Raw genomic sequence first — 72089 nt, forward strand, 5'->3', positions numbered from 1 at the left:
GATGTACCTCAGATCTGTAAAAACAGCTGATCTTGATAGCTAAAAAGGTTACTGGTCAAGGCTAGGTCAATACATTTGAGAACAAATTTTGGAGGAGTATTATAGAACCATTCACGTGAATCGAGGTCCTGTGCACACGAGTTGAGTCTGAAGGGGTTCCGGTGTCAGAACCGAATGTTTGTAACAAAGTTTTTAGATAAATGACAGAAATCAACAATCAATTTTCATGTGAAAAGAAGTTTGTATTTCAATATGGTCAGTACAAGACAACAAACCAGCCGACACGTGTTTCGTCACACCGTGTTGCAGATGTGACTCTTCAGGGCTGGGAAGGAAATGAAAAGAAAAACAAAACAATAAAACCAGAAAATAAATAAAATAACTGTATGGATATACAAAGCGTCAAATACAGAGTAAATGTTGTGAAGCACACGGAAGTCACCAAAAATTCAAGGAGCACTGGAGACACTAAAGTGTGAGAATACATCAATATAGTGAAACCTAGCACAAAGGTAAACACAAATACTGAAGTGTGAGTAAAATGTCAAAATATATTATTTTTACTATAATTAAATATCAAACGTTAGAAACTGATAGCGAAACAAAATATAAAGTAATGAATGTAATGAAAAAGATGATCTCTCCTTGTTTTTTGATCTAAGAGAAGACAAACGGAAATATATACGAAGAGTCCAAATTTATATCAATCAACCAAAATAGGAAGCCGTGTTTTTTGATCTAAGAGAAGACAAACGGAAATATATACGAAGAGCCAAAATTTATACCAATCAACATAAAATAGGGAGCAGTGCTGTGATACGATGTTAATTCAAAAGGAGTGAGTTTCAAAGATATTGAAATGCACAGGCTGAACCAATCTAGGTGACATTTGAGAAATGTTTGCTTGTTGATGGCAAGAATCCCGGAAACTAGAGCAATTACATCGGCCCAGTAATCATGTACATAAAGTCAATGATGGAACCTACCCGCAATGGTAGCTTGCACAAACATGTATTCAAACATAGAGCATGGTTGCCGAAAAAATGTTTGAGTCTAATGGTAAAAGACAACACATTCCTAACAATTATAAGCAAAGGCATGGTTGAAGAAAAAAAATTCGAGTCTAATGATATAAACAACACAATCCTAACACATATAAGGAATCGCAAATGATACCAGTAGGTACGGTAGTAGATGAATTGTTGCAAAATAATAGTACAGAAAAGGGCAAAAATATTCAAGTCTAATGGTATAAACAACACAATCCTAACAAATATAAGCAATCACAACTGATATCACTGAAAAGGGATATTGATGAATTGTTGCGAGATAATAGTTAGGAAAAAAGGCAAAAGGAGCGACAGTAGAATGGGATGTTCCAAGAAAATGCAATGTTGATGAGGTTTAGCCTGAAAAAACACACCTATCAGTATGGTTACGCTGATATATAAATAAAGGAAGATAAAAATACCTGTCGGTTTGTGGAAAGAGCAAAAACTGCGGAGAAATAGAGAAATAAGGGACCATAAGAGCAAATAAGAAACTAAACTGTGCCTAGAATGAAGGTCAGAAAAGAAGGGATTATCGAGTATACTCACCGCTTGGACCGGTAAAACACCCAGTATGCAGCAGAAGTAATGTATTCAGAGGGTGGTAAGTGAGGAGTATTCCCCTGGTGTCCCGAGTGGAGACACAGGGGCAAACTTGGATCTGATAAATCCAAGCGGAGAGAGACCTAAAAAAATGTGAGGTAAGGTCAGGGTATCGTAATTAATTGAAGCCGTGGGAAAAGACGCAACCCCGATAACAAAGTCCTACCTGTTCTCCCGGATGCTCAATGGCGATCGCGTCGATGTGTCTCCGGATACGGAACCATCGACCGATCGTCGCAAATGCTTAAAAGAGAGCTTGTGTTAAACACTGGACCGCGAACAATAACGTTAAAGCTAAAACCGGAAATGAGGGTTTCAGGGACACTAGAACGCGAAGGGTAATCACGTTGTGGAAAAAAAACTAAAGTGAGGAGAACTATGTGCAGAGGAAAGTGAGAAATATGACGCGCTGGCCAAACCTGAGTGAGAAAGGCAAGCAGAAAATATAAAGCCAACTAACGGCTAAGTAAAATGATCCATAAGATAGGAAATGAGGACCAGCACTGCTGGTATATGGTCCCAAAGTGTAGAACTATGGTTAAAAGGCAACTTTAAGATAGTAGGAAGAGAACTGAAGCTAAGAGCTGGTGAGATAAATGAAAAGGGCAAGAATGGCAAATTACTTGCTATGGGTAAATGTAGTGAAGTGTACATAAGAAAACACAGGGAAAAGGTCGGAAGAAAATACATGGAGACAAGAGTTATTAACATCCTAAAGTTACATAGCAATCGTTATTTGAAATGGCACAAAATATCTGAAATAATATGAAGTGGACGCAAAAGGATAAATACAACACACAGTGGCCTTGAGTCATAATACAATTAACATGTAGAGACCCACGGCAAGCCCTTAGGCTGATAGGACATGACAGATTCAAAAGTCAATGACCCACTAAAAGTAAAACATGAGCATCTAATAGGTACATTAAATGAGTGAGGACATAAAAGATAAGATGTTCATAGCGGAAAATTAGGACCCTAGAAAATATTGTAGCTCATAGTCGATGTTAAGCCCATATTTGACTGATTGAAGGTGCATTATCCAGGTTGCCTCCAATCTCCTGAGTCTCAGCTCGCGATTTCCGCCTCTTGCACTTGGCTCAGTGGCATCCATTCCAAAGAAAGTTAGACTCTTGGTCGGACCTTGTGAGGGACATGTAGCTATGTGTGAGGCCATCGGGTACCTAGAATCCCCATTTCGCAAATCTCTGATGTGTTCCATAACGTGTTCTTTTCAGGGCTCTAATGGTACTGCCCACATAGTATTTTTTTCATGTGCATTCTAGTCTGTAGACGACATACTTGGTGTTACAATTGATATTGCGGTCAATTCTGTATTTGCGTCCTTTCCAATCCTTGAACTCTTTAGTGCCATTCAGAGCCCACTTACAAACTCCGCAGCAGCCACATTTGTAGAAGCCTGTACCATGGGTAGTAAGCTAGGATTGTGCAGTGGTGGACGTAGGAACTGTAGGGCTCAGTCTATTTCTTAGTGTTCTGCCTCTCCTGAATGTGATTTGTGGTTTAGTGGTTATGCAGTCTTTAAGAGTCTTGTCTGTGATTAAAGTTTTCCAATGTTTTTTAAAACAGAACCATTCACGTTTCCCAAGATCGCACGCTTCTGCCACCAGCGTGGCATCCTGGGAAATACTAGTGTAAAGTGACTCTATGTCAATTCTAACCAAAAATTGGCTAGAGGGATTATACTCCAACATCTCCAAAGCAGTAAGAATATCAGTAGGATCTTAAATAAATGAGGGGTGATTAATGACAGCTTCTCTCAAGACAAAGTGAGAAAATTGTGACGGCAACTCAAGTAGAGATTGGACCCCAGAAACTATAGGGCATCCAGAGAGTGGACGCTGGACCTTATGAATTTGGGCACAATTTAAAATGATGGATTCAGTGGTGCTTGATTCATTAAAACATCTGCTTCTTTCAAAGTTATCCATTTCTTATCTTTAGAGTCTGCCACCCTCTTCCTGATAACGTCCTGAAGTTTACTAGTGGGATCTCTCATCAGAGGTTTGTAATTAGTCCACACCCCCAATAATTTCATTATCTCTGCTTCATAGTCCTTAGAATTGAGTATCTTTTTTTTATATATATTTTTTTAACCAAGAGAAGGCATCAAGTAAAAACCAATACAGTACATATTATATGGAAATAGAAACAAAGAACCAGTCATCTGATATATTCCCGAAAAGAAAAATTAATGGAGGTAAAAAGTGTAACAATTTACAAATTCATTCAAAAATAAGTCCCCAAATTGCAGTACATTTTAGCATAGAACAAGTCCCTCTCGACCCAGCCAATAATGATTCCATATCATAAATTTGTTTTACTAACAGCCACCAATCATTCACGGTTGGAGGTTTCGGTGATATCCACACCCTGGCTATATCTAATCTCGCTGCAACTAATAGAATAGAGAGCAAACTATTACAATTTATATTCCTAGAGCTGTATCCCATCATAACCTCAAATATCAACAGCGGTGGTTCTATCCCCAGCTTTTGGTGTAAAACATTGCCGACATTCAGCCAAAATGTTGTTAGTTCTGGGCATGTTAGGAACATACGTTTAATGTCTACTGCATATAGATCACATTTTAAACATTTTGTACGTTCACTATTAGCATTATTAGCATAACTACCCGATGACCATTTTACAATTCTATCTAGAGTAGAATATAAAAGACAGATCATACGGTGCTGTTGCAATCTTAAATTGATCGCATGTACTGCTTTGTCTAAAACACTAAAAGCCTGTGAAATAGTACCAACCGCTACTGGAGCCCCCAATATTCCACTCCATCGTTCCGCCAATCTCCCACAATCGTTCTGGTCTCCCAATACTAAGCCATTTATAAGCTCTACTTATCATAGATTTTGATTCATTTATATTGAGGAAACCCCATATCTCGGAGTCATTTGTGTTTTCATTTTTTAGACTTCTCAGAAAGAAGTCTCGAATCTGGTAATACTTTAGAAGCATAGACCCCGGTAGCTTATGTTTTTTCTCTAAGCTCTCAAATGAGACAAAGCCATTATAGTCATACATCTCTCCCATATAATTAACTCCATATCTGGCCCACTTCCTGCCTACCAAGTCATGAAATATCTCGGGTAATCCAGGATTCTGCCAAAGAGGTAGCTCGCTGTGATAGCAAGAAATATTCTTACTTAACAGAATTGAGCGCCAAACGCTTACATCGTCTCTTACAGTCTTAAATGTAACCCTCTTAAAATAGTTAAGATCGTTAAGTCTGTATAAAAAACATATTGCTCTCACCCCCCAAAAGAAACTTATGGCTAAAAATAGTGCTGGCTGGATTGATAAGGCTACCCAAACTGATAAAACACGCTGCCCAAAAATATGTTTTTAAATCTGGAAACTCTAGACCCCCTTGACTAAAGGGAAGTTTTAAGCGATCTGTTGCTCTTCATGCCTTCTTATATCCCCATATGAAACTGCCTAATATCCCGTCCAATTTTTTAAAGAATGTATTTGGAAAGCGTAATGGGATGGAGCAAAAAAAATACAGGAACTTAGGCAGAATTTTCATTTTAATAATATTGACTCTGCCAATAATCCCAATTGGTAGCTTATGCCATCTTTTTAGAGTCCTATTCGTCTCTTCTAATAATGCATCATAATTCAACGACAGTATACGATCAACCTGTGCTGTTAACTTGACACCTAAATAAATAACCGTTTGACAGGTTCCAGGTACTGGTGTCACAGATTTATAATTAAAGAAAACGTGTGTCTTATGAACATTTAATTTATAGCCTGAAATTAAGCCAAACTGTCCCTCCACTTCCGTTATAATTTTGAGTGCTTCTCCCGGTTTTGTTGAGAAAACCGCTACATCGTCTGCATAAGCGACAACCTTTAAAGAATTCACATCCGATTTAAAATCCCTTATTCGAACATCATTTTGCAAAACTGAAATAAATGGCTCTATATAAAGAGCAAATATTAAAGGTGGAAGAGGGCAACCCTGACGGGTGCCACACAATACCCGAAAAATAGATGACTGCAGCCCCTTAGAATTGAGTATCACTACTGTACCTCCTTTATTAGCAGGTTTTATTATTATTTTGTCATTATTCTAAAGTGACTTGTAAAGATTGATGCCAATAGCCAACATGGTTTTCTTGTAGATTTATTGTAGTAAAGAAGAACAGCATACAAGACGTGAGGGCCCAGAGGATCAGCACCAACTGAATCAGGGTGTTCCAATCCACTGTCACCCACATTCTATCTACTGCATGACATATAATTCAAGCACCAATAGAGTGCTCTACATTCTATACCATACTATTATAAAATACCATGCCTTCAACAATTTTCAAATGATAACAACCAGATATAACATAACACCACATGACTTGATAGCTTCCCAATCTACTGTAGTAATATTTTGAAATGCATGATGGTTGTGTGATTGTTCTAGAGCCATAATTTCCCTCAGAATGCATTGTGCAAAGACTGTCACTTCAGGTCCCATAGAAGAGTTGGGTGTTGCTTACATAAGGCACTTTCTGACCCACCTCACCCTTTTTTAGAACTTGTTAGTCCGTCCACGGACTATAGATTGGTTGTTTAAAAAAAAAACAACATATGGGTGGGCATGACTAGAAAGCCAGCCTTGTATTTTATGTGCATATCTCAGTGGGTACTGCTTTTGTCACAGAGATCATTTTGTTACTGTGCAGTTCATATGTTACAATCATAATCTAGCACAGTGAGCTAGGAACTGCCATCAATGAGGTAAATGCAAACTGTGTGCTACAGGTTAGAAATGTATGTTTTGCCCTCTCTTTCAGTATCCCCATGTTGACCTCAACCTTACTCAGCCATGTAATGGATCAACACACAGTGGAGGCGTAGTCTTCTATTTAATCATCAGTAAGGACAATCCTATTCAGTTGGAATCCGTAACACCGTGTGACTGGTCTGACCACTACCAAATCCCCTTCATCATCTTGGTTAGGATGCTGACTAGAAAGAGCCACCTGCTTAAACCAAGACATTGGTCCAGAGACTTGGGAAATATTAATCTAATTTATTTTAGCAACAACATCCTCCCTTCACCTTCTAGCATGATGAAGCTGAATGATTTTACGGAGCATTACACTCAATCCATGTCAGACATTCTTGACACAATTGCACTGAAGCAACTAAAAAGAATACAGAGTGAACTCTCCAAGCCCTGATTCAATGGCTACCTAAACGAGGAAAGGCATATCTTAAGGCATGAGGAAAGATCATGGAGAAAATCTCCCTCCATCACTCACCGCAAACACCTGAGGGCATCAAGAAGCTCAAACAATAAACACATCCAAAGTTCCAAAGCAGAATACTCTACGGTGCAACAGGACAAGGACAAAAACAAACCCCAAAAAACTTTTGGAAATTGTTAAAGAGGCAGTCTAATCAATCTGACCGTCACTCAGTAGACACTGGGTCTCTGCCTTGCGGCGATGAGTTCTCTGCATATTTCATTGAAAAGACAAGAAGGATTCAATCTGAATTGCAACTTTCCTCCCAGCTGCTGCCAAACCTTGTCCAGCTCAGCATCCAGTATGTCTCCATGTTAGTTACCCCACTATTGGCCCTACTTAAAAAAATAATGCCACCTGGAATTCCTTTAAAATCTGAGTTACTCAAAACATTAGCTTATATAAAACCTTCCAACCATTTCAATGATCCTATGCCAGCCAAACTTGTCAAACAGCTTATACCTTTGATTCTCCTTCTCTGGTCTCTGATTGTCAATGCTTCTCTCCCTCAGGGCATGTTTCCCGACTTCTTAAAGATAAGACAGGTTACCCCAATCCTCAAATGAGGACCTGTATGACCTCAACAACTATGTCACCATCACCAATACCAATGTCACAACACTTACAAAACTATTAGAGAAAGTAGTACACCTGTAGCTATGCAACCACATTGATAAGTTTCAACTCCTAGATCCTTGTCAATCTAGTTTCAGATCGGGTCATAGCACTGAAATGGTTACGACACACGTTTTTGATGATGCTCTGAGAATGTTAGACCAGAACATTCCCTTCTTGCTTATACTACTTGATCTCTCCTCTGCCTTTGATACAGTCAACCATGACCGTATGATTGACCGCCTTGAGAAGAGGATGGGGCTCTTGGGACTCTTTAAACTGGGTTGCCTCACTTCAACATAAGAGAGCACAAAGATTCAAAGTCAATCAAACCCTATCTGTCACTACTCCAGTCACAATTGGAGTTCCTCAAGGATCCACAGTCTCACCCACACAATTCAATCTGCTCATGGAACCTCTTACTGAACTTTTGCAGCTCGCAAACATTCAGTAACGTACGTACTCTGATGACACAAAACTGTATATGAAAATTGCCTCACCTGAAGACATCAAATTGCTCAACTACACTGTCGGAGGGATGTGCTATATTTGGGGGTCTTTTTTGCAGACACAATTGTAACTTAAATATATTTTAAAAAAACACACTGTCCACTGGATAAAATGTCCGTCACTTTTTGCTTTGTTTCTTCTCTTTCTTTCCCAGGTGTTCCGGCTGTCTGATGGCATCCTGCCGAGCTTGGGAAGAGGAACAGAAGAGAAAAAAAATGAGGGGTAAGTCGCTGGGGAGATTTCTGGAATCTAGCATAAATCCTGTCACCACACCCGGGTGGAAAAGGAAAAAAAAATGAAGAAAATAATTTGGGACAGTCTGTCTAGTTTGCTGGTGCCCGGTGCCTGACTTTACTTTGTGCCTGGATTCCCCTAATGCTGCTTTCTCTTGGGGCAGCTTCAATCCCTTTACGTCAGGGTGGAATATGCCTGTGAATTACACACACACCAAAAAAAAGTTAAGTATGTTCCTTTCTTGGCCACAGGAGGAGGCAATAATATGGGAGGGTTTCTTTTTATTATGAGCAGGTAAGAGGAGGGCGGGTAGAGGAGGACAAGTGAACAAGGAAATGTATTAGGACAAATGGAGGCAGAACGGGAGGGAAACGATAGGGAGAAAACAAACAAATCTCCCGCTAGTTTCCGCCCGCACTCCCAGCCAACCCAAAAGTATCTCCCCCCTTTGAGCCACGTACCGCCTCTGCCGCAACTCTCCTGAGATGCTGCGGCTCCTGCGTGTCATCTCCGGGGTGCCACCACCCCTCACTCACATCACTCGTCTGGGGATCCCTCAGCTTCCTCGTCTTCTCTCTGGGCCCCTCCAATCTCCTGGGTTGTCCCTGGTTCCTCCCGGGTTGTTGCACGCGCGTCTCCTCCATCCGGCGGGTCTTCCCCGCGTTCTCTTCCTGGTTCTTTTTCTCCTCCTCCCGGCTCTCCTGATTGGCTCTGCTTGCTTAGTTCCTTTTCCTGTATGGAGGAACAACAGTCCGTCCTCATTGTCAGTGTTTTTTCCCAGCCCCTGTCTACATCATCGGGCAGTAACGAGGACCACAATGGCGTTTCAGCAGGTAAGTCGGAGGTTTGAAGGGGGGAGGGGGTGACTTCTCACATCCCTCCTTCCCTAACTTTCTTGTCCATAAGAAATCGTTCAAGAGGATATCTTGACAAATAGTCTGTGTTTGTTTGTTCTGTTCCTTTTCTATGTCGAATAGCAAAACGGAAGGGCTGTAATGTGAGAAACCACCTTAATATTCTGTTGTTGTGTCCTTTTTTTCGCGCTAACCATTCTAGTGGAGCATGGTTAGTATACAGTAGAAAATCTCTACCCTCCAGGTAGTAGCGCAGTGATTGAATGGCCCATTTGATGGCCAGCGCTTACTTTTCAATGACTGCGCATTGTGCTTCCCTGGGAAAAAGCTTACGACTAATATATATGATGGTCCTCTCCTGGTTTTGATCATCAGTCTGAGATAACACAGCCCCAAGTCCGCTTTCGGAGGCATCGGTTTGCAATAAGAATGGTTTTTGATAGTCGGGGCTCAACAAAAAGGGCTTGGATGTGATGACCTTTTTTAGCTGGTCAAAGGCCTGTGTTTCTACGGAGGATGGTTGACTGACTGTTTTCCCTGTTCGTACATTCTTTTTAAGAATATCAGTCAGGGGGGCGTCTATAAATTCGGGACGAACCGTCTATAGTACCCCAGTAAACCCAAACAGGCTTGCAGATCTTTTCTGGCCTTAGGGAATGGTATTTGGGAAATAGCGGCTACCTTTTCTTCTTGGGGTTTGATGTATCCCTCTCCGAGAAGATATCCCAAGTATTTCACAGATCTGGTAGCTAAATGGCTTTTAGTGGGGTTGATGGTTAGACCACTGTCGTCCATGGCAAGAATTACCTTGGTCAAATGGTCTAGATGTTCTATCCAAGAGGAGCTATAGATAATTATATCATTTATGTAGGCGGCAGCGAAAGCGTCACAGGGCCGTAGCACCACATTCATGAGTCGTTGATGTTGCTGGAGCCCCGTGCAACCCAAAGGGAAGCACTGTAAATTGATACAATCCCCCGGTGTAGAGAAATGCCAGTACCCTTTGAGAGGTCCAGCGTGCTAATGTACTTCGCATTGCCTAATCTCTCTATCATCTCATCAACCTTTGGAAGGGGGTAAGTATCGAACCGGGATATTTTGTTGACCTCTCGTAAATCTATACAGAAGCGGATAGAACAATCTGGTTTCGGAACGATCACTATGGGGGAGTTCCATTCACTTTTTTACAGTTCTATGACTCCTAGTAGCAACATCTGTTGTATCTCTTTCTCTATGGCTTCTCGCCGAGATTCAGGGATAAGGTAAGTGCGTAACCTCACTTTCATTCCTGGACGAGTCTGGATTTCATGCTTTATGAGGGAGGTTTTTCCTGGTGTTAGGGAAAACACTTTTTGGAAAGGGTGTAAGCGGTCTCTTAATTCTTGTTTCTGGGGGTCAGGCAGGTCCACATCAATACTTAGTTTGGCTAGGGATATTGGGGTCCCCACTAAGACAGGGGTAGGCCCTTCCCATTTCTTTAATAGGTTAATATGGAACACTTGTGTATTATGTCTGACTGGATCCATTTCTAGCTTATAGGTTACCGGGGTTACCTTTTCTATGACCCTTTAATCCCCCTGCCACTGTCCTATCAGTTTGTGTTCGGAGGAGGGCATCACCAGGAGCGCCATGTCTCCCACAGTCAGAGATCTTTCTCTGGCCTTTTTGTCATATTAGTCCTTCTGGGATATTTGGGCTTGTTCGAGGTTGGTTCTCACTATGTGTCTTACTTGGTTCAACTGGGTCTATAGAGTGGTGACATAATCTAGGAGAGGTCTGGACTCATCCTTTTCTTCCTCACACCCTTCTTTGGCCATATCCAACAAAGTTCGGGGTTGTCTCTTGTACAGGAGTTCAAAGGGGGAGTACCCAAGGCTTTTTTGCTGACTACAACGGATGACAAACAAGGCTAAGGGAAGCATGTCTTCCCATTTCCTTGCTTCTAAGTTCAAAAATTTCTTTAGGGTAGTTTTCAATGTTGCGTTGTATCGCTCTACTAGGCCATCTGTCTGTGGGTGGTAAGTGGCAGTGCGAATTTGTTCAATTTGAAGCTGTTGGCAGACCTGTCGCATTAACTTAGAAGTAAACGGGGCGCCCTGGTCGGTGATGATTTCTTTTGGGAAACATATTCCGGGGAAGATGGAAATCATGGCCTTGGCTACCTGGGATGTGTTGGGGTGTCTTAGGGCCACAGCCTCAGGGAAGCGAGTGGCATAATCCACCAAGACTAAAACATAGCGACATCCGCTGCGGGAAGGAAGGAGTGGCACAATAATGTCCATCCCTACCCTAGTGAAGGGCTCATCTATTACTGATAATGGTTGTAGAGGGGCACGGGGTGGGAAATAGTGACTATTTTTTTGACAAACGGGACATTCTTTGCAGTACTTCCAAACCTGTTGGTAAATCCCTGGCCAATAAAACCTGTCTAGGATTGCTTTTTCGTTTTTTTCAGCCCCAAAATGTCCCCCTAATAAATGGCTGTGTGCCAAAAATAACACTTTCTCTCTGAATGGTTGAGTAACTAAGAGCTGAATTGGCATGGATGTACCCCCTTTCCTATAAAGCAGCTCATGTTGGATAAAAAACTGGGGATCTACTTGCTGGGGTGCTTCCTTTTCCGAGGCTCGATTCCATGCTTCTTGGAGTGTGGGGTCTTCTCAATGGGTCGCATGGGAGTTTCTATCAAGTTCCCACAATTCATAGCAGGAATCAGTTAAAACAGCACGGGTCAAGTTCTTCTTCTCTATTCTCCTCTATTTTTGGTTCTTGCGGGTTTTCCCTTCATTCCATTCAGGATTTGATATTTGTGAAAAAGGTGCTGTTTTTATCCACTCATCCTTTTCTTTGAGGTCTTCATTGAGCAAGCTACCCATGTGGGAGGTAGTCATTGCCCAAAACTAAAGATTCGGGAAAGCTTGGAATCAATCCTACCCGGAGAGGAACAGGGGAAGCGGTGAGTTGATGTTGTACGGACACCTCTGTCATAGAATAGGATTTGCTATTCCCGTGAATGCACTGTATGTTAACAACCCCAGTTGTATTCTGGACTCCTCCTGGTACAACCTGGGGTCTCATGACGCTTTGTCGACATCCTTTGTTAATCAAGGCGTTTTGTGGTTTTCTATTAACGACCACTTGTCGATGATACGGGGAAGTTTCCCTTGAGGATGCACAATAGAGGGCTCTGGCGTACCCCACGTCCTTAGGCTCTTCTTTTTGGGGGCATGAGAGGGCTGAATGGCCATAATTGCCACAGTGAAAGCACTGGGGACCTACAGGAGTCGGTGGTCGGGGAGACTGGGGTAAGGGTCCTGGTATACGGGTTCCGTTTTCTGGTTTTCTCATGTTTGATGATGATTTCGTACCTCTGGCAGGGGGTCCTCCTGCGTGTTTCCATGTTCCTTCTTCTTGCCCTCTTTGCGAGTCCTGGGCTCTGTGGAAGGCATTGGCTATTTCTACTGCCCTCTCGAGGTTGAGGCCTATATGTTGGCGAACCCAACATTGGATGGGGGGATGTAAGGAATTAAGGAATTGCTCCAGGTATACCTTCTCGAGTATTACTTCTTTGGTGGAATGCAGAGGCTTTAGCCAACACTCAGCCATGTCTTTTACCCGGTAATATAGGGCCCTGGGGATTTCCTGGGGGCCTTCTTTGATCTGCCTCAAGCAGACTCTATAGGTGTCCTCATCCACCCCCATCCTTTCCAATATACTTCTTTTTACTTCCTCGTAAGGGATGGTCCCAAGTGGATTAGTAGCTTTGTAGGCTGCCTGGAGTTCCCCTGTAAGGAGCGGACCCAAGTACTGTCCCCATTTATATTCAGGCCTAGCGGCTGCCCTAGCCATCCTTTCAAAATGAAAGAAGAAGAAGTTCGGAACCTCACCAGGAACGTACTTCAGCATTACAACCGAGGGGAGAGTAGTAGGGCTACGTGGCTGTCCGAGGGCCTCAGCCAATTTTCCAATTGCTGATTCTTGGGCTTGGCCTTGTTCGGAAATGGCCTTCTGTAATTTCTCCCGGTCTTCTTTTGCAACAGCTAGGAAATTGGCCATGATTCTTTCAAGTCTCTCTTGGCCTTCTGCCATCTTGGTCAGAACGGTCTCCATATCCCCGATCCCACTTTTGACACGACTTGTCGGAGGGATGGGCGGAAACAGAAGCGAGGAGGCCGGATATGTGCTATATTTGGGGTTCTTTATTGCAGGCACAATTTTAACTTAAATATATTTTTTAAAAGCACACTGTCCACTGGATAAAATGTCCTTCACTTCATGCTTTGTTTCTTCACTTTCTTTCTCAGGTGTTCTGGTTGTCTGATGTCATCCTGCGAAGCTTGAGAAGAGGAGGAGAAGAAAAAAAAAGAGGGGTAAGCCGCTGGGGAGATTTCTGGAATCTAGCGTAAATCCCGTCACCACACCCGGGTGGAAAAGGAAAGAAAAATGAAAAAATTATTTGGGACAGACCGTCTGGTTTGCTTGTGCCAAGTGCCTGACTTTTCTCTGTGCCTGGATTCCCCTAATGCTGATTTCTCTTAGGGCTGCTTCAATCCCTTTACGTCAGGTTGGAATATGCCCGTGAATTACACACACACCAAAAAAAATTAAGTATGTTCCTTTCTTGGCCACAGGAGGAGGCAATAATATGGGAGGATAATATGGGAGGGTTTCTTTTTATTGTGAGCAGATATGAGCAGGTAAGAGGAGGGCAGGTAGAGGAGGACAGGTGAACAAGGAAATGTATTAGGACAAACGGGGGCAGAACGGGAGGGAAACGATAGGGAGAAAACCTCCCGCTAGTTCCCGCCTGAACTCCCAGACAACGCAAAAGTATCTACCCCCTTTGAGCCACGTACTGCCTCTGCCGCAACTCTCCTGAGTTGCAGCGGCTCCTGCGTGTCAGCTCCGGGGTGCCACCACTCCTCACACCACTCGTCCGGGGATCCCTCGGCTTCCTTGTCTTCTTTCTGGGCTCCTCCAATCTCCTGGGTTGTCCCTGGTTCCTCCTGGGTTGTTGCACGCACATCTCCACCGTCCGGCGAATCTTCCCCGTGTTCTCTTCCTGGTTCTTTTTCTCCTCCTCCCGGCTCTCCTGATTGGCTCTGCTTGGGTAGTTCATTTTCCTGTGGGGAGGAACAACAGTCTGTCCTCATTGTCGCAGTTTTTTCCCAGCCCATGGCTACGTCATTGGGCAGTAACGACGACCAAAACGGCGTTTCAGCAGGTAAGGCGGAGGTTTGAAGGGGAGAGCGGGGTAACCCATCACAAGCACCTTACTGAAATCTCAAAATGGCTGACCTGCAATCATCTTTTTCGTAACACTCTTAAAACTGAATTCTTCCTCATAGCCCCCCCATAATCACTCGGCTCCTATAGAAGAATGGTGGAAATTACTCACTGCCCTCAACATCGCCCCACAAATTATCAACTCCACTAGATCATTAGGTATTTATTGCACAAGGAAGGCCAATAGCTGTAGTGTAGATTGTGGAAGAAGAAGGTTTATTAAGATTTCAAGTAAGCTTTCAAGTAAGCTCACCAGGAGAAGCATCCTTGCTGCTCAGCCCATGTCTTCAGCGGACACTCTCATCCTCGAACACTCCAATACATCACCATGCACTCCAGCACTCCACTACACCACATTCATAGTGGCTGAGCAGCAGGGACTTAGAACACTGGCGAAGATGCTAAAGTACAACAGTATTCCATTAGACAAATACCTTAATATGCAAGGTCATATTAGTTCAACCACTAAGGTAACCCACTTCCATTCGAACACACTAAGGAAAATCAAGCCCCTCTTGCCTCCGGATGACTTTTTATTTATTTATTTATGCGTTTTTATATAGCGCGGACTTTACCCGAAGGCATCAGAGCGCTTCACAATAGAAACAGTAATGATACATGAGGAGAAAATTACAAGTGAGCAAATTACAGAAACAAACATTAAATTACATGAGGTAAAAGTGACAATTGTGAGCAAACAAAATACATGAGGTAGCAAACGGTGCAATACAAGAGGAGAAAGTGACATGTGTGCAGGTTACAAGAGAAAACAAAGTACAAGTAGAGGTGTAATACTGCAATATATGGCAGACACTCACGCACAAGAACAAACGTTATGTAGGCAATGGTGGCACTTGTGCAAGTATCTAAAGCAAACAAAATGTGAGAGGTAGCAAACAGAGTGTTACAAGAGAAACCTGGCGTGTGCATATTACAAAAGAGTACCAAACACAGGTACAAGGATAATACTGCAATAAACGGCAAACACTCCAAACACAAGAACACTTTCATAGTCATGGAAGGCACTTCCATAGTCATGGAGAATAGAATTTCCTATAGTGCAGGGTCTTCCTTCAGATAATAGAGAGGGCGTGAATTAAATTTGAAAGTGTCTTTGGAGGAGGAGAACTTTGAGGTCTGTTTTGAAGGCCTGGGAGGAGGAGGTGGTCCAGAGCTGAGGCGGAAGTGAGTTACAGATTCTCACTGCGTTGCCTGAAAAGGATTGGGCCATTGATCTTTCCTTCTTGAAAGTGGGAGGTTCAAGCAGTAGATTTTCCGCATTACGTGATGGTCTAGAGCCTCCAGGGAGTTTCAGTTTATTCGCCAGGTAGCGTGGAGAGGAGGAGTGCAAGGCTTTGTGGGTGATACAGGCAGTCTTGTAGATAGCAGTCCAAGCCCTAGTCATCTCCCGACTAGATTACTGGAGTGCTACACTTCAAGGCGTACACAAGGTAAAGCCGTCTCTACTAAGGCCATACTGAACTCAGTTGCTAGGCTTTTCAGGGATCCAGAAGATATGACCACATTACTCCAGTTCTTAACAATCTAGAATGAATGGCTTCTGTTTGAAGCAAGAATCCAATTGAAGATAGCTTGCATGACACATAATGCCCTTCATCATAACAACCCTGTTTACTTGGCCCAAAAAACTAGAACTATCTGCTGGGAAGCGGTCCCTGAGAAGTACAGACTACTTGTTGTTGAAACCTCCGAAGTTCAACTGAAAAACAACTTACAACCGCTCCTTCTCTGGTCTAGCCCTAAGAATATGGAACACTTTGCCACCTGAAACCAGGACAGCCCCCTCTTCTACTGCCTTCAAAAGACAAGTAAAAATGCTTCTCATGGACAGATTCCATTAGGAGTGCCCATAAAGTCACTCTGTCTATTTGCATGTTGTTCTACCCCTGTTCCTTCATTTTACCAGGATAATTGGTATATAGTATTTATATCTGTATTATCATTACTTCCTACATATGCCTTCTTGACTTTTTACATGCATTTATGATCTGTTCACTATATGTACAGCACTCTGATACCCTGAAGGGTCATATCTGTGCTATAAAAAATGAAAAATTAAAATTAAAAAAAGTGTGTGTGTGTGATGTGAAGTGCCCAACACCCTACACTGGTATGACAGGCACTATAAAACAAATGAAATACATGTGAGAGAAGGGCTATGGAGAGATGAGAGCCGTTGTTGGAGTGGAAAGAGCCAAGGAGGTGGCAGCCATAAAAATGACGCTGCCAAAGAAGAATTCGCTGCAAGCAGGGCCTTGGAGGAAAGAAGGACTGAGGCAAAGATCAACTTAGCCAAGGAGAAATCTGAGGGTGAAAGGGCTTTAGCAGAAAGGAGAGTGTTGTTGGCTCAGGATGTGAGACTGAAGGAGCTGGAGCTGAAAGCAAAACATCACATAGTCTAATGGCAATAGTGTCAGTTAAATATTAGTGTCCAATGAAAACAGGAGGGTCCACATCCCCAAATATCTGGTGTCTAACTTTGTTGCGGGGGATGACATATACGAGTGATTTGGGGCATATAAAGTAGTTCTAGAAATTCATAGGATCCCTGAGGAGGATTTTGGAATAAGCCTCTGGTGGCATATACCTAATGGAGGGAGGGATTCACTGGTAGCCATAGGTAAGGGTGACAGGGAGAAATACCCACTCTTGAAAGAAACCCTTGTCAGGAAGTATGGTGTCACCACTGAGAAGTATAGGTTGAAGTTCCGGAACAGCTGTCAGAAGCTTTCCCAACAGTCTTTGGTGGATCATGAGGATTACTTTTGCAAGGTACTGGATGGTTGGTTGAAGGGCAGTAATATGAGTAATTATTATGAGTTGTACAAGCGGATTGCAAGAGAGCACATGTTCAGTAGTTCCTTTCCAGAGCTGTGTCAACATTTGATAGAGACCAAGCTCACTGACCCCAAGGAGCTTGCAAAGGTAGCAGACCTCTGGCTCAATATCAGGGTCCATAACAAGATATCTGAGAGTGACCCAAGAAGGGTGGTTCAGGATTCTCCCAGCAGAGTGAAGAGGAGTTCCAGAGTGATACAGACAGGCCCCAGAATAAGGTGGAGCATCTGCTGCAAAACAGAGGGGAGGTTCTGGCGGGTGGTGGCTCAGGGCACTCAATTTCTAACCCGGTGTGTTCATTGCTCCTAGTTGGGCACAAGCAAGGGGACCCGGTCTGTACCAAGAGACCACCCACTGGTGAAGGCTCCACGGGGATGGCTAGGGTGGCCTTAGTGGGAGGTAGTCCTCAAGTACAGAGGGTATAACATACCTGGTGTCGCTTAGCTGGTAGATGGACTTCAAGGGTAAATTTGTGATCTCTGAGGGTGGGAGTCATCACATCCATAAGGTTACAGTTAATGGGGTACCTGTACCTGTCCTAAGGGACACCTTTGCCTGTCATACCACGGTGGTAGAATTACTGGTTTCCCCACAGCAATACAACGGAAAGGTGTGTAGGTTAACTGAACCCAATGGGCAGGATTTCCTCCCCCCTGTGGTTCTGGTGTCCCTGAAATGGGATGAGGAAGTGGTCCAGAGGAGGATCATAGTTAGTCCCCAGATTCCCATTGACTGCATTCTGGGAAATGAGTTACCACTGGTGTTAGAAGAGCTGGGTAAGCCTCACTTACACTTTAAATGGCTATTCCTCCTATACAACACAAAGAATCTGACACCAGTTTTGCCTGCACTTTGTCACCCCTAGACCGTTTGGAGCCTCAACAAGGGAAATGAAGAACTTTCCAGAATCAAATGTGGAGATAAGACAGGAAGCCCCTTACACAAAGGCTGAAACCAGGTACAAATACTGGATCACCAAAACCACTCTTCAGAACACTCCCGGATCTGTGTAAGTTAATGGAGAAGGACTGCTCTTCTGCCAGAGGACTTCTCTGCTGCTCTAAAGACTGCATTCGAAGGAAAACTGAACCTGCTTACCTTAATCCCAGGTTAGCCGGATTGACTGCAAGGGCCAGTTGGCTGAATTCCTGTGTGAGAAATAGGCACACAACAAGCTTCAGCGCCCCCCCCCCTTCCACTGACCAGCTGACCTGCTGCAACTGAAGCTGCCTAGACCTGCAAAAGGACCTGCCTGAGCCCAGCTGGCCTCTGTTTGAGTGAGTCCCTGATCCCCAAGAGGTGCCTCCCCAGGCCCTGGAAGCTTTGCTGGCAGCAGAGTGTGCTCCTCCTAAGGAAAAGTTAAAACCTCTGAAGTTTCAGCTTCTAGCGATCGCAAATTGGCCTTATGTGCCAAGACTCTTCTATCTGCAATGACCACCAACACGAAGTACAGGTGAAACCTGCTATTTGAGCTGACAACGACAGCCTGCGGCAACCTCCAATGCTAACTACAGCAATTATCGTCCATGACGCTTGACTGGATCTTCACACTACAGCAACGACCATCTGCAACACCAATTTTCTCTTTCCTCTACAGTAACAACTGTTTGCAATGCTTAGCCTGCTCCTCATGGCCTCCTCCAATACGAATGGAACTCTTAGCACCTGACTCAGAGGTAATTTTCAGTGGGACTGGCCTGGTCCTTGTGTGTCAGACTGATACTCTATCGTGGCTGGCCTGAACTTTTGACTTTTTCCCACACAACCAGATTACCATGAGTGGCGTTTGTGCTTTTTGGTGCTATCTTCACTAAAAAACTTCAAACCTCAATATCTTCAGCTCTACTGATTGGGGTTTGTGGTTCTGGTATCAATTTATTTATTACTTATGACTCTATTTGTATAATTTGGATTGGGATTTCTGTTACTTTGTGGTTCACTTTATTTCTCTTTTAGTACTGCATAAAAACTTTACACATTGCCTCTTGGTTATACTTGACTTCTTTGTGCCGAGCTGCCAGAGGGTTAAACACAAGCTGATTTAGTGGTTTAACCTGACAAAGATTGTGATTATTATTTGAGGTGGGTTCTCACTCCCTCAACTAACACTCCAATTTCTTACACAGCCTCGTTTGGTTTGGCTGAAGACCACTGCTGGTCCCTAACTGGGTTGTGCAACCCTGATTATCGACACTAGAATATCAACGGAAAACAATACTGAGGACACAATACCAAAAATAGGGTATAGACAAGTAAACTCTCCTACATGCCCTTACCTCTTGCTCTTTTGGCCGTCGATATTTGGTCCTCGATACTCTTGTACCATGGCATTCTGGGTGTCGATATTAAGTAGTGCAACCCTAGCTGGGGCTCCTGATCCACTATGGATTCTGTGTGTGTACATCAATGGAGAGAGGGGTAAGAAGGTTGCTGCCTCCAGCATCCTGCATAATGGTCAGCCAGCTTCCCATTACTGCTAGGATGTCCAGTGTGTCCAGATGGAAGTGTAAAAAATTAACCTGACTGTAGAAGTTCTGCCAGAAGCTCACTTTGCTGTTAGACTGCATTGGTGGGTTGGACTCATAATGAGGTATGCTCTCAATATTTAACTTTGGAGGAAGGGACCAACATGTGAACTGGGACATAGCAGAGGCATTGGCTCACCTAATTCTGAAAGTCATGGCCTCAGTCTTTCTTAAAATGATGCACACAGGACAGAGCCTGTTTTCAATTCAATTGTCCAGTATATTTTCCTAGTCAATAATTTATATCTGCATTTTTTCATTATTACTGAATATTATATTTACTAGTAAATGTGCACTTTATCTCGAGCTGATATGTTTATTTCAGTGAAAAAGTCCCCCAGTCCTTAGTTGTTTGATGTATGATTTATTGCTGGGACTCAGTGGGTCAATTTCAGCCAAGAAATTGGTTTGAGTGTTAGTTGGAAATATACTATTTTCAGGGACTCAACTGAACACAAGGCCGTGCTTCCGATCCCAAGTATCCCAAGTATCTAGGATGTGCCTGTACTTGTCGGAGCCAAGTACCCGCTTGGTTAAACCCCAATGAAACATGGGGTACTGGAGCAGGATAAGGAGAGAGAGATTGACCCTGCCTGTACTCCTTATGGTAAAGTAAATGGAAAAGTAGAGAAGTATACCAAACTTGAAAAATATAAAAAATATTTTAATGTTGAATATTTTTATAAATGTGTATATGTGTTAAACCTAGAGCAAATAAAAAAAGTTATGGTGTTACTATCTTAAAAGTGTATTAAAAAATAACTTTAAATATATATATATATATATGTATATATATATATATAAAAATATATATAAATATATATATATATATATATATTTTTATATATATATATGTATATAAATAAATTTAAATATGTCAAATTGATGTATAAATATTGCTTTTAAAAAATCTCACTCCTTTGTTGGGGCACTTCCTTGCTGCTGTTGGGGTCCAGGGCTGAAATCCAGGTCTTTTAGTAGTGCTGCTATTGGTGGCCATTTTCCCTACACAAGATGACTAGCGCTCTAGTTACTCAGTAGTAGGGGAGCAATTAATGCTTCCAGTGCATATAAGCAGCACTGCAGCTTGTGTGCGCAGCAGGTGCGCCTCTGGCTTGCCGAAAACGCTCCTAAGGCAAGCCCGTCTGCATCCTGACTGCGACCAGCGCCAGCCATGCTGTGCCCATGGGGCACCTGTCAATCACAGGCGTGTTCACTTCCTAAGAAGTGAGTTGAGGGCTCTTCACCTGCCCTAGCATGCTGAATCCAGAGTGCACTACCCTAGACGTGTATTCTGCTCAGCATGCCATTATGAACCCCTACTGGACCGATTATCCTCTGTTATCTCTCTTGAGCCTAAAGAAGGCTTGCTAAATACCTCATCGGGACGGGACAACCAAGGGAAGAAGTTGTCAGCCTTCCTAATCTGAACCCGTTCCCTGCACAAACTTGCCCGCCACATCTTTGACCTTCTCAGCAGTGCTGGACTAGATGTGCTCCTTATTATAGAAACTTACCTGAATGAGTCTTCTGCTCAGGCATCGCACTGGCTATTCCCAAATGGTATTCATTAATCCACTGTGACAGAAGCAATAAATGAGGAGGAAGTGTGGCGATAGCCTTTAAACACTGATTGTCATGCTCCACTTTTGAGCTTGGTGACCTTAAGGGAGCAGAGAGCTTAGGCTTCCATTGTGCACTATTAGCTCATGCTTCTTTCTCAGTGGCGCTTACCTATCATCCCCTGGGTCCAGCTGGGGATTTTATTAGATCCCTAGAAGAGGCTTTGGCTCCTCATATCTTGCAACTTGCAAACTCCACTGTCTTTGTGGAATTTTACCTGCATGTTGATGACCCGGAGGACCAGCTGGCATTTTCGCGTCCAGGCGTATGCTCTCTTTGAATCTGCCCCAGTTGGTTTTGGATGCCTCTCACATGGAATTACACACTAACAACCTGATTTATTCAACTGTCTGTTGTTGATTTGTCTTCTTAAGCCTGCCCTGTGGTCTGAGCAATGTCTGATTTCTTTCAACTTGTTATCAGATAGACCCCACCAGCAGAGTAGGACGGCAGACAGTTCTGGCTTCAAGGCGTGGAAGAAGGTGAAAACCTTGGACTGGGTGGATTTCCTTGCCAAAACGCTCACCTGTCTGACCAATGATATCAATCATAATGTGGGGGTTGTTTTCACCTGGCTAACTGGGGCAGTGGATGCACTAGCTTCACTTGAAGAGCTGAAGAAGAGAAAGGGGCAACTCCCTTCCCCTTGTTTCTCTGCGCATCAGGCCAAAGAACGTAAATCATGCAAAAAGCTTCAACGCATCTGACGTAAGGACTATTCCTCAGATAGTAAAGGTATTTTCAAATCCACTCTCAGAGCCTATCATGTCGCTATTAAAACATCCCAGAGCCTGTTTTTTGTGGTGAAAGTAAATTTTACCTAGCACAGCACCCGCTCCATCTCCCAGATTCTGCAATCCTGCCAAAGGGCAATCGTTCCTTCCCATGAGCTATGCAATGGTTTGGCAATGTATTTTTAAACCAAAACCACTGAAATTCAGAAATCATTGCCTGCCCTGCAGGAGAATTTCCATTCTGACTGTCACTTAGACCCATACAGCATCAGCAAGAGGCTTACCCAGTTTTGTCCCATATCCTTGGAACATTCCAGGGAAATTATCCTTAAGTGAAATCGGGCTCTCCTCTGGATGCATGCCCCTCTAGTCTGCTAGCTGCTGCAGTGGATATCATCAACCCGGTGATCAATTCCATCTTTAACCTCTCCCTCTCTACGGGGACATGCCTGCTGCCTGGAAACTAGCTAAAGTGGCCCCTCTGATTAAGAAGCCAGTTCTGGACCCCAGCATTATTTTTGTAATTGTTAGGCCTATTTCTCTGCTTCCGGCCTTTACAAAAATGCTGGAAAAACTGGCCAATGTTCCGATTTCTAATTATCTTGAACAAGGCAATTGGTTAAATCCTAGTCAATCTGACTTTCGCCCCCATCACAGTACGGAATCAGCAGTACTGGAGATTTCTGACCATATTAAATGGTCTTTAGACTGAGGGAAAAATGCAGCTCTGATCCTTCTCGATCTGTCATCGTCCAACATTCTATCCTCATTCACCAACTATCTGCCGTGGTTGTGTGAGGTACTGTGCGGGACTGGTGCAAGTCATTCCTGGCCGCTAGAGTCCAATCAGTCTGGCTCGCCCTTTTCTCCTCGGAGGTTAAGGTAGTCAACCAAGGGGCCCTGCAAGGCTCCTCGCTTAGCCCTACCCTCTTTAATGCTCCATGTCCCTCTTGGTGTCTGTAGTTGAGCCGTTTGGATGTAATGTCATTTTATACGCCCATGACACTCAGCTGCTCTTCACCTTCGATGGTTCCCATGCCTCTATTGCAGTATCTTTCACAGGCTGCATGTGCACCATTTTTGATTGCATGCAGAGTAGTCAACTCAAATGAAATGCAGAGAAGACAGAAATTATTTCATTTAGTTCTCATGATTCCAACTGGTGAGATCTTTGGCCCTCTGTGTAGCCAACCCCACCTCCTCCATCTCTGGTGGTTCCGAACTTAGGGGTGAAGTTGGACACCATCCTTTCCATGATGCCACAGATCTCTGCGGTGGTGGGCCAATGCTACTCGATGCTCTGAAATCTTATGAAATTCCTCCCCTCCTGCCTCTGGATGCCAGAAGAATGTTGATCAATGCTTTGATCAGCTTGCCCTTGGATTGCGCAAATACCCTTTATCGAGGAGCAGCAAAAGCTTTGGTGAATTGCCTGCAGATGGTCCAAAGTGCTGGCACTATGCTTCATCTGTATCTACCTAGGTGTTCTTCGACCTCATTGGCACTGAAATCTCTGCATTGGTTGCCAGCCAAGAACTGGATCTTGTTCAAAGCCTTAGCTTTGGTTCACAGGACAGTGTATCTCTCTAGCCCTGGCAATTCCTCAGAGAGATTCATCCAGTATCTCCCCTCCAGAGCACTGTGCTCCGCTTCTGATTCACTTCTGTCAATGCTGCGCTTTACGCATGTCGACAGGGGTGGCAACGCTTTTTCCCTTCTTGCTACTAAGGTGTGAAATGAGCTCCTTCAAAACTGTGCCTGATCTCTGAGACCACATTCCAAAAAAAAACTATAAACCTGGCTCTTTTCTGCAGAGCAGCAAGATCTCTTTTAGTGGGCTTGTACCTGGGCTTCAGCCGTCAGCAGCAGGACACTCTTTGGAGTAGCTGTGTGCTCCACAAATCACCCATTCATTCATTCATAACATTAAATATGAACTATATGTTTTTTTAAGTAAAAACCTGTAAAGTAATGTTAATATTATTTCTTGTAGGTTTTTTTTCCAGTATCTGCCACTGTTAGTTTCTCTGGAAGGGTGTTGCAGTTCCAGTGGTTGCTCATGTGTGGTGCTGGACTTTCTTCAGGTCTGAACTGGAGTATATTACAACTGCTTTGGGGGCTTTTTGGCTGTAGCAGTTTCAGGAGTGCAGTTCGGAAATAGCAATAGCAATAGCGCCAGGACACCTCTGTTGAGCTAGCCGCATGCTCTATTAATTCAGATCAATTGAATTGACTTACTGTTTTTGTGGGTGTCTGTCCCTCCCTCGACCACTTCTTAGCCCTCCCTAAACCCCTCCTTATTTATCCCTAAACCCCTATAATTTAGTAGTAATACTCCCCATTTTCCAGACAGTCCCACCTGTCCCTCCCACATTCACTACTAAAATGTAGGTTTACATTCACATGGATCTCTACAATCAGGGTGGAGAGCTCTGGAAAGAAATGAAAGGCGATGCGGTAATGGAGGTTTCTGAATGTAGGTTTGTGAATAACATTTTGTAGTACATGAGTAGTACTGTTGTAGTTTTCTTAAATATACTAGAAAAAGCAGTTTGTGAATAGGTCCCACTGAGCCTGCGGATAAATCAGAATCCACAAATGCAGCCAGAGATTAGGTTCAGTATTTGCACCATAGAGCTGTCAATGCTGTATCAATGAGAACTGAAATTCGTTGTTGGTACAGAAGCTTTTCTTGAAGCGCATTTTCAATATTAATTTTAAAACTTCAACTTACACAATTAAATGTAATGGAGTGAGATGTCTGCATTCGTAATGCAGTCACAACAATTTCTTTAGACTGTCTGGAAGGAGATCTTTAGGAGCCTCTAAAATAGCTTGGCCAGCAGATCCAGTCATGATGAGTCAGAAGGACTGGTCACTTGGATAAGTTTAACTTTCACTGGTTTGATATGAATATTTTCTATAATAAAAGAGTTAAAATATATGTGTGGCAGTGAATATTACTCAGAGCTGAGTAATAAATGTGAGTTAGTGGCCCGACTGGGTGTTATGGAAGGTGTTATTAACTTCTGATAAATGATGCAGTTCTCTCATGACTCAACCAGTACAGGAGGATTCCAAATGTTCTTAAGCATTGACTAGACCGAGGAGTATGTCTGTGGTATTCAGGCCATTTATTTTCTGCTGATTGCTGAAGGTTGCTTTGACTCCTTTGCTTCACATGTTGTGACACTTTTGGTGAGATTTTTAGTCTGGCAGCTGGCCCGTTTCTCTGTCAGGATGATAGAGTAAATTAATCTTTCACCCTGTTGGAGGTACCGTCCAAGCAGGCAGTCATTTCCTAAAGAATTTCTCCATCATGACGGTTCTTTTCAATGTTTTGGACGTTTGATGCAGAATTGTTTTACCCAGGGCCTGTATATTAAATGCTACTAGTGGGCCTGCAGTACTGGTTGTGCCAGTCACAGAAGTAGCCCTTTAAACATGCCTCAGGAATGCCATTGAAGTCTGTGTGTACAGTTTTAAACTACTATTTTGACAGGGCAAATAAACCATTTATTAAAGGGCTAAACTGTAATTTTTAATACATATAGATCACCCCTAGGGTAGGCCCTAAATAGCCCATCCACAGGACAGGGAGGGAGCAATGTATTTATAAAGTTGGGCATGTACTTTTAACTTGTATATGTCCCAGTATTTAAACACTCTTAAATTCGTTTTTCACTACTGCAAGGTCTGCCTTTCGAATAGGATAACATTGGGTTACCTTATTACGTTTAATAAGTGATAGCTTTCAATTGGTGGCAGGTAGGAGGGTTGAATGTTGTGTCTAAAGAATTGCAATTTAAAACCCTCCTTAGTGGTTAAGTTAGATTTTAAGTCACAAATCTGAAAATTCCACTTATAGAAAGTTGGCATTTTCTTCTCACAACCTTTACCATACCAGCCTGTATCCTGGGTCACTTGACCAGGTATAACTGGCAGTTGCTCTTTGTGTATTGCTCCTACACAGTGAGACTATTGTGGAATAGGTGTTGGCAGAATGGGCCATCTCTGACTTGATTGGGGCGGAATGCTTACCTACCACACTTGTACATCACAAAGACTCTGCTAGGGTTTGACACTAGTCTTTTGTGTCCTCAGACAAGCTTGGACCAGTGGAGGGAGGCAGGAGATGCTAAGCACCTAGGGGGATGGAATCCTCCAGAAACATTTCCTACTTCAAGGCTGTCACCACGATAAATAGTGGACCCTAAGACCCAACCTGTGGAAGATTCAGAAGGACTGCTGTGCTGCTATTCAAGAAAGACTGCTAAACTGCTGCCCTGCTAGTCTGCTGCCCTGCTGTCTGAAAGGGAAAGGCTGGACCTGCACCCTTCATCCCAGGATGAAGTGAGTCCAAGGGTTAACTGACTGATCTTGTATTCGGAACTACAGGAGCATAAAAAGCTCGAGAGGCCTCCCTGTATCTGCGCAGTTGACCTGCTGCTTGGAAGTGCAACTGGTACTGCAACTGAAACTGCCTCAGCCTTACTGGCCTCTGCTGGAGTGAGTTCCAGATCTCCAAGAGGTTCCCTGCAGGTCCTGGACCCTCGTGTGGCATCAGGGGAGCTCTCTTCCAAGAAAAGGAGAATTCTGGAAGCTCTGGGCTATTTTCAAACACGGATAGGCCCTTTCACACCAAGATCTTGACACCTGAGCCGACTGCTAATACAAAGTTTCAGTGAGCTTGACTCTTCGTGCAACAGCGACGACCAGTGGCTATCGCCATTGTGAGATTTCACACTACGGTATCGACAGTCTGCAGTGACTGCTAATACAAATTTCTAATAACGACTATCCACGGCTGAGGTTCTGTAATTCTCGAGTCTGACTCCATTTTGTTCTGTGCCACCATTTTGTGTTGCCTTCACGTAGGCCTGTAAAGGTAGCCTGGCGAACATAGTGGCCTGGCCTTCTTAGTTCATGTATACATTAACTAGGTTTCTTTTTGACTCTGAAATGAACTGTAAGAAACTGACCTCATCACCTGAAACTGACCTCGCAAAGCCAATTTCCCTAATCGATCTTTGTCTGAGTTTGCCAATCAATGTTCAGGACATCGTTAACTTTTTCGTTTCCTTGCACATGCCTTATCTTGTTCAGCATCTGTTACTGTTTCTTTTTTTATGTTTCTTCAATACATGGGTTATGCTTTCAATTATAGGTTTGTCCGGCTTGTGGAGATTGAATTTGGGACATTCCTAATAATTAACTTTCAGGTTGGGATACTGTAAATTGAGTTTTTGCTATGTGATACTTTGTTTGAAAATGCATCTTATTGGCTAGAATTTTGTGCAGTGGGTGTACATTTATAATGTGAATATTGGGTATAAAAGGAGACGCCTTAGTAAAATGAGCAGTCTCCTGAGAATTTACACCGTGATGTATTGCTAGGATCACTGTTATTAGCTGCAGCTAATAAACTTGGTCTCTGACGCCATCCAGAAGTATTCTGTGTCTTTGAATACCAAGACAGGTGCACTCGAAGATCTTAGGCCTGCCCCTGATGCCACTGGGTTAAACCCCGGTTCTTCAACTGGTGCCCTAGTGGGGCGACTTCAGCGGTACTGGTCCAAGCCCGAAGATTGTGAGGAGCCCCGTGAGGAAATTCTGGAGGACGGCCGCCACTTCATTGACCCCTGCATGTCGACGTGGACCGAAGGTTTTTTCTGCGAGGCTTCCCCTTACCGACGGCTGCGAAGGACTGCTGCCCTGACTGTCGCCCTGTCTTGGACCCTCTTGTGAAGATTTGTAAGGCGAAACGTTAGACGGTCTTCTGGTGGCGTGACAGACATTTTGGTTAAGTATAAGTGGGTCGCTCCCACGACTTTGTTTTGTTTCTTGGTTTTGATTCGGCCATTGCAATAGTCGAAGCCGAGGGGTTCGTATATTTACGAGTGTATCATTTTTGATAACCCCTGGAAGTTGAAAGCAAGACTAGTGAGCTAAAGTTGCCTGGTTTTGGCAAATTAGGAAATGGTTTTGTTGTAGTTGTAATAAGGATTGCCGATTGGTGGATTCGTATCCGATACCTCCGGTTGGAACTCCAACTTATGAGCTCTATTCAAAGCATGTTGTGGGTCCCACTACCTTTAATGAAGTATGGGTCCGTTATACAAAGAAAGATGGTGTTTTACGATGGCCCCAACATGGTAGTTTTGAATCAGATGTTTTAGATAACCTAGAGGTTGCGCTATTTAAGAACAAAGAACGACCGGCGATGTTTGACTCTTTCTGCCTTTGGCGTAAGGAAGCCAAACAGCGAGAAATCAAGCAAGCTAAGAGAGATAGGAAGGAAAGGAATATGTCGGTAATGCAAGCTGCTAGGCAGTTTAAGGAAGATGAAGAATATCGTGCGATTGAAGTGTCAGATAGACAACATTGCATGGCCATTGACAAATGTTACCCGGCATTGCCACCTCCCCTTTCAAATGTGACTAAAGACCCTGAAAAGGATCCTTTGACGTCACATTTACTGAGATTACCACCCCCTTATGTGCAGGGTGCTACTGCATCTCCGTTACCTCCAGTTGTTGCACCCCTTGTTGTCGTTCAACCCCCTGTTGTTGTTCAGCCATCTGTTGCTTCACAGGTGGTTCTTCCTCCCGCGGCGCAGCCCCCTCCAGGGCCGCCAGCTTTGTCACCAGCCTTGCCTCAAACTCCTTTGCCTTACACTCCTTTATCCTCGACTTATCTTATTTCTGTCCCTACGTCTCTCTTGCCTCAAAACACTTTGTCTCCTGTCCTCATGTCAACTTCTTCTCCTTTTGCTCGGCAACGATTGACTGAGACTGTCACTAGTCTTTTGTCTCCTTTCTTTGGGTCACTGAATATTACCCCTGTTTCTGAACGTAAGCAGAGACATAGTCAGCTTCCTGGTCCCGAAGAGCGGGCAGTGTTAGATCTCCTTGCTCGTAGATGGGTTTCGAATGCCTCCAAGTACGGTCCACAAGTGGTTATGGATATCTTCCTACAGTGGGAGGCACCAAAACAAAGGTATGTTTTTGATGTCATGGGTACCTTCCTTCGTCAGGAGTGGGAAGATAATGAGTTGGGTTCAATTCCACTGGAATTGATTAATGTTCAGTCTGAATTTGCTAAAGGAACGATAGTGGGTTCCGATGTTGAGGAAGCTGTAAAAACACTACTCACTTTTAGGTCTAGACTTCCACCTCAGTTATTGTTCGAACCTGGCCCTTCTGTTAGGAGAAAAGTGAAGCAGTATCATATGAGAGAGGTTCCCCCTGTAGTGGAGAAGTGTGGCTCACTGGTTAAAGGAGGCAGACCTGGAAGCAGAGGTCAGCCCGGGACCAGGGTTCGATTCCCGGCCCGGCGGGGTCTTGAGTCCTAAATTGTCCATGGACTCGACAATTCTCGCTCCGGTGCCTACTCGATTCACGGGTTCACACTCTGCGACTCTGGGCAATAGCTTGCTTAATCTCCACAACGGCCCCTCGCGGCGGGATGCCTGGCTTTCACCTTGCGGATACCCTGCCGGGGTTATCTCACAGGGGAATACCAGGACGGGTTCCCTAAGCAAGCGCTTAGAAACCGCTTGGTGATTTGCGCTATATAAATTCCTGTACATTTACATTTACATGGAGAGAGGCAGTTGTGGCTGATGCCGCTCATGGTATTGTGGCTGCACCGGCTCATTTTCAGCGAGTGTGGGTACATGTCCCTTGGAATAGAGCTGAGGTCCTGGCTCTTAAGCAGACCTTGCCTGACCCCCGTAAAAATCCTGCTGGTTATACAAGGAGTTGTCTCAGACAGTTTATGCGTGTGTTATGAATCTAGCTGACATAGATATGTTGATTGGTAATGTAGTTCCTCAACCCTTGTGGGCGAAGATCCGTCACGAGGATCACACGCCAGAGTTAGGAGATACGTGGGTTAATATTACTGCTGCAGATGGTCGGCAGGTAAGAGGTGCCAAACCTGAACCCTTAGTTGCAGAACTACTTGGTAGGATTATTAATTTAATGAAAACTATGATGCCTCCTTTGCGGGTGAATTGGGACAAGTTAGCAGCATGCAAACAAAAGAAAGATGAGAGTGTGTCTGATTTCTTCACTAGGTTTGAGGAAACATTCATTGATCATAGTGGTCAGGACATGAGTACAGAAGGTGGTCAGAGGTTGTTTGTAGATAAGTTTGTTTTTAATTTACTTCCTGAACTTTCGAATAAGTTAAAGGACTCTGAGAGTTCATGGGCAGTTTCTTCTTCGGCCCAGATATTGGCTACTGCACAATACTATGAGAATAGAGATAAAGATGAGAAGGATAAAGTAGAGAAGAAGACTAGAGAATTAAAAACGAAAGTTCTTCTGCAGCAGGCTTATCCGCCTCGCCCTAATCAGCGTCAGTTTCAGCAACCCCCACAGTTTCAGAAACTGTTGCAGAAGCCTGAGTCTTTTGCTTCGCGACTCCCGCTAGGCCCTAATCAGTGTGCTTATTGTAAAGAGGAAGGTCACTTCAAGAATAGTTGCCCGATCTTGCTACAGCATGCGAATGGTGTGTCTGGTCTGAGAGGTCGTGGTGGTTACCAACAGGTATCTAGGGGTAGGGGACGTGGTGCGTTTCCCCAGAATGAACGTTCCTTTTCCCCTCAGAATTCTATAAATTATTTTGACCAACAGAATGTTCCGACCGTCCAGTCCGCTCAGTACTACACTGATGAATATTATGTTGGAAGTGAGAGTGCTGGTTTTAAAGATAGTTAGGACAGCCATGGACAAAGGAAGGGAGTAGTGTCAGTACCAGTAGACCAGAGTGGACCTTATGTTGAAGTGATTACATCAGGTGTGGCAGAACCTTTTCTTTTGGATACTGGTGCAGCAAAGAGTTCTATCATGCACTCTAAACTCCCTGGCGCACCTTTGTCTGACTTGACTAATGTTTCGGTAGGATTTTCTGGTGCCCCAGTTCGTAACCCGGTTTCTTGTCCTTTGCCCCTTTCTATTGGTCCTTGTGAATTGGAGGCTCCCCTTATTCTAACGACTGGCTGTGGTGAGAATTTGTTGGGTTTGGACTTGTTGAAAAGATTGCATGCAACATTACATTGTTCTCCTTTGGGAGTACATCTTACAGTGGGTAAGAAAGTGATTTCCCCGATGTATCTGTCTAAGGATCGCCTTCCACTGGAACTGCGTTCTCTCCCTGATACACTTTGGGCTATAGGTCCTAATGATGTTGGTCTCTTGCAGATTCCACCCTACGTTGTTACCCTTAAGTCGAATGCTAAATTACCTCGCATTCCTCAGTACAAAATTTCCAGTGATGGCGAAAGAGCTCTTTTAGCGATTATCTATGATTTGGTTGAGAAAGGTGTGGTTGAAGAAACGAGAGGTAATGTGTGTAATAGTCCTGTTTTGCCTGTCCTTAAGCGTACTGACTCTTCTCAGCCACCTCGGTATCGGTTTGTGATCGACCTTCGAGAGGTCAATAAGATTGTTGTGCCACAGTTTCCTGTTGTCCCAGACATTACTGCTTTATTGACTATGATCCCTGCCTCAGCTGCTTGGTTTTCTGTTATTCATCTGAAGAACGCTTTCTTCAGTATTCCGATTGCTGAGGAAAGTAGGGATATTTTTGGCTTCTCTTTAGGAGGCCGCAGTTTTTGGATTAAACGCGCTCCTCAAGGTTATTGTGAGAGTCCCTCCATTTATAGTCAGGCTTTGAAAACTCAGCTTGATACTTTTGCATTGCCTTCTGGTTCTACTCTTATCCAGTATGTTGATGATCTGTTGGTTGCTGCTGATGATGAAGAGATTTGTAAAGAGGTTACTCTTTCTTTGTTGCGACACCTGTCTGACCTTCATCATAAAATGTCACCTTCGAAGTTGCAGTATTGCCGACAAGAAGTGAGCTACTTAGGTCATCTCTTGTCGAAGGAGGGAAGACGATTGACCCCAGAGCGTATTCAAGCGATTGCCCAAATGACTGTGCCATGCACACAGAGAGAGGTGCGTGCCTTTTTAGGTATCACCTCGTATTGTAGACAGCGGATTCCGAATTTTTCTTTGCTAGCGAAACCTTTGTTGGCACTTACTCTTAAGGACACGCCACACCCTCTTCCTTGGTCTGACGAATGTCAGAAGAGTTTTTCTGAATTGCGTGATGCATTGTGTTCTGCTCCGGTGTTGGGTATCCCCGACTATAGTAAACCTTTTACACTTTATGTACACGAGAGAGAAGGTTGTGTGTTGTCAGTGTTGACGCAATAATTTGGAGACAAGCAGCGCCCATGTGCGTATTTTTCAGCCACTTTAGATCCGGTAGCTAGGGCGTTGCCTAGTTGTCTAAGAGCTACGGCAGCAGCCACTGTTTCTATCCGACAGTCTGCTGGTTTGGTATTGGATAATACATTGATTGTGATGGTTCCACATGCAGTGGATACCCTATTGAACAGAACAAAGACTCAACATCTTACCAGTGCACGTTTGTCAGGTTATGATTTGACGCTTTTGGCTAGCCATGTGCACATCAAGCGGTGCAACACATTGAATCCAGCTACATTGTTGCCAATTTTTGTAGAGACAGATGTTCAGGAACAGCATGACTGTTTTCTCCGGACAGAGGAGGAAACGAAGGGTAGAGTTGATCTGAAAGATACTCCTCTTTCGAATCCTGATGGTACCCTATGGGTAGATGGTTTGTGCTTTAAGCTTCCGAATAGAGAGACGACTGCAGCATATGTTGTCACAACTTTGCACACGATTGTTGAAACAGCACGTATTGCACAGAATTCAGCACAAGCAGCAGAGTTGATAGCATTGACTAGAGCGTGTGTGTTGTCAAAAGGAAAGAGAGTGAATGTTTTTACTGTTAGCCAATATGCATTTGGCGTGGCTCACAGTTTTGGTCGTTTGTGGAAAGAGAGAGGATTTCTTACTTCCCATGGTATGAAAATTCAGCATGGACAATTAGTGAGGGAACTTCTTGAATCACTTACTTTGCTGACTCAAATTGCGATAGTAAAGTGTAGTGCGCATAAGAAGGTTACGGATGATGTGGGTCGAGGGAATGCGTTTGCAGATGAAGTAGCGAGAGTAACAGCGAAAGATGTGACGAGTCGGATGTATGTTGCAGGTCCTGCCAGATGGGTTGTGGAAGGAGGAATGTGTGAAGATACAACAGAAAGTGTAAAGATGATTCATGCAGAAGCTACTGAGAAAGAATTGAGTATGTGGAGAGCGAGTACGGGAATGTTGGATTCGACAGGCTGTTGGGTTGAGTTGTCAGAGCACCGGCGATGGTTGTTGCCGGATGCATATGTGCTCCCGGTGGTTACTATGGCTCATGGGCTGGCTCACATTAGTTCAAAAGGGATATGTAAGTTGTTGGCTCCGGTATGGCAGAATGATGGAATTCCTAAGTGTGCTGAGAATTTGGTTAAACACTGCATGATTTGCTTGATGCATAATCCTGGAAAGGGAACCCCAACTCCAGCGGGTCATTTTGCCCCTCCAACGTATCCGTTTGAGGTGCTGCAGATAGACTGCATTCATATGGAAAGATGCAACAACTTGAAGTATGTCCTTGTGGTTGTTTGTGGAAGAGGTGTGGCGCCGCGGCCAGGGCGACTGACGCTGGAATCTGGGGACCACGGTTCGATCCCCGGCTCCGGCGGCAGGTTAGCCCAGCACCATGTGACTCTGGGCAATAGCTCGCTTAATCTTCCCGACGGCCCCCAGCGCCTAGAGACCCTTACGGGTGATTGTGCGCTTTACAAATGTGGACTTTACTTTTTGTGCCTTTTCCAGAAGGATAGAGGCCTACCCCCTAAAGGATAATACTGCCTTGTCTACAGCCAAGGTTTTGCTCAAAGAATTTTTTTCCAGATATGGCTTGCCGAGGATGGTATGGAGTGATAATGGAAGTGAATTTGTGGGTCAGATTATGAAGAAAGTATGTGCGGGTCTGGGTATTAAACAGAAATTTCATGCTGTGAATCACCCCCAGTCAGCAGGCCTGGTCGAGTGCTATTATGGCACTCTGAAGCTGAAGTTGGCCAAGGTGCAAGCGAGCTCTGGTCCTACATGGCCCGATGCCTTACCATTGGCACCTTTGTCCACGAGAACGACAGTACATTCTCGCGTGGGACTTAGCCCCTACAAGATTGTTTTTGGACGCCCGGCGAATGTCTGGGGTGTGCCGAGGCCTAAGAAGTACAGTGATATCGAGTACCCTATGTTGGTTAACTACTTACATGATTTGACTGCTAAATTGCGTGTTCTTCACCAACAGGTCCATGACACTTTGTCTTCAGTTTCTGTAGACGCAGGCCACACGATTCAACCTGGCAACTGGATTCTAACCAGGAATTTCCAGAGGTCAAAGAACTTGGAACCAAGATGGACCGGTCCATACCAAGTCCTGTTATCAACTCGGACTGCTATTAAGGTGTTCGGCAAGAAAAACTGGGTACATGGTACCCATTGCAAGAAGATACCTTTGCCCTTACCGTACAATAAGTGGGTCCGGGAAGGTGTTGCTGATTCCGAGAGTGAAAGGGTTCCAAGATTTGTACCTTTTAGCGATGCACATCTGGAATGGACTCAGTCAGAACGTGCGGATAATGAAGTCTTGCAAGAAGCTGTGCCGCCGTGTTTGAGATTTGATACTACGCATCCAGAGACACTCTTTCAGGATCAAACTGTGCCTGGTAAAGAACGCTACAACTTAAGGTCTAAAAAGGACAAATAAAATCAGAATTTTTTTGTGAATTACACTCTTTCAGACAAGAGACTATTTTTCTTTTTCTTTTTTGAGCCACCATCCGGGTTCAGCTGCAGGGTCGCGGTATAAGACTTAAGTAGTGGCCCGCGTATTGACGAAAGGTCTGTGGTTCTAGGGACGTCTAGGACGCCTGGACGCACACTTGAGTGAAGAAGGAAAATTGCTGCGAGCAGCACGTTAGAGGATGGAGTCTGTTGTAACTGAAAGAGATGTTGAGAGAATAGATCTTAAGACAAGATTTTGTACATTGATATATAGCAAATGTTTTATAATATTGTGCTTTTTGATGTTTTTAAGTATCACATTAGCTTGTGTGGGTTGGATTGTCCATGTTACACAACAGACATCTGCACCCACCTCCCAACCTATGCTTTCTTTCACTACTGTTTCTTTGCACCAGTTTTATACGTTGCCTGAACATGAACAAACAAGGAGATCAGAATTTGTCAACAACTCGTTCATACAGTTGTTGCATCAGCATCAGTTAGTAGTAAATATCACTAATTGTTGGGTTTGTGGTCTTATGCCTCATACGACAGATAAAGGTATGCCATATTTGGTTTTGCCTTTTTCTTTTAATGGGTCTGTGTGGGCTTTCCAGACCATGTTTATCTATGCAAATGAGGTATGCCCCTTACGTTACCTTAAAGATAACTCCAGCAATAGTGCCTTGATAAGGGGAATAGTAGCTATGATCCGAGATATTGATGCATATAATGCTATCCCTAAGGATGAGGTGCAGGCTTATGTTGGTTGGAACGTGACTGGATATAGTACTAGCTTGACAGAGTACTAGCTTGAGAGACGAAAAAGGTCTCCCCCTATTTGGATTGTACCCCACCGAGGCCATTTTTGTTTGCAAGGGACTGGTCGGAATCCGAAAGCTCAGCTAGGTAAGAGTGTGTGTGCTCAAACCTATATCTATTCATCCCGGACTTCTCCACTGTTTGTGCCAGCTAAAGACACATATTTTGTTTGTCATGACAGAGCCTACACATGGTTGCCACCTGATTTTTCAGGAACATGTTATGTGGCGTTTTAACTTCCCCCTACATACACTACTGCTTCAGACTATCATAGAACGAGATATGGTAGAGGTGTCTTCAATAAGGAAGATACTGCAGCACACGAAGTAGGAGATTTCTTCAAGGGCTTCCTGCCCTTTTGGGGTACTATGATCAATAGTAGGCATATTCGACAGCTTGTCCGCGTTGTTGAAGCGACTATTAATGAGACAGAAGGTGCTCTTAGTAATGTTACAGCTGAGCTTCAAGCGGACCGCCTTATGACTTTGCAGAATCGTATGGTATGAGACATCATACTTGCAGATCGAGGAGGAGTATGTACATTGATTGGATCCAGTTGCTGTGTTTACATACCAGATAATGCCCCTACAGTGTACCAAGCCATCTCTAGGTTGCATAAGATCTCTGAGTCTATCCATGTAGATGAAGGAGACTGGTCATTGACGGGATGGTTTTGGGGACTGCTGTCCAAAGGGGGATGGAAGATTCTGACATTCCTTGGTATGGTTTTAGCCATCCTTTTCTCTTGTTGTCTCATCCTTTTCTCTTGTTGTCTTTGCATCCAGTGTGGTCCCGTCATTTGTAGTCTTTGTGCTACTATGTATGTTCGGACATCTGTCCCGAGAGAAGTAGAGAATAATAAAATGATGCTACAGCAACACTTTGATGACCTAATGAATATCCATATAGACCTAGATTCAGATTAACATGAGTCTTAGGTTATTGCCTACGTAATGGCAAAAGGAGGGGCTGAGGTTCTGTAATTCTCGAGTCTGACTCCATTTTGTTCTGTGCCACCATTTTGTGTTGCCTTCACGTAGGCCTGTAAAGGTAGCCTGGCGAACAAAGTGGCCTGGCCTTCTTAGTTCATGTATATATTAACTAGGTTTCTTTTTGACTCTGAAATGAACTGTAAGAAACTGACCTCTTCACCGGAAACTGACCTCGCAAAGCCAATTTCTCTGATCGATCTTTGTCTGAGATTGCCAATCAATGTTAAGGACATCGTTAACTTTTTAGTTTCCTTACACATGCCTTATCTTGTTCAGCATCTGTTACTGTTTCTTTTTTTATGTTTCTTCATTACATGGGTTATGCTTTCAATTATAGGTTTGTCCGGCTTGTGGAGATTGAATTTGGGACATTCCTAATAATTAACTTTCGGGTTGGGATACTGTAAATTGAGTTTTTGCTATGTGATACTTTGTTTGAAAATGTATCTTATTGGCTAGAATTTTGTGCAGTGGGTGTACATTTATAATGTGAATATTGGGTATAAAAGGAGACGTCTCGCCTTAGTAAAATGAGCAGTCTCCTGAGAATTTACACCGTGATGTATTTCTAGGATCACTGTTACTAGCTGCAGCTAATAAACTTGGTCTCTGACGCCATCCAGAAGTATTCCGTGTCTTTGAATACCAAGACAGGTGAACTCGAAGATCTTAGGCGTGCCCCTGATGCCGCTGGATTAAACCCCGGTTCTTCACGGCGCCTAATAGAATCTTTGCGCTACAGTGACGACTGCCTTTGATGCCAGGAGAGCGACAACCACATGTGACACTCTCCCTGCTCCTCCTAGCCTCCTTCACCATGAACTGGACTTTTTCAAGCCGGACTCTAGCAGGTTGGAAAAGTACAGTGATTAGCCCCAAATTACTGTGATCAAGCACCCCAGAAGGGAGGAAAAAGTGTGCATCTTTTTAGGCACTGAAACTCTAACTTGAGGATAAGCTGATCAGCAAAGCCCCTTAATAGTTCCACTAAGATTCCCTTGCAGGCCGAACGGTCAATAGACTTCACCGCTACAGACTGTCACCAGATTAATATTGGTATTGTTTGCTATTAGTACCCCTTATTAATACTCCCTGTTAATTAAGTACAGTGATAGCACTGGTTAAAGGATACTAATAAAGTACTTTTCTGTCATTTAAAGTACTAGCTGGACAGCAATTTATTAATTGTTATCTGGGGTTTGTTGAGTTCAGAGTCTGCAATCCCACTCCACCTTACTTGGTAAGCCTTGGACCTCTCGACCTCTCTATCCTGAGAGTCAAGGGCAAAATGGGTGCACTTGGTGCTCCATTGTGCACCTAACAATAAGGCAAATCTCCAGGGTACCATTGTGAAATGGCGCTGAGTAATACAATCTGATCCCAATAACTCCTGACTGCCATAGAACTCCTGAAAAAGTTTCATATAGGTTTGCCATTGTACTGTACAGGATGTATGTAAATCATACAGGTTTCTAAATATATGTTACTGCTCTAAACCAAATGACTGTTACTTTGTGTTTAGAAAAAATGAAGTGTTTACAGACTTGTGAGGGCTATTCACAAAGGTAAACTTACACATGAGTAAATCTACATGTACACATTTACTCTTACACTTTTAAGTAAATTTACTTCTTTAGACTATTTACGATTTACAAGCGTAAAATTACTCAGATGTGTATTCAGGGGGTGAAGCCTAATTTATGAGTATAAAATTACCAGGAAACAAAGCTTAAAAAAATAGTACAAATATTTTAATGCTAAACATTAATGAAAATGTATTAAAAATATTTTAATGTGAAGCACAATGTACAGCATTATTGACCTAATATGTCATTAAATATTTAATTGTTTTAAATATATCAAAGTATATTAAACTTACTTTTGTTAACATTGAAATAAACAAAATCCCTCCTAATGTATAACATCTATATTTATTCATTATGTAGTAAAACAAATTTAAAATAATGTATAGAAATAATTTAAAATAATGTATTTTCTTCATTAAAGTTACACATTTAAAAAGGTCATTAACATATTTTAGAGTAAACTAATAATTATGTTTTATTTATTTATATTTTTACCATTATTTCAAATAAGTTAATTTAATTTCATATGGGCTTTTATTTTAAGTCCCTGCCTTATTTTTTATTGCCGGCTGTTGGAGTACCAGAGGATGGCCATATGTGGTGCTGGACTTACTCCTGGTCAGAGATGGAGTACATTTACTACTGTTTTAAGCCCTTTTTAGGTCAAGCCCAATTAGTGCACATGCACTGTCTTCAAGACCTGTTGTTATCTCTTCTAAGGGCTTTTGGCAAGCCCATGAATTGCAATTTGTTCGTGGTTGTGCCATTTAGAAATAGGGTGTTTTTATTGGTGCATTGGGTCTGATTCCCCGTGCCTTTGTGTATTCGGGTCACGCCCAGCCGATTTCACTCATTGTTTGCTTGCGTTGGCCATTCCAATACGTCCGTGGTTGCTCCTGGTCATCTTGATCTGCCTTTTTTATTTTGTAGGCTATGAACATCGTTTTAGGCTTTCAAGCCGTTTCACGAAGCAATGCTCTGTTTGGCACTTGCAAAGTGGCAATTTCTTTCCCGTAGCTGTTGAGCTATGCCACTATCTCTAACTCAAAAAAAATGCAAGACCTATTGCATTTCTACTGCTTGTTTGATGTAGTAACTGTAGAAGTTCAGTTTGTGAATAGCAATGGTTTAACTCATTTGTGGGTGGGAGCATGTCCCTCCCTTGTCCTTCATGAACCCCTCTTTCCTTCTCCTAAAAATAACTCCACTTTCGTAGTAGGCGTTCCCTAAATTTCTAGCCACTCCTCCATCCCTTCTACATTTACTACTGAAACGTATGCTTACATGCGCTGAGGTCTCCGCCTTTGGAGTGAAGATGTCTACACAAGTAAGATAGAAGAGGAAGAAGCGTTTACATCGGCAAGTAGGTTACAGAATATCAATTTCGTATGCTAATATTATTACTACAAATGTACAACAAAATGTAGTTTTTGAATAGGTCCCCATATGTTTGACTTAACAACTGTGCTGGCAATAATAACTCCATTCTCTATTCAAACATCTAGAACTAGAAACTCCTAATTGCTTTTCTTTATTGACATTCCTATGAAACTATTACAATTGCGAATTAAACCATGGATTCATTTTTCAACCCAAATGTCAGTTACCCCAAAATTGTAATGTTCAGATGATGGTATTATTACAGTCAATGATATGGTTGATGTTTTGACCTACAACATTTTTCAGTTTTTAAATCTCACAGTTTGCATTTCCACATTGTGGTAAGCCAAAGAAAGGTGTTCATCCGGCCAAATTATGGTGCAGTGTGCTATAATTGATGTGTCAGTTTAACACGTTCTGCATAATTTTCGTAGCATCATACACAGCATTGATTGCATTTTATATTGAAATTCGCTTTTTTTTAAATGGGGTGTTGTTGGTCAGACCCCAAATGAAAATACACCAGGCACCTCTATGGTCACACCAGATCACTAATTCAGGTAGTTTCTAATGTCCTACTATACTCTAGATTATCATGGATGATCAAGTTTTAAAGGACTTGAACTAGGGTATTGTCTTCTGTAATTAACATACATTCTTCCCATAGTAGTTGGGATATATGCGCTGCTGTGCGTTATTTTGAGTTTACTAAACCATGCGAAGCCAAAGAAAATGGCTTAGTAAATGCTAAAAATGATTTGCATCAGGGCTACACCACAAAAGTGATGCAACCCCAATGCAAAATCATAGTAAATCTGGACCTTCATCTTTATGGGTGTTCTTGCAGGAAACTTGCTGTTTTAGCAAAGGTAAGCCACACATACTTGGACTCCCTTTTGTAGTGGTTACCTCTTACCTCATTAGCAGTGGTGTTGTAATATAATTTGGTAGAAACAGGAATTTCCACCCAAAGCAGTACAATTGTCCCAATTGTATTACCACACATGGTAGTCTGGTATGCGCCATTACTGCACTTGATTCTGCGGACAAATCCTCCAGGTTAAATCTGGAGGAATTAGCCTTAGGGAAAGGCATAGAATTATAGGTCACTGTGTGGAAATAAGTCCAGTAGCACTGCTTTCTGTGTGGTATTCCCCAATCAGTATGGGCCTATAGGGGCTCCCTTGGGATTGTCTGATTATACTGTCACCCAAGATTACTGATACCCAAGTGTCAGGAATACTGGGATGTACTATTAAACTTCTAAAACTGTGAGAATCATGATGGATCCCTCAATATATTAATAAGAGCTCTGTCCTTTAGCACATCACTGACAGTGTGCTACCAGTTGCTAAATACCCCGAATAGAAGCATTTGACTGGATTGGCTACATAGTGTCAGAGGCTTGAGGAGGCATGTGTTTGGCGTAAATTCTTTTCATCCTAACAATTTACCCCAATATTGTTTAGTAAATCACACTACTGAGTGACCTGGGGTTCTTGAGTTGTAATTGGTCCCAAACAAGTTTGTGAATACCCACAAAGGCTTGAGTTCTTACAACAGGTGTGGGGGACAGGGCACTGGAAGGCCACACAGAGGGTGGAGGGAGGCGGCGGGGCAACATGGACCACTGGCGCCTGTGAGGCTCAGTGGAGAGAATGGTACCTTCTGGGTAAGCAGCATCTGGAGCAGTTGGTGAGATGCCATTTTAGGATTATCAAGACATTAACAGCATTTTTCCAACCACACACACATGCTGTTCATGCACTAGTTTTTCACTGAAGCTTTGTGCTCTAGTCTCTGGAGCCTAGCTCCCCAAAGGCTTGCAATGTAGAAAAAAACAAGTAAAAAAACTTCTTCATAAAGAAGAACACTGTATGCAATTAACATGTTATCAGGGTGAATGCAAAGAACAGATAAACGCATGGATAGAAACTACTTTTTAAGGATTACCAACACCAATAGAAACTTCAGACGCAGACAATGTAAACCTTCATAAAAAGCCATGGGATGATACTAAAATATGACAGATAATCCAGCAGCTGAACCCTTAAGAAGGTTTGCCTAAACACATCAATGGCTGAAGGGGGCTCTCTCCAAGCCTCTGTCATGAATCAATGCTATGTTGTACTTTGTCATTTGTTCTTGCACCTGCAGCATATCAGCCATCTGGGCAACTGAGGTACCTAACATGGTACCGCCATTCCTGGGCATCATTAAACACCTCAAGAAACCCCTAGCTGTGGGCTGTGAGTCTTACTCATGGCTGCCTTTTCTTGGGCTCCAGGTCTCCTAGTTGCTTTTCCACACCTCTCCAGCTCCAAAATGTCAGTCACCTAGCTCTGGGTTTGCAGTTGGCTTTTAAAGCTAATTCACAGTTAATCCAGCTAAGGATTTTGTATTGTTTTCTTTTCCTTTTCCATCATGGCTATGCTTTTCTCCATTGTGGTTCCTGTCATGTGATGTTTGATTTCATGTATTTTTCCTGTTCTTTTGTCATATACAGCCTTCAATCTGGTTGGAGAGTGTGTCACAACAAAGCTGTGCTCCTTTGGTTGTTTCCTATCTCCTCCACGTATTGATCCTGACTCGCTGCTTCAGAAGAATTCCATTGCTGGGTTCCTGATTTGTGGTTTTCTTCAGTCCATTGAAGTCTTCATTCCACAAGATGTTTGTTTACACCTTGGTTTTTTTTCTCCTGAGAAGGTAGCAACTTCTCAAGGACGCTTGCTTACCACATATTCCAGTGTGTGGTGGCATTGTGGCTTCAGGAAAGGGTGACCCTTACTTTAAATAAGAAACAACAAACCAAATGCACAAAGGAAAAATCTAAATTATGTACAAAGAAAGGAAATAAAATATAAAATACAAAGCTAACGTTTTATAGAAAGGGTGTGGAAAACTGAGTGTATTTTTCTGACAAATGTCCTGTAATCCTTGATAAAACCACTATTACTACTCAAGTGGGTTTTCAAATTGAAATGTGGACTGTTGTGTTCCTTTTCTATTGTTTGAAACATCAACAATAGCTAAAGTTATCTAGCTTCAAAGGAAAAGCAGTTTAAAGTTTACTTGAGTGGAAATGACCCATCCATTTCAACACACACAAGAAAATATTGGAGCTTGCAAAGAAATATTCACAGTTTACATGAAAAAAAGACATAACTGTGAAACCATAACAAAATCGACATATTCCCCAAACTATGGGTGGGCAAATACCTACAGAATCCTGCATTCGTTTAATAGAAACTTTGAAACCACCCACTCAATCAGTGGATGTGATATCTACTAACAGCGTGCTTTACAAATGAGCCTCACTGCTTTCTGTAATAGGAAAAATTCAGTCTGAATGTTGCAGTCATGCTAAGGGCACCAATCAGAGTTTGGTGGGATGAGAGGGCTCCTGTCCTGCAGCCTCCTGCATCATTTATAATTAAGGAAAGCACCAGGTTTGCTTCTGCGAAGGATCATCTGTCTTTGGCAGCGTAAACCTCTGAGCTGGTGGTTCGTCCGCCACTGGGTGCCAGGCCGTTGTGATGGTTGCTTGCCCTATTTTGGGGTTTAGTGACTGTCACTAGATTTCCCTGCCTGGGGCTGCCATGTGCGGGCAAACCATGACCTGGATGCCCGTGGGGAAAAATCCATGCGTTTCAGAGCTGTTCTTTTTGGATTTCATGAAACAAATTCCCACATTGGAGTTTGCTTCTTGAACATAGTAAACCTGTGCTGAGCAGGTGCAACGCATAATGCACCAGCTCAGAAACATTCAGTGCCTTTGGTCGAACAGCTACACCCCCATTTCAACAGAGGCCACAGAGATGCCGGCATTACTGATTGGGATTTCTACCTTAGATGGTGGACATTGCCTCTGCTGACCTGGCTAGTTCGTGGGATGCACACCATGGTCGAAATGACCTTGTAAGTAGGGAATTAGGAAGATGCCAGCCCACAGCATTGGCAAAAAGTTTGATTCTCCACCTGCTATCTTGTATTTTGCTCTTATTGAAGTTCTTTAGAGCCGTTGGGTATCCGTCAAATTTAGTTATGGTCAAATTTTGTATATCTTCCAAGTTTGTGGCTGGCACCTGCTGTGGAGCACTGAAGAAGTAAAACGCAAATCCAAGGGAAGGCCATGCCTGGCGCACTTCTCTGCTTAACAAATTTGAATGACTGGCCGCAAGTGAACTTAAAGGGCTGCTCCTGACAAGTTTTTCAGAAACAATACATTTTACAGTCTTTTTTGTGACTCTAGGAATCCCAAGTGGGAACCTTCTGCTGGTTTAGCTCTTGAATTTCTAGTCAATGAGGTTGTATGGCACAACCACACATGTCTAAACCACGCATACCTTAACCATGTGGTCTTTACAACGTCTGTGTCTTTACAACACATGCCTTTACCACGCATTCCTTTACAACAATGTTTGCTGTAAAGGCATGATTGGCAAAGGTATGTATGTGGTAAAGATGCCACCCCAGCCCCCCTTGCTGTGAGCCCTAAAATTTGGCACTCCTGCATTTTAATCTACCCGCCCCAGCCCTATTAACAACCTCAACCCCAAACCCCTGCCCTGAGCCCTAAAATTGCTCCCACTGTCCTAAAAACAAACTGGACCCCGGATCCCTGCCCTAAGCCCTAAAACCGACTCCTACCCCTAAAACCTATCCCCACCTCCCCCTGGCCCCAGCCCAAATTACCAAGCCATTTTGTGGTTCTTTTTCCTGCCACGACCCTTCCGAGTCCTCTTCCCACATATCCGCTCACACAGCTTGAACGCCGAATGCCATGCGTGGTTAAGGCAGATGCGTGGTTACGGCAGATGCGTGGTTAAGGCAGATGCGTGGTTAAGGCAAGCATTGTTCAGCTTGCGCCTTGCGGGGATTTGTCACACTTGCTTAGGACCGCGTTGTAAAGGCTGTTTGTGGTGATCTGCATTGTCCACTGCTTGTTGTTATCTCTTCACTGAACCCTGTGATGTCACCTGTGGGGTTTCCGTGTACAGAGTATTCCACTCCAGGATTCCCTGTGCGGCAGTTGCAGCTGCTCTTCTCCCCTTCAAGCTGGACGGCTCTCTTTCCTGCAATAAATCTTCTACAAACATTTCCTGCCTGCGCCTCATCTTTACATTGGCGACAGAGGATGGTCAGCTGTTCTTCAGCTGTCTTTTCAACCTCGACTCCAACACCCTCGCGTAAAGCGCTCTGGAAGTGAGGACATTTTCTTCTTTTACAATCATCATCCCTGTGAGTACTTTTACAAACTGTTACTTTGCTTGCGGTACACATTGAGAGCCGTCACAGCCGCAGGATTTCCTTTCAATTTTTTTTACTGCTATTCTACTACCAATTAAGCCTAAGCTGCGCGCAATCAAGCTGCGTGTAATTTTCTCCTGCGCCAACCCACATTGTTTCCTCCAGCTCATTTTATTAAGACTTTTCCTTCGCAATTTAAGACTCTTTTTACCTTCAACTCTGCACTACTCGTATCTCCTTCGCTTGCTCCTCTCCTTCCGAGCTGCGCTTTGTAATGATGACGTTGTAGAATCCCCAACGTACATCAACCAAACGCCATCACGTCTCACGCCTGCTGGTTACCATAACGATCTTCATTCGTCAAGACGCTCACACTGAGGTGCCGGGTTTTTAGGAACCCGGTGGTGCCAGGGGGTAGCACCCGAGGACCTCTGAGTTCTCCCTTGTTCCGGACCACAGAAACACGGAGTCTTCTAGTTACCGTCAAAGATCAAGTTTTATTGGTAGCTACCAAGTAACAAGTGTCCCAGAAGTACACTGCACGGAGAGTAGGTTCTCGGGAGACTGTTCGTTTTTACAGAACCAGCCGTCTCCTTATATACAAAAATAATAGCTGCAAGCAAGAATTCCTGAGTTTATGATATGGCTATACACATATTTCTACAATAATACAAAGAGCAGAGTCATGTAAGCAAGCCCATATTTTAGATGTCCAGTTTTGTTGATAGATTACCCAGTTAGGCCTGGAACTCCCATCAGATATCGATGAAACCTTAATAAAGGAAGGCACAACCCAGTCATAAAACTGGCCATAAACAAGGAATGTGGACAGGTGCATGTTTGCAGAAAGCATGGTCTGTATGTGTGAATGGTTTGTGGAATGTTATGTATTGATGCTATCGTATTCGGCCACTGGGCGAGGAGCTGCCCAAACAGGTTTGGCCGAAGGCCATGGAGTCAGTTGGGACAGGTCAGGGGGAAGTCACGAAAAGGTGGACGTGTCTTTTTTGATCAAGCTCGACCTTTAATTGACTTAACATGAGGGCAAGATGCAAGATGGATGCCGTTCACAAAATGGAGTTTAAGGGATGGGGACGGAAACTACGATTTTGGGGTGTTGGCAACCCTCGTTTGTGACGCAAATACATAGGAATGATGTCCTAATTATTATCGGTTCATAGATACCAAAATCGTCTTGGTGCGTTGAGGTTTTGTGACACGGGTATTGGACCTCGATATCGGGAGAACACCAGGGTCCGGATTTTTTGAGAACCACAGACCCTCCTTTTGCCCTCATATAAGGCAATAACTCATGCTAATCTGAGTCCAAATCGGTATGAAGAAATTCGTGGAGATGTTGCTGTAGCATCATTCTGTTACTCAGCTCGTCCCGTGACACAGGCTTCCGTACACACGAGGTAGCACAGAGGCCACATAGTGCAGGAGCACACTGTATACATAGGCAAAACATGAACAGAAGTGCCAAGGTCATCCCAATGAAGATCAAAATTTTCCATCCCCAGGCAGTGATCAGCTCCCAGAACCACCCCAGCAGGGACCAATCCCCTTTCTCAACGTGAAGGGAACCAGATATTTCGTGTAGTTTGGAGATGGCCTGGTATACTGTCGGTGCGTTATCAGGGATGAATATGCAACAACTGGATTGGATGACTCTACACACACCACCACGATCGGCGAGTATGATGTCTAAGGCAATTCGGTTCTGAAGGGTCATAAGTCGATCCGACTGAAGCTCGGTTGTCAGATTGCCAAGTGCTCCGGCCGTCGTAGTCACGGCGGATTCAACTATCCTCGATAACTGGCGAATATTTCTGCTGTTCACCATAGGCCCCCAAAATGGCAGAAAACCCTTTGCGAAGTCAGCGAATTCCTGACCCGCGGTGTCGTCTTTACTCACGACACCCCTAGCTGTCCTTGTCCGATGGTAATCTGCTCTGGCCGTGTAGGTGGGAGGCAGCAGAAATGAGATAAAACATGTACCTGAGAAATCAGGGGGCAACCACGTGTAGGCTTGGTCGTGGCAAACGAAATACGTGCCTTTGGCTGCCAAAAGTATAGGGGAAGTTCGGGAAGTAAATACGTATGTTTCCGTGCAAGTGCTCTTTCCTAACTGTGCTGTGGGGTCCCTACCAATACCCTGTAAGCATAAGTGACCTCGGTGGGGCACTATCCAAACTGGGCGGGGTTTCTTTGCTGCCTGGCTCTTGACCAGGTAAACCCCATGTTTGGTAACGTTCCAACGGGAGTAGGGACTGAGTTCATCTTTGGGCATTGTCAGATATGTGTCGATATCCCTACTCATATTCCTTATCCCTGCAATTAGTGCCTTGTTATTGGAATCGCTCGCAGTGGAACGGGTCGGGTATGGTTCTAGGGCGAATAGGAACATGGTCTGGAAAGCCCACAGAGAGCCATAGTAGCTGAATGGCAAAATGAAGTATGGGATCCCCTTATCGGTTGTGTGTGGCATAAGTCCGCATATCCAACAGTTTGATGCGTTCATTACGGACTGGTGTTGGTGTAGGAGCTGAATGAAAGAATTGTTTACAAATTCGAGTCTTCGGGCAGACTCGTGTTCAGGTAGAGGGTGAAAGTAGTGTGGAGAAATAGTGGGAGGAGATGGTGGCTGGGTGTCATTCGAAAAGGTAACTTTAAATACGAATAGAGTATAACCAGTAAAAAACACAAGTATGCTACATAACATTAAAACACATAGTATCAGGAATCTTCTTTTGGACAGTATTGTGCATAACTGTTTTCCGAAGTTCGTGAGTCTGATAGGTCTCTCTACCCTTGGAAACTCCATCCTCTAGTTGCTGCCCGCGGTGGTTGATTGATTCTCCCAGGGAGCGCGCTCTGCTCAGTCCGGGGTAACTCCCGTGGACCAATCAGAACCGTGGACCTAGAACTTCCCAGTTGCACTCCCCAGACTTCAACCGCGACCCTAGCAGCAGAACCGGATGGCGGTTCGAAAAATCAAAAATGAGCTAGTTCCCCTGGGACGAGAGAGCTAAAAAATCAAAAAAATAGTTCTTAGGGGAAAAAGGGAAATCACATTAGGTCAATCGTTTATTAGTCTCTTTGTTTAGACCGCAGGTCGTACCGTCGTTTCCCAGGTATGGTGTGGTCTTCAAACAGCGTCTCAGGTCCGGTAGTGTCCAATTACATAGACGGCGACACAAGTCCTTGTAAAATATGATCACTCTCCTTTTCAGTACTAGTTTCTTTCAAACGTGCATCGCTGAAAGGGATGAAGCGAGGTACGGATTCGGTCTCGGAGTCGGCAAGTCCTTTGTTGACCCACCGGTCGTATGGAAGGGGTAGAGGGACCCGTTTGCAGTGGGTCCCATGTACCCAGTTCTTCTTGCCTTCCACCCGAACAGCAGATCTCGTTGAAAGCAGCACTAGGTGCGGTCCGGTCCACCTCGGCTGTCCGTTGTTGGTGCGCTGGAAATTCCGCACCAAAATCCACGAGCCGGGCTCTATGAGGTGACCTGGATCGTCAGAGGCTGGTGGAGAGGAACTGTGAACATGTTGGTGTAAAACACGCAATTTAGTTGTCAATTCGCACAAATAGTCAAGTAGTACGGGGTGTTCTATCTCACTTAGTTTCTTGGGTCTTGGCACGCCCCAGACGTTGGCTGGGCGGCCAAACACGATCTCATGGGGGCTAAGTCCTAATCTGGAGTGGAGAGTCATTCTGGTTGACAAAAGCGCTAGAGGCAGTGCGTCAGGCCATTTAAGACCTGTACTGGCTTGGATCTTGGCTAGTTTGAGTTTTAGAGTGCCATTGTAGCACTCTACTAATCCAGCTGATTGGGGGTGATTTGCAGCGTGGAATTTTTGGTGGATGCCTAAACACTCACACACTCTCTTCATCACGCATCCTACGAATTCACTTCCGTTATCACTCCAGACAATTCTAGGCATACCGAACCTCGGAAAGAACTCTTTGACGAGTGCTTTGGCAGTTGATAAAGCGGTATTGTCCTTAAGGGGGTACGCTTCCACCCATCTTGAAAAGGCGCAGATAATAACGAGCACATACTTTAGGTTGTTGCACCTCTCCATGTGGATGAAGTCGAGCTGTAAAACCTCGAACGGGTACGTTGGAGGCGCAAAATGACCAGTTGGAGTTGGGGTTCCCCTCCCGGGATTGTACTTCAAACACACCATACACTTTTTAACCACATTCTTTGCATATTTTGGGATATTGCTATTCTGCCATACTGGGGCCAATAGTTTACATATTCCTTTCGAACTGATGTGCGCAATCCCGTGAGCCATCGTTACTACTGCAAGTACGTATGCATTAGGTAATAGCCATCGCTGGTGTTCTGATAGTTCGACCCAACAACCATTCGCATCCAATCTACCTGTGCTTTCTCTCCATTCATTCACCTCGTTCTCAGTGGCCTCAGCTTGTATCGATTTTACGCTTTCAATGGTGTCCTCGCACATTCCCACATCAGCAGTCCATCTAGCGGGACCCATAACATACATCCGACTCATTGTGTTCCTTGCAGTTTCTTTCGCAACCTCATCTGCCAATGCATTTCCGCGGCCAACATCATCCTGAATCTTTTTGTGTGCACTGCATTTTATAATGGCGACTTGTAGGGGCAAGGTGAGTGACTTAAGGAGCTCATTAACTAGCTGGCCATGTTGTATCTTTGCACCATGGGACGTAAGGAACCCACGTTCACGCCACAATCTCCCAAAACTGTGAGCCACACCAAAGGCATATTGGCTGTCAGTGTACACATTCACTCGCTTTCCTTTCGCCAACACACATGCTCTAGTAAGCGCGATCAGCTCTGCAGCTTGTGCAGAATTGTGGGAAATGCGTGCAGTCTCTACAATGGTGTATAATGTCGTTACGGCGTATGCTGTGGTCGTATCACCATTCGGCAACTTGAAACATGAACCATCAACCCACAAAGTATCATTGCATTCGGGAAGGGGAGTGTCCTGTAAGTCTACTCTCCCCTTTGTCTCTTCTTCTGTCCTGAAACAGCAGTCATGTTTGTCAATCTTGTCTGTCTCTGTCGGGATGGGTAATAACGTAGCGGGGTTGAGTGTATCACACCTTTTTATGCGGATGTGACTTGCTAGCAGGGTAAGTTCGTAACTGGATAGTCGAGCGCTAGTAAGATGTTGTGTCTTGGTCCTATTTAGCAAAATGTCAACTGCATGCGGAACCATAACGATCAGAGTGTTATTCATGACTAGTCCAGCAGACTGTCGAATGCAGACAGCTGCTGCGGCGGTTGCTCTTAGACAACTTGGCAGTGCCTTAGCCACTGGATCCAGAGTTGCCGAAAAATACGCGCATGGGCGCTGTTTGTTCCTAAAGTGTTGCGTTAAGACTGATAATGCACAACCTTCCTTTTCGTGGACATACAATGTAAAAGGCTTACTGTAGTTGGGGTTTCCCAACACAGGGGCCGAACACAATGCATCACGCAACTCGTGGAAACTCGTCTGGCAATCTTCAGACCAAGGCATAGGATTAGGCGTGTCTTTGCGGAGTAGTGCCAGCAAGGGCTTGGCTAGTAGTGAGAAATTCGGTATCCATTGTCTACAGTACGATGTAATGCCCAAGAAGGCTTGAACCTCTCTCTGTGTCCTTGGGGCACTTAGTTCTGTAATTGCCTGTATTCTTTCTGGTGTCAGTCTCCTTCCCTCCTTCGATAAGATGTGACCTAGGTAGGTTACTTCTTGTCGGCAAAATTGCAGCTTTGAAAGGGAGACTTTGTGCTTCATGTCACATAAGTGACGCAATAATAACAACGTGGCTTGTTTGCAAATCTCCTCAGTGTCTGCGGCGATCAGTAGATCGTCTACGTACTGGATCAAAGTTGACCCATCTGGCAGCACAATTGTGTCTAGTTGTGTTTTCAGTGCCTGACTGAATATAGATGGGCTTTCGCAGTAGCCTTGAGGAGCGCATTTGAAGCGGAAGCTTCGTCCTCCTAAATTGAAGCCGAAAAGGTCTCTACTCTCTTCGGCGATCGGGATGCTGAAGAAAGCGTTCTTCAGGTCAATCACCGAGAACCAGTCTGCTGAAGCTGGAACCATTGTCAATAAAGCAGTAATGTCGGGGACAACTGGAAACTGTGGGATAACTACCTTATTTACCTCTCTGAGGTCAATCACAAACCTATACACAGGGGGCTGTGAAGGATCAGTACGTTTTAAGACCGGTAAAACTGGACTGTTACAAACGTTCCCTGTTGTTTCTTCAATAACATCTTTATCGATCAAATCATAAATGATCGTTAACAACGCCTTCTCGCATTCGTTAGATATTTTGTATTGAGGAATACGTGGCGATCCGACGTTGGCTTTCAAAGTTATGACATACGGTGCTATCTCCAAACGACCTACGTCATTGGAACCATTAGCCCACAGTACATCAGGAAGTGATAATAATTCGGTTGGAATACCTTCTTTCGACAAATACATTGGAGAAATGACTTTTTTCCCTAAGGTAAGTTGTACTCCCGAGGGAGAACAGTACAAAGTCACATACAACCTTTTTAGCAAATCCAATCCTAACAAATTTTCACCGCAACCAGTTGTAAGAATGAGGGGTGCTTCCAATTCATAGGGGCCAACAGAAAGGGATATAGGACTAGAGATCGGGTTTCTAACAGGGGCGCCAGAGAAGCCTACTGAGACATTCATTTCGCCAGACAAAGGTGCGCAAGGAAGTTTTGAGTGCATAATAGAACTTTTTGTAGCACCAGTATCCAGCAGAAATGGCTCTGACACTCCTGAGGTAATTACCTTAACATAAGGTCCATCTTGGTCTACTGGAACTGAAACAACTCCCTCTCTTTGTCCATGGCTGTCCTAGCAATCGTTACCCTCATTGTCGTGTTCGGTGTAATAGTCGTCAGCATAGTACTGAGCTGACCTAGACGATGCGTTATTCTGTTGGTCAAAGCTATTCATGGAATTTTGAGGCGGAAAAGAAGCTGTGTACTGGGAGAAATTTCCACGGCCCCTACCTCTGGGGGCATGTTGAACACCTCTCCCTCTTACACCTGAAACACCGTTTAAGCGTCGTGCAAGAGCCGGACAATTATTCCTAAAATGACCCTCTTCCTTGCAATACGCACATTGATTCGGGCCATACGGAACACGCTGGTGGGAAGACTCGTTTCCTTGCGCGTCTCTAGAATACTGCTTATTCTGTTGATAATTGGGCTGGCTAGCCATACGAGGCGGATAGGCCTGTTGGAGAAGAACTTTAGTTTTTAGATCTTTCGTCTTTTTGTCTGCCTTGTCTAGCTCGTCTTTGCGCCTGTTTTCGTAGTACTGAGCTGTTGCTAGAATCTGCACTGACGTAGAGACAGCCCAAGCACTCTCTGAATCTTTTAGTTTAGCACACAGTTCGGGAAGCAGATTGTGTACAAACTTGTCTACAAACAATCTTTGGCCACCCTCGGTAGCCATATCCTGACCACTATGGTCAGTGAAAGTTTCCTCAAATCTCGTGAAAAAGTCAGACACATTCTCGTCTTTCTTCTGCTTGCACGCGGATAGCTTGTCCCAGTTTACGCGTACTTCAGGCATAAGTGTCTTCATGTACGCAATAATTCTACCGGGAAGTTCAGCTATTAACGGCTCAGGCTTGAAACCACCGACTTGTCTAGCATCTGTAGTCGCAATGTTCGCCCACGAGTCACCTAATTCTTGGTCATGATCTGCATGACGTATCTTACTCCATAAAGGATGTGGAACAACGTTCCCAAACAACATGTCTATATCCGCTAAATTCATTATACATGAGCTGGCAGTTTGGGACAACTCCTTATAATACCCAGTCGGGTTTTTACGGGGATCGGGTAGTGTCTGCTTGAGTGCTAAAACTTCGGATCTTTTCCAGGGGACATGTACCCATACACGCTGGAAATGAGGCAGAACCGGTGGAACTGCAGTCGCGTCACCTTCCCTCCAGACCGGAGGAACCTCCCTCATGGGGTACTGTCTCGCTCTTTTCCTGCTGGATGTACCACTGTCAGAGGATGACCCAGAATTACCACCCGTACTTCTATGTGATAATAATATCTCAACTGCTTTTTCAACGTCGGGACCTACAATCATACCCTCCCCAAATTTAAATCGTACACTACACAACTCTTGCTCGTTGGTCTTCTGACCATTATCTACCAAATCCTCACACAGAAAAACACACATCTGCTCAAAGACGTATCTTTGCGTTGGTTCATCCCATTGACGGAAAACGTTCATGACAGACTCTACATCATATCTTGCTGTGTCCATAGCCCAATTTCGTGCTAACTTATTCAAACATTCCCTTTCCTGATAATCGGGCATTTGGCTTCGTAATTGTCTTCGTTCCATGTTAGGGGTCGTTTTAGGCGACCGAAAAAGTGGTGAAGGAAGGTTAGTAACAATGCTGGCCATTTTATGCCAGACAAAAGGTGAAAGTGGGGGAATAACTGGTGGTAGAACAGAGTCACGCAAAGTAGAAACAGAAATGTTCGTAGAACGAGTATCAGAGAGACTAGAAAGTGTGCTAGGCGAAATTTTAGAAGGAACAGTAGGAGAAGTAGATGTGATCGGTGAGCCTTGAGGAGGCTGAGCCAGAGAAACAGGAGCCAGCTGGACAGTAGCCGGTGAGTGCGGTAAAGGAGCCTGTATAACAGCTACCAGAGGTGCAACTAAAGGTTGAGGAGGTGCTGTGGCATTTTGTGCATAGGGTGGTGGCGAACTTAGCAAATGAGCCATTAATGGATCTTTTTCACGCTCTTTTACTGTCTCTCGCTGAAGAGATGGCAAAACGGGGTAGCATTTATCTATTGCCATTTTACGTTGCCTGTGCAACTGTTCACTTATTCGATCCTCTTCGTTGTCTTTAAATGTTATCGCGGCTTGCATTACTGAAATACCTCTTTCCCTCTTATTCTTCTTTTCTAATTTAATTTCCTTCTGTTTGGCCTCTTTACGCCATAAGCGGAAAGAGTCAAACATCGCCGGTCGGGCTTTCTTCTTGAATAGTTTGACTTCTAGGTTATCTAAAACTTCTGAGTCGAAACTACCGTATTGGGGCCATTTTAAAACACCATCCTTGCGGGTGTATTTTATCCATACTTCGTTATATGTTATAGGACCTACGCCGTGCTTTACATAGAGCTCATACGTTGGAGTTCCAATTGGAGGAACCGGACAAGATTCCTCTAATCGGGAGTCCTTACTACAACCAAGACAAAACAAGTTTCCAAGTCTGCTAAAACCAGGCATCTTCGCTCACTAGTCTAGCTTCAAACTTCAAAGGATTATCTGTTTACGATATATCTCATGAATACACGAGTCCTTCGGCTTTGGGGCTTGCAAGTACCAAATCAAAGCGTATCTCAAGGATACCAAAAACTAAGGACAAACTAAGGACTGGGAGACGCTCCACTTATACTTAACTGAAGTATTTGAAGATCTGTGACGTCGCTAGAAGACTCGTCTATCGTTTCGCTCTACCAAAGATCACTGGGTCCAAAACAAGGCGATAGTCAGGGCAGCAGTCCTTCGTAGCCGTCGGGACGCGGGGAACCTCGCAGCAAAAGACCTTCGGAACCACGTCGACATACAGGGGTCGCTGAAGTGGCTGGCCGTCCTCCGGAATTTTCACACGAAGCTCCTCACGAACATCTGGCTTGGACCGTCACCGCTTGATATCGCCCCGAGTTGGGCGCCAACTGAGGTGCCGGGTTTTTAGGAACCCGGTGGTGCCAGGGGGTAGCACCCGAGGACCTCTGAGTTCTCCCTTGTTCCGGACCACAGAAACACGGAGTCTTCTAGTTACCGTCAAAGATCAAGTTTTATTGGTAGCTACCAAGTAACACGTGTCCCAGAAGTACACTGCACGGAGAGTAGGTTCTCGGGAGACTGTTCGTTTTTACAGAACCAGCCGTCTCCTTATATACAAAAATAATAGCTGCAAGCAAGAATTCCTGAGTTTATGATATGGCTATACACATATTTCTACAATAATACAAAGAGCAGAGTCATGTAAGCAAGCCCATATTTTAGATGTCCAGTTTTGTTGATAGATTACCCAGTTAGGCCTGGAACTCCCATCAGATATCGATGAAACCTTAATAAAGGAAGGCACAACCCAGTCATAAAACTGGCCATAAACAAGGAATGTGGACAGGTGCATGTTTGCAGAAAGCATGGTCTGTATGTGTGAATGGTTTGTGGAATGTTATGTATTGATGCTATCGTATTCGGCCACTGGGCGAGGAGCTGCCCAAACAGGTTTGGCCGAAGGCCATGGAGTCAGTTGGGACAGGTCAGGGGGAAGTCACGAAAAGGTGGACGTGTCCCTTTTGATCAAGCTCGACCTTTAATTGACTTAACATGAGGGCAAGATGCAAGATGGATGCCGTTCACAAAATGGAGTTTAAGGGATGGGGACGGAAACTACGATTTTGGGGTGTTGGCAACCCTCGTTTGTGACGCAAATACATAGGAATGATGTCCTAATTATTATCGGTTCATAGATACCAAAATCGTCTTGGTGCGTTGAGGTTTTGTGACACGGGTATTGGACCTCGATATCGGGAGAACACCAGGGTCCGGATTTTTTGAGAACCACAACGCTGCCTGTCTGTCTGCAACCACGTCACAACAACACTTTTCCTGTACGACGCTCTTACTGCCCTTCAGCTATTACACGTCACAAAGCTTCCATTCGTCACAAAGACTTCATCTGCTGCTTTCAAGTCTTCTTTGTTCCTATTGTGCACAGCTGATCTGCTAGAAAACCTTCACCTTCGCTGATGCACACAGCAGCTTATCATTCACACGCTGATATACACAGCTCTTGTGTGCATATTCATGTTTACCTGCACAATTTTTTTTCTGCTGAAAAGAGTCTCATCACGCTGATGTGCACAGTTTGGGCACACAGCAAATAATTTTTTTTTATGTCACGCTGATGTGCACAGCTAAATATATATATACATATTATATATAATAAAAAAAAAACAACAACAACGTCTTCGCGCTGACGCGCACAGCCTTTACTTACTAAAGTGACGTTTACACGCTGATGTGCACAGCTTCTGTACACATCAAAAGAACATCTACACATCTGCTTTTTTTTTCATTTGAAATTAAAAAAAAAAGAAAATAGAAGATTTCACAATGCAAAGCGTTTCTCCTCCAGCTCCATTTCTTCAGACTCCTGGCGACCCTCCTCTTGAATGGAAACTCTGGTTGAGATCTTTCATGGCTTATTTAGGTGCAATTGATGGTCTTAGATATCGTGCAGAAAGAAAAAAAAATCTTATGTATTATCATCTTGGCGTGGAAGGCCAGAATGTTTTTGACCATTTACCCCCTTATGTTCCACCTCCTGGTGAAGCTCCAGATGAATTTGACATAGCTATAGCCAAATTAGACAAGTATTTTGTTAAAACTAAAAACATGGTTGTACATTGTTACAAATTCTTCACCAGGGCTCAAAAACCTGAAGAAAGCATTGACACCTTTGTTACTGCTCTGAAAATACTTGCTTCTAAATGTGAATTTGATAATTTCACCTCACAACTTATTAGGGATCAACTAATTGCTCGTTGTTCTTGCAAACAAATTCAAGGGAAATTATTATCTTGCAAAGATCCTTCTCTGGATAAAGCTATTGACATAGCTAAAAGTATAGAGACATCCTTGGAGGATTCTAAACAATTAGAAGTTTCTCTCTCCAATACCTCTATTTCAAGTGCAGTCTCCACCAAAGCGCCTGTCTCTACCAAGACACCTAACTTTATTCCTCGTGACACACGTGGTTATTTTAGAAGAATGGGAACTACCAGTACCAGAAGACCTTTCATGCCTAATAGACAATTTAGTCAAAGTACTTTTTGTTTCAGATGTGGTTCTTCTTACCATGTTTCTAACTTCAAAAATTGTCCTGCTGCTAATCAACAATGCAGCCAATGTGGCAAAAATGGTCATTTTTCAAGAGTTTGCATGAGAGGTAGAAGAGGCAACGTGCGATGTGTCATGAATGAGAATGATGCTTCCTCTGATTTAAATTCTCCAGTACATTCAACTGAATATTCAGAATGTGATGTAACTACTCAGGAGTATGTAGTTGTGGTAAAAGATAGTGACAACCTCAGCCATACATTTCACGTTCCTGATCCTGAAGTTGATACTATCATTGAAAAATATCATGTTCAATTACTTGTAGATACCGGGGCTCGCATCACTATCGTTTCTCATGACAAATACTCTCATTTTTGGCAAGACAAGTGTTTACTCCCTCCTGATGTTCTAACTGTGGCTTTTGAAGGAAGCAGAATTAATCTTTTAGGTTATTTCTGGGCTGAAATCTCTATTTTCGGTAAATCTATTAAAGGGAAAGTTTACGTTGCCAAGCGAGGCATTAATGTCCTTGGTCTTCTACATCAGGCTGAATTTGGTATCACCATCAAACCTGGCTTACCCAATCCTGTATTTATTGAAGGGTGTAATCCTCCTTATTCCATACCTTCATTTTCTGTTCCTGTATGCAACATTTTGTATGGTAAATGGTGGGAAAGCAAATATGAGAACATTTTTGAAGATCGCCTTGGTAAAATCACCAATTTTCAGCATTTTATTAAGGTCAAAGATAACATTACTCCAATCAAACACAAACTCAGAAATGTCCCACTTAGCATTAGAGACGATTTGTCTAAACATCTAAAGTCACTATGTGAACAAAGAATCATTGAGAAAGTAGAATCCACATTATGGCTTTCTCCCATTGTACTTGCCAGGAAAAGGTCCGGTGACCTTAGGATGTGTGTGGATTTGCGCAGTCTAAATGAGGCCATCTGGGTCGATGGTTTCCCCCTTCCCCGTATTGAAGATTTAATAGCTAAGGTGGGCTCATCTACTTGGTTTTCCAAACTTGATCTCAAAGCAGCTTACCACCAGATTGAATTGCATCCACTCTCACGACATCTCACTGCTTTTGTAACGCCTGATAGTGTATTCCAATTTCGCCGCCTCCCTTTTGGCCTAGCCTCTGCCGCTGCTGTCTTCCAGCGAATCATGTCTGAAATGTTTGAGGAACTCTCTAATGTAGTCGTATTCCAAGATGACATTCTCATTTTTACTCAAACTGAGACTGAACATGAGAAAGTCATTGACCAAGTTTTTAACATACTAGAACAAAGAGGTGTAACCTTACAGAAAAGTAAGTGTGTATTCAAGACCAGAGAGGTAGAATATCTTGGTCATACCATTTCTGAGAGTGGCATTAAACCCAGGCCAGGTTTAGTCAAAAGCATTATTGAAGCTCCCCCTCCCTCGAACAAAGAACAACTTTTATCCTTTCTCGGTCTTTGTGAGTTTTACTCAAAATTCATGAGAGACTATGCCAAAACTACTGAATGTTTTAGACTTCTACTAAAAAAGGGTGCTACCTTCAGCTGGTCCGAAGAGTGTGAAAAAGGCTTTCAGCTTATTAAAGAGCATATTACTAAAAGCCCCTGCTCTTCAGCCTTTTAATGGAAATAGAGAAACCGTGGTCACTGTTGATGCTTGTGAATATGGCTTAGGTGCTGTTCTTTCACAATTGGCTTATGGAAAGGAATTTACAGTGGGATTTGCCTCCAGGACCCTTCGTCCTGTTGAAAGGAAATATTCAGTTATAGAAAAAGAGCTCCTAGCTTGCACTTGGAGTGTTGAGAAATTCAAATCTTATTTATGGGGCAGACCGTTTGTTCTTCAGACCGACCATCGACCTCTCGTCGATATTTTGTCAGGCAGAAATATCAAACGTACAACTGCACGTTTGGCTAGACTCTCCACTAAATTATTGGAGTTCAACTTCAAAGTTATTTATATCCCAGGCAGTAAAAACAAACGGGCAGATTGTTTGTCCAGGTTGCCCATTCCAGATCCTGACGAAAATGATTGGGAAACTGAGGTTGAAGAATGCTTTGTAGCCAACATTTCCGAAGACTCTATTTCTTTTGCAGAAAATGATTGGATTAAAGCAGTTGAAAATGATGTTGTACTTAAAGATGTAACTTCTTTCATACAAAAAGGGTGGCCCAAAGAAAAATCTCTTTCTCCTGAACTTCAGATCTATTGGAAAATTAATTCAGAACTTTCTTTAGAAAATGGTAAAGTTGTTAGAGGTAACAAATTCATTCCCCCTTCTGTTTATCGGGAGAAAATAATTGCTGATGCCCATTCTGGACATCTAGGAGCCACTATTACCAAGAGAAATGTCAGATCGAATTTTTGGTGGCCTAAAATGGACAATCAGATTGTAGAAGCTATTAAACTTTGTACACGTTGCAACACTAGTGACAAGGTCCTTGTCTTAGAAGGTGTTAGTGATTCTGTTGTTCCTCCTCCTATCAGAGCCTGGCAGAAAATTGGCCTGGACTTTCTAGGCCCATTCCATGTCCTTCCCAATACTTCCAAATATTTCCTGGTCCTGATTGATCACCTTTCTAGATGGGTTGAAGTTGAACCTCTCAACGTCCCCAACTCTAAAAGTGTCATTGATTGCTTGAGTAGAATCTTCTTGAGGGAGGGTTGCCCGGAAGAAATCCTCACTGACAACGGAGTACAGTTCATTTCCAAGGAAATGGGTGTTTTTTTGAAAAATTGCTGTATTAAACACACCAGAACTCCTTTGTACCATCCCCAGAGCAACGGCAAAACCGAGAGATTCAATAGAGTCATTGTTGAATGTGTGCAAGCTGCTTTCAGGTCTAATAATTGTATTTTTCAAGCTGTAAAAGATCTTATATGGTCTTATCGCATTTCCCCTCATGTTACCACTGGTTTTTCTCCCTTCGAACTCATGAGAGGAAGGAAAGCTTGCTCCCAAGCTTTCCCTTTTTGGATGGCCAAAAGTTTCCACCGGGGCTGTGATTTAGAAGAAGTTTGGCAATGTGCTAATAAAAAATCCTCAAATTCTCTGCCCAATAATGAACAATTATGCAAAAAGTCTTTTCACAGTATTCGTACAGGTGATTGGGTTAGAGTTAAGAATCCTGTCACTGTTAAAAAAGGTTTCTCAAAATTTCTTGATTCTCAGCAAGTTGTGGAAGTTCGCAAGAATGCTGTCAAATTGTCAAATGGCAATTGGTGGAGCACTTCTCGTGTTGCTAAAGATCCTTCCCGCGCAACTGCTCCTTCGCCTAAAATTGTCAATGTTGGGAATAGTTTAAGGAAAAGTTCTAGAGTAGCTGTTAGACCTAACAAATTTCGTGATTACGTCTAATCTGTTTTTCCTTATTATTCTATTTTCTGGATTGTTAACTGATTTCGTGATTATATCTGATTTGTTTTTCCTTGTTATTCTTCTTTCAGGATAATTTTTGTGTGTTTTTTTTAAAAAAAAAGGGGGGAGGTGTGTGGTGATCTGCATTGTCCACTGCTTGTTGTTATCTCTTCACTGAACCCTGTGATGTCACCTGTGGGGTTTCCGTGTACAGAGTATTCCACTCCAGGATTCCCTGTGCGGCAGTTGCAGCTGCTCTTCTCCCCTTCAAGCTGGACGGCTCTCTTTCCTGCAATAAATCTTCTACAAACATTTCCTGCCTGCGCCTCATCTTTACACTGTTTCCTAGTCCAGGATACTGTGGGACACCTATTTATGTTGGAGAAAATATTGAAATGTAAGTATTTATAGATTTTCTATACCTAAACCTATATCTATGGCCCTTGACAAAATGTGTCTTAAGGTGGTGTATAGATGTGGAGTTCACAATAGTGAATCTATACATCCATCTGTGCACGTACATTTCGACATTATGACTCTCTCTATTTTGTCCACAATATTAGTGTGCCATGATATTCTTCTACTGAATATTCAAGAGTACAGTCCATTTGCAGTGTTGTCACCCACAAGCGCTTTGCATTGTGGGGCTTGTAGTACAGATGTTCCCATTAGACGTAGGAGCATCTGGGTCTCAGAAGGTTCAGCAGTTCAAATGTCAGGGCCGAAAGCATGACATGTAGCTATTTAGCAGCTAAGAGCTGTAAATGTGTTAGAAGCCTGGATAGTTTTAAGTGCTCGGGGTGGCACTTTTCCCTCTGTGTTGCTCATCGAAACCCTACCCCTCTGCTTCACATCTGACATCCATTAGGCAAGGGCCGAGCCACCAAGTCATCGCGACGCCCCCGGAAACAACAGATTTTAGCGCCGCTCGGAAGGGAAAAGTCTGGTTCTCGTTAATGATAATTACAGATAAATTATGTGTGACAGCTATTTTCTGACCGCAAACTCCAATTAATCAATTTAAAACTACACGCAGCAGCATCATGTTTAAGCATTTCCAGGCACTTCAGAATTGCGCAATCCTAGAGTCGATTGTACAAACGCTCTCCAGTTTCGTCCTGTGAGGCTGGTATTATACTCAGTTACAGAAAACAGTGATCTGCTTTTGAATTAAAAGTGTTTATTGTGTGCTCGAAGGATGCATCGCAGTAACAGCTCTGTAAACATCTCCGGACTTGATCATGTGTGCGCTGACGGATCACATTTCATCTGAGGTCATCTGGTGAAACCCTGTTGCTGAAAGTCAGTGCAGGGAGCTCACGATAATTTCATCGAATCCTTGCAGTTTCCGGTGTTGTCCTGTTGATTATCACTGACGCTTTGCTCTCGGCAGACACATGAACTTTGGTTTGCATTTGGAATCGAGGCCTTAGTTTGTAAAGACAGAAGATACGGGAAAAGTCATCCGGCAATAAAATGGAAGTTTTTTTTAAACTATCACTGCAATGAGTTCAGGAACCCTCTATCCATTTTTTTCTTTAGGATTTTTATATCCCACAGTATTCTGTCAATGTTTCTTGCATCAGTATCAGGGAAGGGTTATTAAGGAGGTAGGGTAACTGTCTCAGGCCCTGCAGACAACGGGGCCTGTTCAATTGGGATTGCACAGGCCAGGGATCGCAATTATGATGGTGAGCCCTTTGTTGTACCTGGTAATTACCATAAGCTATCAACGCCGTAGGGTGACCAACCGTCCGTAAATTTCACGGACAGTCCGTAATTTCGGCCGTCTGTCCGTTGTCCGTGAAGGATTCTTTAACGGACGCCATTTGTCCGTCATTTTAGCCCGGCCCTGGTCGACCCACCCTAAAGCCGGCACAGCTTGCCCCCACCTCCCTTCTTGACTCCGATGCAGTATCAAAGCGCAGATATCTAGCAGCATTGGAAGGCACAGTGGGATGGCAGCCCTGACACCTCCAGCCCTCGATGAGCTGTTAAGAGGTGCTCAAAGGTGACTGAGAGGAGGGGCTGCAGGTTCAGGAGCAGTGACATCTATTCAGATGCAAGCAGCCCTGAATGTGTCAGGTCTCTGCAATTTAGAGGGGGATTCACACATTCCATTTCTACCCAGGGCCCCAAACATCCTTGACTCGGCCAGATTACACCGAGGTTCTCTTCACAGAGCTTAATTACTGTCACTAAATTGTAAGCAAACCTCAGGTCTTCAAACATGCAGTCTATAATGTAATACAATAAAGAAAATGCACAATCGCACCCACACTGATTAACAAAGTATGGAGGACAATCAGTTCAATCAGTTCACTTAGAGTATCTCCTGTAAGTACTGTACATCACAGAGGGGGATTGCATTTTGGACAGCGAGCCTCTTGTGCAGGAGAGGGCGAGGAGCCCAAGATGATACTTGAATACTGCATGCCCACCCCTGTGCCCACCCTGGTGGATCCTGTTCCCCCTCCTGCGATGGCTCTTGTCCCCCCTGTGGTGGATCATGTCTCTGCCCTGGGTGGCTTCTGTCCCAGTCGTGAAGTTCTTGATGGGCCTCTTCTCAAAAGGGCTCAGCTCAAAATTAATATGGAAAGGTGGGCGAGTAAGTAAGTGAGGGGATGGGTGGATGGCTGGATGAATTAGTGAAAGGGTAAATGGATGAATGAAAGAGTGAATAAATGGATAATGAGAGAGGATGGATCGATTGATAAATGAGGGGAAGGATGGAGAGAAAATGTAAATAGCTGGATGTATGGGTGGAAGGGTAGCTGGATGATGGATGAGGGGAAAGATGGATGAGTGGAAGGATGGATGGATGAGGGGAAGGATGGATGGAGGGGAAGGATGGATGAGGGGAAGGATGGATGAGGGGATGGATGGATGAGGGGATGGATGGAGGGTAAGGATGGATGAGCGGGCAAAAGGATGGATGGATGATGAGGGGAAGGATGGATGGATGGAGGGGAAGGATGTATGGATGGCGGGGAAGGATGGATGAGGGGAAGGATGGATGGATGGAGGGGAAGGATGGATGAGGGGAAGGATGGATGGATGAGGGGATGGATGGAGGGTAAGGATGGATGAGGGGAAGGATGGATGGATGAGGGGATGGATGGAGGGTAAGGATGGATGAGTGGGCGAAAGGATGGATGGATGATGAGGGGAAGGATGGATGGATGGAGGGGAAGGATGGATGGATGGAGGGGAAGGATGGATGGATGAGGGGAAGGATAAATGGATGGGAAGAATGGATGGATGAGGGGAAAGATGGATGATGGATGAAATGAAGGATGGATGAGGGGAAGGATGGATGGATGAGGGGAAGGAAGGATGGATGATGAGTGGGTGGGTGGAAGGATGGATGGATGGATGATGAGGGGAAGGATGGATGGATGATGAGGGGATGGATGGATGGATGATGAGTGGGTGGGTGAAATGATGGCTGGATGGAGAGTGGGTGGGGGAAAGGATGGATGGATGGATGAGGGGAAGGATGGATGGATGAGGTGAAGGATGGATGGATGAGGGGAAGGAAGGATGGATGGATGAGGGGAAGGATGGATGGATGAGGGGATGGAGGGGAAGGATGGATGGATGGATGAGTGGGTGAAAGGATGGATGGATGATGAGGGGAAGGATGGATGGAGGGGAAGGATGAATGGAGGGGAAGGATGGATGGATGGAGGGGAAGGAAGGATGGATGGATGATGAGGGGAAGGATGGATGGATGATGAGGGGAAGGATGGATGGATGGATGATGAGTGGGTGGGTGAAAGGATGGATGGAGAGTGGGTGGGTGAAAGGATGGATGGAGAGTGGGTGGGTGAAAGGATGGATGGATGAGTGGATGGGTGGGTGGATGAGTGGATGGGTGGGTGGATGGTGGGTGGGTGAAAAGATGGATGAGTGGATGGTGGGTGGGTGGATGGTAGGGTGGATAATGGGTGGGTGGATGAGTGAAATGATGGATGGATTGATGGATTGATAAGTGCAAGGGTGAATGAATGGACGTATGAGTGAAAGGGTGGATGTAAGGATGGATGAGTGAGTGAAAGGGAGGGTAGATGGACAAAAGGATAAATAGATGTGTGAAGGATTGAAATGATAGATGGATGAGTGATAGGGTCAATACATGGATTCATGAGTGGATGAGTAGATGGATGGATGGGTGGGTGGATGGATGGATGGATGGAAGGAAGGAAGGTTGGCTAAGTGAAAAGGTCGATGGAGAGAGAGAACGGGAGGATGGATGGACGACTAAAAGAGTGGATGGGTGGAAGGATTAGTAAGTGAAAGGATGGCTGGATTGGTGAAAGGGTAAATGGCTGGCTGGATGAGTGAATGGATGGATGGGATGAAGAGTGGATGGATAAGTGTACAGATGGATAGGGTGAAAGGGTGGATGGATGGATAATGGATGGATGAGTGAAAGGATGGATGAAGGGATGGATGAGTGAAATGATAGATGGAAGGATACATGATGGATAGGTTTGCAAATGGTTGAATATGTTTGGAAATGGCTGGGCTTACTTATATACTATTGCGCGACCTCTGATGTGTCTGTAAAACTTACCTATTGTCCTGAAGTTTTGTCCTGAATTTTGACCTCCTGTCCTGAATTTGTGTCCTGAATTTTGACCCTTTGTCTTGAATTTTTACACTCACCGTCCTGAATTTGCACCAATGCCAGTTGGTCACCCTACTATCAAGTTTGTACCCTCGGTTACAATTTAGCTGGTCAAACATGGCGGCATTTATCAGGGGAAAAATGCCCTGTAATTACTGGAAGATGAGGATTTTGGTGCGTCTGCATAACAACCTGCATGCTATTACACAAATGTTTGAAATGGTGCAATGTATTTTGCACCCGAAACATTCTGATGCCCGACTATCAGACTTTTTCGGGTGTGATAAATTCCGACTATGCTTCCTGGGAGTTTATAATGATGCCCACAGTAGTTGGAGAGATTTTCTGGCCGAACGAAGGTTTGCCTGTTTTAATGGGCAAGTGGTGATTTAAGGTGAGTGCTGAGTACTTAAGTTTCCTAGGTCTATGTGTGAGCAGATCAGGTGGTCCAGAATTTCTCTTTGCATTTTGGGATTTACAGTCACCCATGGAATGGGGAATAACTATGTGCAATTGAGTTTCTGGCCAAATTCCACTCAGTATTTTCTTATTATGCGGATTAACGCTTCCGTTCATCATCTGCTTTTATAAAGTGGCAAATTGGAGCAGAGTGGTTGGTGCGAGATGGGTGGAGGAGGCTGTGAGGGGTGCCAGGGTAGAAAGTGGGCTGCCGCGGAGGAGCATTGCGTTTTCTACCTCTAGAGTAGTGGTGCTTGCGTGGGGGCAGGGTGCTTTGGCCGGGATGCTCTTGTAGCCCAATTCCCATTAGGTTTGGTGTTCCTGTACCTGAACAAACCGGGTGCAGGGACACCGGGCCAATCGTGACTGGGGGATTGGTATTCCACCTAGGATACCTCTCCATCAAACTCATATTCTGGCCCTCAAGGGCACAGGGGTACCAGGGTTAACAGTCTAGCTCCTGGAAGCAAAGGCAGCACTGTCAAAGATAACCTGACAGCTTGACATAGAGACTCCGCAAATTATTTTTCCATTCCCATAGCATCCTCATTGGAAATGGGTGAAGATGGTGAGCCAATGTGTTGAATGTATGCAGAACTGATATATGTTGTTCTGGACATGCCAGCACCCCTGTGCACCCCTATTCCTTAGAGAAGCTTGGTGGGTGGGGTAGGCACAAGCTCATAGCTTTGTTTAGCTCAGACCCCCTCTGCTGGGATGACAACCTTCCTTTCTACTGGGTGAGGCTCAGGTGATGGTCACGGCAGACTGGTGTGGAGTTCATTAAAAGTTCTTTCTGTTGGATAGCACAGGCAGGTACCAAGTGAATGGGAAGGAAGTCAGCAGGCCCTCCTCGCACACTGACCTCACAGGGAACATGCAAGAAACAAGCCCTAGGACTGGAGGGGCAGCCAGGGTTCGAAAGTATTAAACCTCTGATTTGATAAATCTCTCCATCATAGAATGGTAAAAGTATGGGTTCGGTGGCCAGTTTTTTGGTTCAACGCTGTTTTCTTTTTCTGACCAGCTAAGCATCAATCAAGCAGTATTTATAGAGCGCTGCTAATCACCTTGTGGGAATCCAGATGCTTGTGAGCCATGTCAGTCGAGAAGCCAGGTTTTAAGCTCTTTCCTGAAGGTGGTCAGCGACGGTGCGGTGCGTAGGTGGAGAGGCAGAGAGTTCCAGGATAAGGCGGCGAGATATGAGAAGAAGTGTCCTCCGGTGCGGAAGCGGTAGATTTGTAGTGTGCTTACAAGGGCGAGGTGTGTAGAAAGTAGGTTTCTTGTGGGTTGAAGGAAGATCAGACTGTAGTTTAAGTAATGGGGTCTGATGTTGTGGAGTGCTTTGCTAGTGTGGGTGAGAAGTTTGAACTGTCATCTCTTCTGTACGGGCTGCCATTGAGGGTCCTTCAGTGTGACCTTTTGGGAAAGTCAAGGATGAGTCTAGCTACTGTGTTCTGGATCATTTGGATTCTTTCCATGAGTTCGGTAGAGGTGCCTGCATAGAGTGTGTTGCGGTAGCAGAGTTGGCTGGTGATGAGGGCTTGTGTGACTGTTTTCCTTGTGGAGAGACAGATCATGTGGAAGCAGGCTGAGGGAACTGTGTTTATCTGGCATTTCATTGTGAGTTTGTTGTCCTGTAAGATGTCAAGGTTGAGTGCCTGGTCTTTGGGTAGGGGGGTGGGTCTAAGCTCCGAGGGCAACCAGGAGTCATTCCAGAGGGTGTTGTCTCTGCCGAAGACCAGCACTTCCATCTTATCGGCGTTTAATTTGAGGTAGCTGTTTCTCATCCATGTTGGGATGGTCTGCAAGCATTTGTGGAAGTTGTCTTTTGTCTGAGTAGGGTTTGCTGATAGACAGAGGATGAGCTGGGTGCCGTCGGCGTAGGAGATGATGTTGATGTGGTGCGTCTAGACGATGTCCATGAGTGGAGTCATGTGGATGTTGAAGGGAGTGCGGCTCAGGGAACAGCCTAGTGGTAGTCCGCAGATGTGGTGTTTGGGGTGTGAGGTGAATGGGGGAGGTGAACTTTCTGGGTATGTCCTGTGAAGAATGATTGTATCCACTTGAGTGCGTTGCCAGTGATTAAGATCTGGAGGAGTCTTTTGATGAGGGTGGGGTGGGAGACAGTGTTGAAGGCTGTGGAGGGATATAGGAGGATGAGGTTGGTCATCTCGCCTCCGTCAGGTAGTGCGCATATGTTGTCTGTGTCTGCGATTAAGGTAGTCTTGGTGCTGTGGGCATAGGGTGGATGAGTCAGCCAAGAACCATAAGTGGAGTACAGGAGTTGAATTACTTTTCCCTCTGTAAATCTAACTTAAGATGCTGGGCCCCAGCTCATCAGGAAGCATCCCTGCAGATAATGAGCTGCCGGAGAGGCTTTTAGAAGCATTTGCTGCTTTGAAGCACAAGGAGAACTAGGCAACTGCTCAAGAAAAGGAAACTGCTGCACATCAACACTAAGGGGGACAGATGAAGTGCCATGTTGTTAATGAAGGAGAGACTGCTTCACACTTTAGCCCTCCTCTATGCTGCTGGAGCTCGTGAATGCTTTGAGATGCCACCTGTAGCTGTGGAAGAACTTACAATTTGATCACTTGGTCCCAGTTTCAGGGCTTGCATATTGTCCATCTTCGTCCTTGCTTGTCCTGCACTAGTAGCAAGCTGAACTGTCCCTGCGGTTGTCCTGGTGTTAGAAACTGTAGACAGCGAACAGTGGGCTCTGTGGTACACCTAGGCCCACACCCTTTTTTGTGTCAACTGAGGGTATCACGATGGACTGGAACCCTGGTCAACCACTAGCTTCCAACATCAGGATCGATGGTTACAGGACTAGTGGGACTCCGGGACTCTACCAAGACACCAGGCACCCTGAACCAGACCATTGACATCACCAAAGCGGTATCCTCTCCAAGGAAGGGTGGGCATTTCTGTTGCTTTGGATGGTGGTACAAAGAGGGGGACCAGGAACATTTGAATTCTTCTCAATTCAATTATGTTTATTCGGTTTAAAATCACACCAAAAAGGACATAACAATCCATATAAAAAAATACATCATCAAGGCATAATAATGGTAGACCAATGTCTGCAATAAGAGAGTGTTATTTCTACAAAGTCGTTATTTAGTGCTATTACAATTCTGTCTATCTAAACGTATCCCATTTGGCACAATTCTAATAAGTATATTTAACATACAGGAGTTGCCCAATCAAATAGAATGGAAAAGAATTATGAGAAATGCTAATTTCATATATGCAAATGAAAAACTAATGCAGGAAAAACAAATTCACCTCTATATTTTATATACCAAAAACCTATAACTAGGGTCCGCTATGATTAAATAAAATAAAATGATAAGTCCTGAGTTTGGGTATTTATATGCTTTGGTCAACAAGTAGTCTCATATGCAGTTTAAGGGGGGATTTGATGCATTTAATTTAAATATTTTCTAATGTGGATAGCTTTCCAGATAAAAGTGGCAACTCTAAAACACACATTTGAGTCCTCCAGAGAACATAAGTATACAAAAAAGCTTTATTGTACTTCCTAATGTTTTTGCTAAAAACAGTGGTTTAGTTAATATTTCCTAACATCAGTATAGAGACTGTGGAACAACATAAAGTGCATTGTATCTCGGGATGATCTGTTGTCATATAGTACTTTTTCTGCCACGTCTAGCCATTGCTTCATCTTTCAGAAAGCCACCAATACATGGACTGTACCCAGGCGTAGACGTGTCTCAACATACCTATGCTGGTTATTGGATGTCATTAAAAAATACCTCTGTAAACTCTCATTTTGGCCTCAGGGCTTGAAAGTGATTATAGCACATCTAACGTATACCTTAAAGTTGAGAAGTGGGAGCTTCAGTTCTCTCTTACTAAAATATGTTATGCTGTCTGGTTCTTCTAACAATGAAGGAACATTGAACTGGCCATCTCACTAATACTAAATGAGAGCTAAAGCATTCTCATCACATTGTCTAATCTTAAGCAATTCCTTATGATTTCCTTTGTAAACTTGGTCTCCAATTTGCACCATATGGAATGCAGCAACTGAATGGGTTTTACCGTGACTAAATCCCCAGTTTCCCGATGTACGATATAAGTTGATGTGGATTGTGGCATAGCAAGCAGTCGCCAAAGAAAAATATTCTCTTGTGTTAGTAAAATGGCAACTTTTGCATGAACCCATAACCCACCACCATAGGAGGCATATGGTGAACATCTCCCGGATCGGTTTGCAACACAGTTTAAAGGCAAACCTAAAAATACCCTCACAGACACATATCATCTTTAGCCTGATGTCCCCAATATGCTATTCCACAGATCATTGCATAGGTTTCTTTAATTTAATTTTAAGTTCCCTGTCATCCATAAATGCAGCAAAGCGGTCCATACGTTTTTTCAAGCCAATGGCAGTCCTTGACAATAGGACAGCATTGTCGACATAGAGGAGGACAGGCATTGCCCACCCTTTCACTTGCAGAGAGTAAGAGGACACATCTTGGCGCAATCTAGGTCTATCCACAGTATTTATAAACCGGGAAAACAAAAACCGTACCAATCCGCATCCATGCTTGACTCCTCTCCTAAATTTAAGTGGTGAGGAGCACTCCCCATTAGACCATATCACACCCTTGCTCAGAAATTCCTTATAATTGAGCTAATAATGACACCATTTCTGGTGGTGTGCCCAAAAAGAGCAGTGTGTGCCACAAGATTTAGAAATTTACCAAATCAAAAGAGCTTGCCAGGTCAATAAAACATAAATGAATATGACCAGTCTTTGCCACCCTCTATTTCTCTATGAGGAGATCTAAATTTGCACACTGTTTAACCGTCCTCAGGCCCCTCCTGAACCCATACTGTGACTCTGTGAGCACACTGTTGGCGTTGGCCCAGTCTTCTAATCTTTCCAAGATCACCCTGCTAAGCATCTTGGCAGAAGAGTCCAGGAAAGAAATCATATGGTAACATTTGAAGTCACCCTTTTTGGAAATCTGAATTATTAATGACTCTGCCCATGTTGGTGGAATGTGACCATTTACAGCCTCATTAAGGACTTGAGTCAGAATAGGAGCCCATAGTTCCGGCAGATGTTTATACATATTGACAGGGACTCCATCAGGCCCAGCAGCTTTCCCACTGGAACGTTTCTCTGTCACCCATAACTGCATCTAAAGTAATCACCAGTGTCTCACTCTCTCTATAAATTGGGTTCATTTGAATTGGATTGCTATCCATATGATCTTATTTAGATGATGAACTGAAAATACTAGAGAAGAGATCAACCCACACTTGCATCGGGACTATTGAGTCTAAATTAGGACATGAATTTCTTTAAACAAAAGCGGAATTAGACTTTATATTAAATATTTGTTAGACTTGGCATCTTCTGCGTGGTTTCCCCAGACTTTTTACCTCTACCTCTTGTATTTTTGATGCTGTGCAGGATTTAGTTTTTGCTGGCTTAGAGGCTTTGGGCACTTTGCCACTGCTGGTCAGTGTCAAAGTGCAAGTGCTCCCTGTGTAAATTGCTATTACATTTGGTTCTCCCTGACTGGCATATTTGATTTACTAGTAAGTCCCTAGTAAAGTGCACTGAACTGTGCCAGGGCCATTAAATCAAATGCTACTAGTGGGCCTGCAACACTGATTGTGTCACTCACATGAGCAGCCCTGAAAAGGTATCTCAGACCTGCCACTGTAGTGTCTGTCTGCAGTTCTAAGCTGCCATGTCGACCTGGCAAGTGCACCTACTTGCAGGCCCTAACCTTCCCTTTTCTTACATGTAAGGCACCCCTATGGTAGGCCCAATGTACCCCAATGGGCAGCGTGCAGTGTATATGAAAGGTAGGACATGTACGGGTGTATGTGACATGTCCTGATAGTGAAATACTGCCAATTTCGTTTTTAACTATTGAAAGGCTATCTGTCCCATAAGATAGAATGGGAAATGCTTTGTAACATTTTACAAGTATAACTTCCCATTGGGACAAGATAGAGAAATCAAGTTTAGGCTCTCTGAACACAGAATTAGTAAAGATGATTTTTAAATTTTGTGTTTGGAAATGCCACTTTTAGAAAGTATGTGCTCATTCAAGTGTTACAATACCACTTGACCCTACCTGCACTGCAAGGGGTCAAGTGGTATTGTAACACTTGAATGAGCACATGATTTAATTAGGGGAGGATAGCTTCCTCCTTCCCACCTAGCACGCCCAGATTTAGTTTTGAAAAAAATACTCTTCGAAAGCAGTTAAAATAATGAACTAGGAGTGGAAAGTACAACCCTCACAGTATACTTTTAGAAAGTAGGTATTTTCTTGTTTAACCATTCTGTGTGCCTCTTCCTGTTTATGGATTGACTGTCTGGTTTTCGAGTTACAGGGGCTGAGAATGTGTATTCACTGTAGAAAGCAACCGTGGGGTTGAAGTGTGCCCGGTCCTACCTGGAGGACTCAGAGCTGAGCTGAATGGGGCTTGGCTGCATTTAGAGTAGTGGGCGAAGATTTCCTTGCATCTGAATAAGGCCTGTCTCCCTTGCACAATGCTGTCTCCACATCCTGTGGTCATACTGCACCAGTGAGGATAGAACTGGTTTGGACTGGGCTCAGAACCTCTTGCACAATTTTATTTATATTGTTTTAAGTGAATTTTAGAGAGCATAGCTACCCGAGGGCTTCCCTGTGCTAAGAGACTGATCCTAAGCGAAAGCTCGAGGTCGGTTAGTGATACTGATTGAACAGCCACGTTTTGAT

Source organism: Lissotriton helveticus, chromosome 6 (assembly GCF_964261635.1).
Source record: "Lissotriton helveticus chromosome 6, aLisHel1.1, whole genome shotgun sequence".
In the NCBI taxonomy this organism is placed as follows: domain Eukaryota; kingdom Metazoa; phylum Chordata; class Amphibia; order Caudata; family Salamandridae; genus Lissotriton; species Lissotriton helveticus.